General features: G+C 40.3%; 1 protein-coding gene across 1 annotated transcript; it reads left to right on the forward strand.

The window, feature by feature from the left end:
- Window positions 1–8,888: 8,888 nt before the first annotated feature.
- On the forward strand, window positions 8,889–53,317 carry LOC107805023 (uncharacterized). Its single transcript, XM_075224198.1, has 6 exons — window positions 8,889–9,013; window positions 51,547–51,765; window positions 51,892–51,974; window positions 52,164–52,318; window positions 52,361–52,803; window positions 52,984–53,317. The coding sequence occupies exons 1-6, from the start codon at window positions 8,889–8,891 to the stop codon at window positions 53,315–53,317; spliced, it is 1,359 nt and encodes a 452-aa protein (XP_075080299.1).
- The last annotated feature ends 18,772 nt before the right edge of the window (window positions 53,318–72,089 follow it).

Consider the following 72,089-nt stretch of genomic DNA (forward strand, 5'->3'; position numbering starts at 1 on the left):
TGGGGAGTACCTTAAACATAGCATGGATCTCTTAATTAGAGGTGGATATTTGAGTCATGTTGATGGGGTTATCATCCCAAAGGATGACAATCCCCCCAGATTGACCCTGAGCTGTGACCTCCAACATGTTAGTATAGTTGAAACTGTCTTTATGTGGTAAGTGGGAAGTCATCCTAGTTCCTAGTAGTGCTACAATACAGGGATGATGGTTGTCAATAACATCCCTAAAGGTGTGTCTGAAATCATCGTTATTGGCTCCCGTAATGTTCCAGATAACAAAGCTAGTGGCTCTATTCATTAGAAATGGATTGGATGGGGGTTGGAGAGAGGATTGGCTCGACTGGAAGCGAGGATTGTTCCCTTTCAGAGATGGTCTTAGAATCACTGCTAAGTTACCTACTGCTTCGTTCAGGGGAGCCTGATGTTTAAAGAGCAGTTGTAGAGTGTTGATGGGCATCTGCAAATGAATTTCTTGTCATCCATCGCTTGGAATAACATGACTTTGGCTTCTTTGATGTTTTAAATTTCTGTATAAGATGTTATTTCTAGTGGTGGGATTGCTTCCACTTGTTCTTTTATCTCTTATTCTTCTAGTTTTGGCTCATTGTGGTAGTGGAGATTCTGAGCCTGGTGAATGTCCATCAGAATTGGGAAGTGCTGAGGAATTGGTTTCCATGAGTAGAGGAGGGGGGTTATGTTGATCGATTCTTGTGGGGTGCAGAATAGGAGTTGGTAAAGGAGTTCCATATTGTTCAGGGGGTTGAAGTATGGTAGAAGTTGCCATTGTGCTTTCATGTTGTGCATTAGTGCTGGTGCTAAGGCTGGGGCAATAGGATCTAGCATGTTGACTAACCAAAGATGGTTCACATAGTTGGACATGGCTAGATTCATGCCCTCTGTTATGAGTTGAGCTAGGACTTAGGGTCTTGGAGGATTACTAGGGTTTTCTGGTTGTTGATGTTCATGGACAGGAACATTGCTTGACCTAGAAGTCCTTGTTCTATCCAGGAGGATGGTTGGTGTTCCGGTGAGAGAGTTTGAGTGATGTAAATAGTGGGGTGGGGGGTCGGTAGGTGTTGGAAAGGTGGAGGATTTGTCATTCTCCTCGGCATGTCTTGGGAAGTTGTTTGTGGGAGTAGGGAGAATGGTGTTCTCCGACAGTGTTGTAGAAAGTGAGAGGTAAGCATTGTTGTGATTTGTAGAAGTAGGATGGGAATTCGAAGTGTTGGATATGTGCAGGCAATTTGATGATTGTGAATCTTTTGCTTGGGATATGTTGTGCATGGACGGCATGGTAGCTTGTGAATGAGGATTAGAGGGGATTGGTGGGTTATCATGCATGGCCACTTGGTGCAAGGGTTGTGCCAAGTGTATGGCCTCATTAGGCGATGCCAGCACACTATTTTGAAGCTTGGGAAGGAAGAAATTACTACCTTCTTTTGATTTGGTTACGTAAGGGTTGGTTAACGAACTAGGGTTAGTAGTAGGGTTGGCATAAGTTTTTCTATATATCCGTGTGTTAGAGGCTATCTTTCTAGGGTTCCTCGAAACTAACAAAGTGTGTTTTGTGGGAGTGGTGGTATTACTGTTGGTTTCAAGCTCCATACTATTAGAATAGTTACAATCATTAGGAATATCTCTATCTTGTGGCAGAAGAAGAGAGAATTTATTATTAGCTAAGATGGGGTTATTAGTAACAAGCTTTTCACAAACGTTACTAACCACATTATTAAAAGAATTTTTGGGGCTACCAGAGTCTTGGTGTTAGGTTCCTGGGTTGGGATGGGATAAGAGGCAGAATTAATCAAAGATTTTGATTTGTAAATAAACTTTTAGGTGTTGTGGTACTTACCCATCGCAGCATCGAATAATTTGATATTGATGCCTGTCTTAGGCGAGTTTAGTTCCTCTGGTAAAGGGTCTTGTTGTATAGCCTTCTTCTTGGTTGATCCTTTTCTTCTTGTGAAGGATACCATTTGCCATTGATCTTGTGAATGAGATGTTAAGGTGATGTCCCAAGGTCCTTTTTCCTCCTAGGTGGGGGGTTTCTAGCTTTTTTGAGTGCATGATTGTCCCGTGTGGCCCAGTATTTCACAGGATTAGCAAAGGAAGTTTTCTCCTTCATAGATTAGTTGTTGCATGTGTGTGCTTATTAATATGGTTGATTAGATCGTTTGATCTAGTGGCACTTTCACACATTGTCCTGCATATCTACCTCTCAGGGTGGAGCTGGTGCATGCATCTACTCTAAGCAGTTTTCCAATGGTGTTTCCTATTTTGCTTAGGATGATGGCATCGTAAAATTATGTGGGTAACTAGGGTGGCCTTACCCAGACAGTTAAGTGGACTTGAATTACTTTACTGGCCACAAAATTGGGCTCCCACCACTGCACTGATAAGTAGTGGTCATTTATGAACCAAGGGCCGTTTTTCAATACTTTAGTCATATTATCTTCTTTTGTGAATTTTACTATAAAATAGTCTGATCCTAGATAAATTAGTGAAATTGTTTGGTTGGCTTCCATAAATCTATGATTTTGGATTTCAGGTATTGATGGAGAATACATTCTGGTTGTGTCTTCCTCAGAAAGGTTGATACATTTTAGTTTTTGTAAATCTAAAGATGACGAGGAATCTAGTGTCATAGGTTCATTAGAAGTTAGGTCTAGTTGGGATTCGAAATTTTATTTGTTTGGGGTGCTGTGATTGTTGGGATTCCTAACCGGTTGTACAATAAATGCTTGTGGGAGTGACATTGGTGAATTAATGTGTATGGATGCTAGATTGCTTCCTTCCACTTCTTGGGACAGTAGTTTATCCTTAAATGAGGGAATGGTTAACGAGGAATTTGATGTGTAAATATCCGGAGGTTTTGGAGGAATTTGGTTGGTGGGGAAATTGGATTTTCTATCTTGAGGTAGATGGACGGCGGTCATGGCGATTTGATGGTAACAAAATTAGATTTAGAGAAGGGGTTTAAAGAGGAGAGGAGTTTCTCTCTCTCATTAATTACTTATGAATTGAATTTGATGTATATGTGGACTAATTTGATACAAAGCGATAAATTAAGTCAGAATGAACAAATAAAGATATAATGAATTTAAACCACGTGAGGAGGAGGATTTCAAACTTAATGAAATATTCATCCTCAATCCGGGCTCACAATTGCCATTGCTGATGAACAATAAAAAGAATTTTCGATAACAGTGAGAACAGTAGTATATGCTTTGGGACGCGTGTTATAATGTGTTTAATAAATTATCAGACTCCCCTTTATATAGTAGAGGAATCCTAATCTAGGTATAATTCCATAAAAGGTAAAAAATCTTCTATTTAATTGATTGTCGGTTCTTCTTCGATACGTGCTCAGATTCACGCCGTGATATCCAGCCGGTCGCGGATATTACAGTCTTATCACGACATGTATTTTCCACCCTCGGGGGTCGTGATGGCGCCTACTAATGAAAGTTAGGCAAGCCAACTGTTCTAATTACTTCACCTTTTTCATATATTTTTAAGCCTTTAACAATGGTGAACAAACATCATATAGACAGCGGAATTAAATAAGTGGAAGAAACGAAATGTAACAGTTTAATTTAAATACCAATACAATTCCATAAACTAAAAAGCTACCCAAATCTGGTATCACAAATTTACAGACTGTCTAAGAGTACTACAAATAAGGGTCCGTAAAATAAATACAAGTTGTTTCAGAAATACATAGAAGAAACAATATAGAAAGATAGAAGGAGACGCCAGGGCCTGCGGACGCATGCAGGACTACATTGGGTCGCCTGAATGGACTGAAGACAGCACCCTCACTGTGGTCCAAAAGATACAGCACCGGGATCTGCACACAGTGCAGAGTGTAGTATCAGCACAACCGATCCCATATGCTGGTAAGTGCCTAGCCTAACCTCGGCGAAGTAGTGACGAGGCTAGGACCAGACTACCAAATAAACCTGTGCAATCAAATCATATACAGTGGAAAATAAAAGCATATATTCACAGTTAAAGATGGGACGGAGAAAGCATGATGCGGGGAGTATCAGATTACAACAGAATACCAAAAAGGAATGTAAAGAAACCAGAATCTAATTTCCAACAAGAATAAGGAAAACAAACACAGTATTCACTTTCATTTCTTTCTTCTTGCAGGCGTGCAACCCGATCCCATTTCAAATATTACCATGGCGGCGTGCCACCCGATCCCATTCCATATATCTTGTTGCATGCGTGCAACCCGATCCCATTTCATATATCTCGTTGCAGGCATGCAACCCGCTCCCTTTTCATATATCTTGTTGCATGCGTGCAACCCGCTCCCATTTCATATATCTTGTTGCAGGCGTGCACCCCACTCCCATTTCATATATCTTGTTGCAGGCATGCAACTCACTCCCATTTCATATCAACATCCATCATAAAAGAATCCTGCCAACGAAACAAGTGTATAACAACAACATCCCGACAAGGGAGACAATATCATAGACAATAACATCCCGGCAAGGGAGACATTATCATCACAACAACATCCCGGCAAGGGAACCAACAATGATAATCAACATATTAAGCATGAATAAATCACAACGGAGTCACAAAAATTACTATACGAGACTCACGAGCATGCTTGACACCGACGTATATATACTCATCACCATGTCTATACGTCGTACTCCAAAATTAACATATAGAAAATACGACACAACTCCTAATCCCTCAAGCTAAGGTTAGACCAAATACTTACCTCAAGGCCACGAACACAATTAAGCCTCAACTACCGCTTTACTTGTTAATTCCACCACCAACTCGCTTGTATATAGCCACAATTTACATAACGATATCAATAAATGCTAAATGAATCAATTTAATGCATGAAAATAGCTTTTATGAAAATTTCCCCAAAAAGTCAAAAATCGACCTCGGGCCCACATGGTCAAAACCCGAGGTTCGAACCAAAATCCGATTATCCATTCACCCACGAACCCAAATATATAATTTATTTTAAAATCAGACCTCAAATCGAGGTCCAAATCCCCAAAATTTGAAAACTCTAAGTTCCACCCAAAACACCCAATTTCTCCCATGAAAACCCTTGATTTTGAGTTGAAATCATGTAAAAAGATGTTAAAGATTAAAGAAAAGGAGTAAGAAATGACTTACAATCGATTTGGAAGAGTAGTTGTCTTTGAAAAATCGCCCAAAGGTGTTTAGGTTTTGAGAAGGTTTGAAAAATGGATGAAAATGCGTCTAAGTCCCAATTAGCTGGTCTCTGATGTCGCAATTGCGACCAGGGTTCACATTTGTGACTCTGGCCTTTTCGCATTTGCGATCAAGGCCTGCCCAGGCCATCTTCACAATTGCGAAGCCTGCAGGCCTGCAACACACCAGCAATTTCCTAAGTCCAATTCGAGTCTGTGGCCTATCCAAAACTCACCCGAGCCCTCGGGGCTCCATACCAAACATGCACGCAAGTCAAAAAACATCATACGGACTTGCTTGTGCGATCAAATCATCAAAATAACATCAATAACTATGAATTTAACATCAAAATCAAAGAAAAATCTCATGAACTCTTAAGTTCAAATTTTAAGAACTGAAGGTCCGATTCACGTCATATCAAGTCCGTTTCTTACCAAATTTGACGGGATCAACTTAAATGCATATAAGACTTGCCGGCTTCTGAACCAAAATACGGGCCCGATACCATCAAATTCAAATACATTCCAATTTCAAAAAAAAAACTCTTAGAATGTCAGTTAAACAATTTCTTTCAAAAATTCATTTCTCGGGCTTGGGACCTCAGAATTCAATTCCGGGCATACGCCCAAGTCCCATATTTTCCTACAGACCCTCCAGGACCATCAAATCACGGGTCCGGATCCGTTTACCCAAAATGTTGACCGAAGTCAACTTAAATTCATTTTAAAAGCAAAATTTATCATTTTTCATAGATTTTCACATAATGGCTTTTAGGATACACGCTTGGACTGCGCACGCAAATCAAGGTAAGACAGAAAGGAGGTTTTAAGGCCTCAGAACACAGAATTTATTTCCAAAACAAGTGATGACCTTTTGGGTCATCACATATCTTCTGTTAGTCATGCTCGATTGCCTGACAATGTTCTTCGAAGTCTCACGGGGTTGAACCGATCCCGGATCATGACTCAGATATTCTCGAGGGCGGGCATCGTGCCCTTGTATTCTGACTCGATGAGACCCTTATATCGATTCCGGTCCCTCGACATCATGTCTCAAGCTTGGTTTATCCCATCGGAGATCGGGGTGTACCATGAGTCCAGTTTTACCCGTATACAGCAATCTTCTCAATTCTAAGGCATCAACGTTTTAATTTTTATTTTCTTTTTCCATTTGAATTAAGCTCTTTCTATGTTTACCAGTGATTACAACTCTGTATTATTATCCTAAAAAAATATCTTTTATATCGTGCTCATGAAAAAATTCACAAAATTAGTACTCTCTTCAGTCCACTTTAAGTGATTTTTTAGCTCTTTTCACACATATTGAGGAATTCATCTTTTAGCATTAATTAATAATAAAATTAACTATATTAACTTTAATTTGCTCTTTGGAAATATAACAAATTACTCCTAGTCTCTTTAATCCAAGGGCAACTTTGGAAAGAAAAAATTAATTTCGTTTTTATGTCTGAAAAAATCAAAGATTGTGGACCATAAAAAAAATTAAAAAAGCACTTAAAGTGGATCGAAGAGAGTAGTCTCAAATTTTATCAGTAGAACCAAATATAATGACACGCTTCTTTTGTTAAAGTGAGTTAGAACAAATATCATTGTTGTTGTATATGTTGTGAGTACGCGACAGAGCTTAATCTAGAAGATAAATTATTGGTTTTAACAGAAAGTCAATCTTTTTGAATTCATGATTGATGATAAAAACTCAAGTTGGAAGTAGGGCTCGAAAATCATAAAATTCAATAAATCTTGAAAGATAAGTCACAACAATATGGAATAGACTACTTGTCATAAATATGCGACTCTCGACTCAAAGCTCAATTAGTCTTAATTCATTTGTTCCTCTTTTAAGTTACTCCCTTCATTTTCAATTTCAATTTATGTGAACATATTTGACTGGGCACGAAATTTAAGAAAAAATGAAGACTTTTGAAATTTGTGGTCCTAAACAAGTAAAAAAGAAGCCCAGAGTATTTGTGTGGTTCAAAAAGCTTGTCATTACAACAACAACAACAACGACCCAGTATAATCCCACAAGTGGGGTCTGGGGAGGGTAATATGTACGCAGACCTTACCCCTACCCCGAAGGGTAGAGAGGCTGTTTCCAGGAGACCCTCGGCTCAAAAAAGCAATAGGAGATGATATATTAGTACCATAAAAATGCGTGATAAAAATAACAACAATATATAAGAGATATGAAATATGAAATACAGCATACGAAATACGAAATAGATGGCTGGTATAGTACAACTAGAAGGTAAAGCCCTGCATCAATAGACGACCAATGACATTCCTAGTCTAACTCCTAACTGGATAGTCTCACTCTATTGTGCTGTAGAAATATTCACACTCTCCCCTAACCTACAACCTTAATACTCGACCTCCATAATTTCCTAATCAAAAAGCTTGTCATTAGGGGTAAAATTATAAGTTTAAGCTAAAATGTTTTCAAATTTAAAAAGGGATCATTCTTTTTGGAACGGACCAAAAAGGAAACAGGTTCACATAAATTGGAATGGAGGGAATATTACTTAAGCAAGAAGATAAGAGTGTTAGAAGGTAGAAAGTTAAATAATCCACTTTCTTGTGATTTCTGGCTTTGCCTCCTATTACTGAAATTAAATTTTAACTATACTACTTTTAAAAAAATAAAGCAACAAAGAGAGCACTACTTCCTACTGAAAATAGCAAGGATTATTTCCCACGCAAAATTTACATACACAAAATATAGAGTTTCATCAAGTATCATCCATTCTTTTCTTTTATCTTAAAACTTGAGTCAAAGATAATTGGGACTAAAGGAGTAAAAAGTTAGAAAGCAAATGGGAATTTGAAATCTTGGAAGATATGTGACAATCGCTTTGAGAAAATTTCATATTAAAACAACTGGGATTCATACTTTTAATTTTATAGCCCATATTTCAATTTATAATTGAGTAGCCCAAAAATAACAGGTCCATATCCGAAAAAGGGACGTTATTTCCGTTTTTTGGGATTCAGAAGTGGGATTTTCTATTTTTCAGCGGGATTTTCTCTCATTCTTTCCATTCTTCTTCCCCAAATCTACAAAAACGCGTTCTTACAATCAATGCAACTCCAAAAAACCTAGAAATTCTTCTTCATCTCGAATTAACAGCAAATCAAACACGAAAAGTGAAATTTTTTTTGCTGCAATCAACGCGATTTTCATTTTTGTTTTAATTTTGATTTTGAACTTTTTGTTCGATGGAGCTTTTTCCTGTTTTTAGTGGTGAATGGGAAGACAACAATTTTATCAATTTCGTTAGTGATTGTGTAATAATCGAATCGACATTCAGCTACAACAATTTAATTGCAGCCTTGTCGGAACAGATTAGAATCGATTGTGAGTTAAACACATTAGAGATTAACTTTCTCCCAAAGGATGGTTTGCCACCGATCCTGATTTACAGCGACACGGGTGTTAAGGTGTATATCGAATTAAAGAAGAAAAACTTGAATTTCACTGAACACCCGTTGTATGTGACTGTGAAAGAGATTTATGATAATCGTTTGGTTGCTACAAGTTCCAGTTGTTTGGTTGCTTCAAGTTCCAATTGTATAGATGTATCCACCATTGATAGCACTGAGATTATGCCTGATATGGAATTTATTGAAAACACATAATTTAGTGAAAATACGGGTATAATAGATAATATGTTAAACGAATTTGTTGAGGAGGATCAAGTTTACAAAGATAAAGAGACAGTTGTTAGTGTGATGATGAACTTGGCTGTACGTGAGAGGTTCCAATTCAAGGTGAAGAGATCAAGCGCAACAAGGTATGGCAATAGTTATGATGACCCAAAAGGTCATCACTTATTTTAAAAATAAATTCTACATTCTGAGGCCTTAAAAACCTCTTTCAGCATCACCTTGATTTTGCGTGCGCAGTCCGGGCGCGTAGCCGAAAAGCCATTAGGTGAAAAGTTGTGAAAAATGACAAATTTTGACTTTAAAATGAATTTAAGTTGATTTCAGTCAACATTTTGGGAAAACGGATCCGACCCATGATTCGACGGACAGGAAAATATTGGACTTGGGCGTATGCCCGAAATCGAATTACGAGGTCCCAAGCCCAAGAAACGAATTTCTAAAGAAAATTATTTTCTGGAATTATTTATGAGTTTTGGATATGAAATGTGTTTAAAATTTGATGGTATCAGGCCTGTATTATAGTTTCGGAGCCCGGTACAGGTATTATATGTGGTTTAAGTCGAGTCTGTGAAATTTTATAAGAAACGGACTTGAAATGACGTGAATCGGACCTTAATTAAGAAAAATTGGAAAATTTGAAGTTCTTAAGTGATTTAATGATTTTGATGCTAAATTCATAGTTCTTGATGTTATTTTGGCGATTTGATCGCACGAATAAGTCCGTAGGGTATTTTTGAGGTAGTGTGCATGTTTAGTTTGCAGCCCCGAGGGCTCGGGTGAGTTTCGGATAGGCGTCGGAGTGTTTTTGGACTTAGAAATATGATATTTCTGTTGTTGCTGGTGTCTGAGTTTTTAACTCTATGTGATCGCGTGGTAACCCTCGCGAACACACAACACAAATTGGGAGGAGGGCAGATTTGCACTATGCGAACACGTACACCTGGGTGCGAACGCGGAGCTTTGGGAATTTACTCTACGCGAACGCACCGGGTCAGTCGTGAACGCATAAAGTAGGAAGGGGCCTAGGGGCTGGGTAGTTTTAACCCTATGCGAACGCGGCCCCTAGCTCGTGAACGCGTAGGTCAGGAGAGTCAAACCTATGCGATCGCATAGGATTGTTCGCGATCGCGTTGTGTATTTTTGCCCAGTCATTTAAAACAGTAACAGAAACGGGAGTCTTCATAATTTTCATAACTTCTTCTTCCAAACTCCAAATTGGGCGATATTTGAAAGAGAACTTCACCATAAATTCATAGGTATGTAATCTTAGACTCATTTTCTTCAATTTTCATTAACACCCATTAGATTTCTGGGCCTAAATCATGTTCTTAAGGGTAGAAAATTAGGGATTTGAGTAGAGTTAGGGCTTTTTGTATAATTGGAATTTAGCCTCATTTTGTGGTCGCATTTTGGAACTAATTACATATTCAGGCTCGTGGGTGAATGGGTGATCAGGTTTTGGTCCGAACCTCGTGTTTTGACCAAGTGGGCCCGAGGTTAATTTTTGACTTTTTGGGAAGAATTATAGAAAATCTATAATTAAGCACTGGAATTGGATTGTTTAGCGTTTATTAATGTTATTAAGTCGATTATATTTAGATATAATTGATTTGGAACCAAATTCAAAAGGAAAAGTGGCGTTTGAGGCTTGATTGGCCGTGGAAGTTCGAGGTAGGTTTTTGGTCTAACCTTAGCTTGAGGGATTAAGAGTCGTGTCTTATTTGCTACGTGTTAATCATGGAGTACGACGTATAGGCATGGTGATGAGTATCTATACGTCGGTGCCAAGCATGCCTGTGAGTCTTGTATTGTACTGGTTATGACTTCGTTGTGGTTTATTACGCTTCATATGATGATTTTCATAATTGGTCCCTTGTCGGGATGTTATTATCATTATTGTTCCCTTGCCTGGATGTTATTATCATTATTGTTCCCTTGTAGGGATATTATTATCATTATTGTTCACTTGATGGGACCCTTTTATGATTGCTGTTGATAAAAGAAATGGGAGCGGGTTGCATTGCTGCAATGGTTAATATGTGAAATGGGAGCGGGTTGCACTGCTGCAACGGTAATATGTGAAATGGAAGCGGGTTGCATGCCTGCAACGGTAATATGTGATATGGGAGAGGGTTACATGCCTACAACGGTAATATAAGAAATGGGAGCGGGTTGCATGCCTGCAACGGTATCATATGAAATGGGATCGGGTTGCACGTCTGCAATGGTATTATGTGTGTACCAGTTTCTTCTATTTCCTTATTTTTGTTGGTAATTGATTTATGGCATTCCTTATGTTTCTCTATTGTTGTTCTGTTGTTACTTGTTACTCCCCGCAGCATGTTTCCCCTGCCCAATTTTAATTGTAATTATCTTCTTCTATTTCCGATTTATATGATTTAACTGCACAGGTTTATTTGGTAGTCTGACCCTAGCCTCGTCACTACTTCGCCGAGGTTAGGCTAGGCACTTACCAGCACATGGGGACGGTTGTGCTGATATTACAATTTGCACTGTGTGCAGATACTAATACCGGAGTTCTTAGACCGCAGTGTGGGTGCTGTCTTCAGTCCACATAGGCGACCCGAGGTAGTCTTGTAGACGTTCGCAGTCCTTGACGTCACCTCCTATCTTTCCTCTTTCTGTTTTTACTTATTTAGAGACAGACTTATGTATTTCATTCAAACTTTGTTTGTAGTGTTCTTAGACTGTCTGTGAAGCTGTTACTCCAGTTCTGGGTAGTCTTGTTTAAACAGTTGTATTGGATATACTCAGTAGTTTTATTGTTTTTTTTCTTTCGCTTGACTTAAATTTTGCCGTCTTTAAATTATTGCTCATAATTGTTTAAGGATTAAAATGGGAAAAGGGGTAAATTAATCAAGCAGTCGGCTTGCCTAGCTCACATTAGTAGGCGTCATCATGACTCTCGAGGGCAAAGAATTCGGGTCATGACAAGTTGGTATCGCAGCTCTAGGTTACATTGGTCCTACAGTTCACAGACAAGCTTAGTAGAGTCTGAGCGATCGGTACAGAGATGTCTGTATTTATCCCCTAGAGGCTACAGAGTTAGGAAAAACTCCACATTTATTCCTTCCTGTCGTACGGTTTGGTTTCTCAATGCTAATTGAATTTCTACTCTGTTATTTCGCAGATGGCGAGAACACGCGCTTCCTCATCCATTGACCAGCTGGTCGAGCCCCCAGTAGGGGCTCCTATGAGGGGCAGAGGGCGAGGCCAAGGCCGTGCTAGAGGCCGAGGTAGGGGCAAAGCTCAGCTTAGAGCAGCAGCACCAGTGGCGGAGCCTCAGGTTGACTTTGATAATGAGGTTCCGGCCCAGGCAGTTTCGGTGGGCCCAACTCAAGTCCTAGAGTGGTTTATTGCTACCCCAGTACTCCAGGATGCTCTGGTCCGTCCAGTGGGCCTTATGGAGAGTGTCACCCGAGCAGCCTTGCTTCTTGTAGCACCAGTCGTCTCTCAGGCTGGAGGAGGGGCCCAGACTCCTGCTACTCGCACTCCGGAGCAGATGGCTCCCCAGTTTCAGACTCCAGCAGCTCAGGCAGTTGGAGCAGTTCAGCCGGGTGTGGTAGCCCAGACTGGTGATGGAGCAGTTATGTCTGCCGTTTCTTTGTGGAGATTGGACAGGTTCACCAAGCTCTTCACTACTACTTTTAGCGGTGCATCTTCTGAGGATCCCCAGGATTATCTAGACATCTGTCATGAGGTTCTTACGAACATGGGAATAGTGGAGGCCAATGGGGTCGATTTTGCTACTTTCCGATTATCTGGATCCGCCAAGACTTGGTGGAGAGATTATTGTTTGGCTAGACTAGCCTGATCACTAGTTTTGACTTGGGAACAGTTTACTCAGCTATTTCTGGAAAAGTTTCTCCCTATCACTCAGAGAGAGATCTATCGGAGGCAGTTTCAGTGTCTCCAGCATGGTTCTATGACTGTTACTCAGTATGAGAGCAGATTCATCGACTTGGCCCGTCATGCTCTAATCATAATTCCCACCGAGAGAGAGAGAGGGTGAGGAGGTTCATAGAGGGACTTATACAGCCGATTCGACTTTAGATGGCTAGGGAGACAGGGAGTTAGATTTCTTTTTAGGAGGCGGCCAATGTGGCCAGGAGATTGGAGATTGTTCTGTTGTAGGGAGCTGGTCAGGGACCGACAAGAGGCCTTCATTCAAGCGAATTCAGTGGCGCCTCGTCTGGGGGAAGGGATTCGTATTATAGAGGCCATCCTCCTAGGCCTTTTCAGTCAGCACTTCAGGCTTCTCATGGTGCTTCAGGTGGCCGTGGTTCTCATATGCAGTATTCTGATAAGCAATCCTATAGTGCACCACCAGCTCCTATCAGTGTATCGCCGCTTCAGAATTTTTAGGGTCATCATCGCCAGCAGCCGAGGGCTTGTTTTACTTGTGCTGACACGAGGCACATTGCTAGATATTGTCCTCGAGCATCAAGCAACACTCAGCATCCGGGTTCCCGTGCCAAGGTTCAAGCACCGAGTGTTCCACATCCCGCCCAACCAGCCAGGGGTGGGGGTAGAGGAGCTAGAGGTGGAGGTAGAGGTGTTAGAGGTGGAGCTCAGGTCGCTAGAGGTGGAGGCCAGCCAGCTGCAGGCCGTCCCAAAGATGTATTCCAAGGTGGTAGGGCCCAGCCCCAATGTTATGCTCTTCCAGCCAGGCCTGAGGCTAAGGCTTCCGATGCAGTTATCACAGGTATTGTTCTGGTTTGTAGCAGAGATGCTTCAGTTTTGTTTTATCTAGGGTCTACATATTCCTATGTGTCATCTTATTTTGCACCGTATCTGGTTATGCCTTGTGATTCTTTGAGTGCTCTTGTATATGTATCTACACCGGTGGGTGATTATATTGTGGTAGATCGAGTCCATCGTTCGTGTATAGTTGTGATTGGGGGTCTTGAGACTTGTGTGGATTTGTTACTTCTGGACATGGTTGATTTTGATGTCATATTGGGGATGGACTGGTTATCACCTTACCTGGATTGTCATGCCAAGACTGTGACCTTAGCCTTGCCGGGTTTACCTCGTTTAGAGTGGAGAGGGACTCCTGCTCATTCTACCCATAGTGTTATCTCTTATGTGAAGTCTTGGAGTATGGTCGAGAAGGGGTGTTTGGCCTATTTGGCATATGTTCGTGATTCTAGTGCCAAGGTTCCTTCTATTGATTCTATGCCTGTTGTTCGTGAGTTTCCTAAGGTATTTCCTTCAGACCTGTCGGGTGTCACACCTCCTTTTTACCTACACCCCCGAGAAGGGTATAGTAAGGGAGTTTTTCCAATTAAAGGACAGTCAAAATGGGATTATATTTATTAAAAGATTCAGAGTCGCCACTTGGGAGATTTATGGTGTCCCAAGTCACCGGTTCCAATCCCGAATCGAGGAAAAGATTGACTCTCTTTAACAGTCCACGAACCAGAAATCCGGGTAAGGAATTCTGTTAACCCGGGAGAATGTATTAGGTATTCCCGAGTTCCGTGGTTCTAGCACGGTCGCTCAACTATTATAATTGGCCTATTATCTGATTTTAGTACATGTTTTAGCCTATGATGCAATTTTAACTTTATTAGCCACTTTTAGTTATTTTTAAGGAAAATTGCAACGTCATTTAAAATACACCTCGAACCACGTCACATAAATCCACCCGCAGTCCTCGGCATAATTTATCTAACAATGTTGAGATTTGAATTTGGGTCACATAAATGTGCACCCGAGTTTAGGAAGGTAAATTATTAAAATAGCGTGCCTAAAGTAACTACGCATTTACTTAATTCCAAATTTAACTATGTGATTAGATGGAACACCTCAAATTTATTAAAGAAAAAAAAAATTTAACTAGGCAATTGAAAAATTAAAAAAACCCTTTCTTTTACAAGAGTACAAGGGTGTATATCCCATAACCTAAAAATCAAACGATCAAAATATGATAAATATCACATGAAGCTAATTAACAAATGAAACATATCACATTCTGCCAAAAAAAAAACAACGAGATGGTAACTCGGCAAGAAGAAATTTACGACTACAAAGATCAAACAAATCCATAGAAAGAGGTTTCAAACATATTAGACTTAAACAACAAGAACACCAAGCAATCACATAGCGATAAGAAATATATCAAATTTTAAGCATGATATTAAGAGAAATCACACCGTGAGCCTTCAGGAAGCATTGTATGAACCGAACCTTACAGATTTTCACTACAACAGAAACATGGATCCGATTTTGGACTGCAAACGGAACCTCGCCGAACTACCTCGATCTTGACATTATCTCGGTCAAAATTTCAAAAGATATTGAATGGATGATAACTGAAAATCCAAGCGAAGCTTGAAACCAGATTCAAGTTCCTCTCGTGCTCACAAAACTCCACAAGTTCGTTGTTGTCCTTTTCTTATTTCTGTGCGTGTTTGTGGCTGTGTGTGGGTGTTTTCCGGCAAGCTATGGTATGGAGAAGGAGGAGCTACAATGGGTGTTAGAGAGTAGTCTAGATCCGGCCGGCTGTTTAAGGTCGTTCGCTTTTTTCCGGCGAGCTGGTGAGATCGGGTGAAAAGGAAAGGTCGTTGCTGCTATTGAGTGCTAGCGTGAGGAGGAAGACGGGTTGAGGTTGTTTTGGTTGGTGAAGTTTTCGGGTCGCTGGTTATTGTGTCCGACGTGAGGGGTGGTCGTTTTCCGACGATGGTGAGCTGAAGGGTGGTCGTCGATGGAGCTGGTAGACGTTGGTCCGGCGTGCATGGGTCGTGTATGGCTGATTAGGGTGTAGGCTAGTTGTTTGGATAGCACAGCATCGCCGACAGCGTAGGGTCGTTTGGACAGGAACAGCTATACGCAGGGGGGGTTCAAGGGGTCGTGAAGAAAACGACGCAGGGGTGTGGGGGTCGTTTTTGCGCAGCTGCTGCGTATTTTGCTTTCCCAGCCTTCTTCCGTTATTTTTGTTTTTTCTTTTATTTATATAGTCTAGATTTAGGTAGGGTTTTGGGTTAAGGGGTATGGGCCTAGGAATTATGGGCTAGGCAATTATGGGCTAGGTCCAAAATTAGGCCTAAAGATGGGTTGCTCGAGCCCAAGCTCTATTCTTTCGCTGTGAACGAGATTAAAATTACGAGCCCATTTGTTAATTATTCCTACTATTCAAATAATTATTAAAATAAAACTAACCATTAAAACAAATCTATTTTTGGTATTTTCAAATATCATATTAAAATAAAAATACGATACTATTTTTTTTTAATTTTTTAAGATTTTTTTTTAGATTAAAAATGACTACAAAACATTAATGAACCTATTTTTGTGATTTTTGTTTTCTTGTAATAAAATTAAAGTAAAAGAGTCAAAATTACTTAAAATATCTATATTATGCCTAAATTAGATATTTACGCGCTAAAATATGAAAAATCCTGGGGATGGTCAAAAATCACATGTCTATAACTGTCCATCTTTGACTGGAAACGTACAGAGTTTTCAGAAAAACACTGACTAGACAGGTTTTTGACCCGACCCTTATTTGGAGAGACTAAAGCTAAGAGAGAAGGGAGTGTGACCGAGCCCTGGTATCTGGGCTGCCTACATATCGTTGGCTATAAAAGAATCAGGCCACGTGTAGTTCAGAGGTGAGTGAGATGATGGAGTATGCCGAGGTGGAGAGCTGATCGAGGTGCCGTTCCGCCGAGGTTCCGGTCCGCGGTCCCTGTTATTACATCAAAAATCAAATGAAAAAGACTAACTAAACCTTTCAACTACGAGTTACAAGGTTCCTATCTATAAGTCTTCTGAAGCTTGATCTTGAATCTTGAATGGTTCTTCATGCAGACTTTAGATTTGAACATTGGCGCTTGTTAGCTGCAGGTGCTAGCTCGTTCTTCTACAGCTTTTCGGATCAAGACCAGGTATGCAATGCTTGTTACCTCGGCCATGTTTTGAGTAACCCACTTCTTTCATCAACTTCTGCATTTGGATTCACTTCTTGCCTTTCTTTTTTCTTTATTGTGACTAACTTCGTCGATCACATCGGACTGTTGACTCGCATTCTTACCGCGAGATTCTTTGGTTGCTGACTTGACTTGCAATCTGGGATGTTTTTCCTCTTCTTCAGGTGGACGCCTGACTATTGGACTCGAACCATCTTCTCTTGTTACTTGACACTTCTTTCCTTTGCACCTTGAACCATTTTCCCCTGAAACTTGAACTGTCTTCCTTAGAAACTACTTTTCCCTAGAAACTTGTGTTGTTTCCCCTTGTTCTCCAGGTGGCCGCCTGATTACAACAAAATAGACAAAAATAAAGAAATTTTTCTGCCCTAGTTTGCTCTAGGAAGATTTGTGAGTTGTTAGCAAAATGGTAAACCACTTGTACTATTGATGCAATGATGAAATTAAACTAAAGAATAGACTAGGAAAACTATAAACTAAGCTTGACTAAAGTAAAAACTGACCCTATTCTCCAGACGGGGCTTACTGACTGCTAAATTAAAATGTATTCCCTGCTCTCCAGGAGGGCTCCTGACTGCTGACGTGAAATGTATTCCCTGCTCTTCAGGCGGGCTCCTGACTGCTGACTTGAATGTATTCCCTGCTCTCCAGGCGGGCTCCTGATTGCTGGACTTGAAATGTATTCCCTGCTCTCTAGGCGGGCTCCTGACTTCTAACTTGAAATGTATTCCCTGCTCTCCAGGCGGGTTCCTGACTTCAAGATAGACAAACCAATGAATTTGAAAGCTAAAATTTAAATTGTACTCCCTTGTTCTTCAGGCGGGCTCCTGACTACTACGCTTGAAAGTATTCCCTGCTCTCCAGGTGGGCTCCTGACTTCAAATAGACAAAACAAAGAATTTGAAAGCTAAAACTTAAATTGTATTCCCTTGTTCTCCAGGCGGGCTCTTGACTGCTACACTTGAATGTATTCTCTGCTCTCCAGGCGGGCTCCTGACTTCAAACAGACAAAACAAAGAATTTGAAAGCTAAAACTTAAATTGTACTCCCTTGTTCTCCAAGCGGGCTCCTGACTGCTACGCTTGAATGTATTCCCTACTCTCCAGGCGGGCTCCTGACTTCAACTTGAAATGTACTCCCTGCTCTCCAGGCGGGCTCCTGACTTCAACAAAACAGACAAAAACAAAGAAAATTTTCTGCCCCAGTTTGGTGGCTGGGGACAGATGTGATTGTAAAACTAAATCATATTACCAAGTATTACTAAGGATTTGAAAGCTAGGTCCCATTATTCAGGGGGGTTCTGCCAATTCTTAACTAAATGACAATTTAAAATCTAAGTTATATCTTCTATAGGTGTGACTTCTGCTAAATCTTGCTATCTAAGAGGATCTTTAAACTACTTCCCCTTATCCAGGAGGGTCCTGAAAATCAAAAGTCCAATTTTATCTTAAGGGTGACAACTTTCATGGCAGAATTATACTACACTACAACAGAGTTTACGCTAAATGTTGTTATCTAATCGAAATCTTAAAGCTAAGTCCCATTATTCAGGAGGGTCCTGGCAACTCCTAATTGAATCCTATATCGAACATGCAAACTTCTAAGCTAACTTATATTCTTTTGGGATGCATTTATGCTAGATTATGCTATTTCTGATCTTTAAACTAGGTCCCATTTTCTAGGAGGGTCCTGAAAATCAAAAATCAAACCTGTTTGGTGATTGCCTTTCTCCATGGAGGGTTTCTCCAAAACAACCGAAATCTCCTGCCCCTGTTTTAATCAAAGAAAAATTTTGTCATTTTAAAATGTGGTGGTTGGTTTGTGGCCTTGACTTTGAGGGCGATTGCTCCTTCACTCCCCATGATAACTGATTTCCACTCGAGGACCTTGCTTGCTTATGGACTAACCACTTTCTCTGTCATCTTTATCACAGAAAATACCCCTTCTCCGTTCAGACCCAATTCCATTTATCTGTTGTATTGCGCATGAACTTACATTTACCAACCTTTGTGTTTCACCGAAAATACCTTTGATTCGTTCACCTAACACCCTCCATCTTGTTGCATTGTTCCTGAATTGATATGTACCAAAACTTTGTATTTGACATGAATCCCAAAGCACGCCAATTACCGTCCACTCAATGTGCATGTTGTTCTTTCCTGACTTAACCCACTGGCATTGGCCTTGAGGTCTATTGCTCCTTCACTTGCCACAACAACTTTGATTTTTGCTTGGAAGACCTCGTTTGTCACTCGTTAAACACTTTCTTTGTTGATCTCATCACAAAGAATACCTTTGACCCGTTCACCCAACATCCTCTATCTGTTGTATTGTTCACGAGTTGAAATATACCAAACCTTTGTATTTCTCGTAGACCCCAAAACATGTTGATTGCTACCAACTCAGTGCGCTTGTTGTTCTTTCCTAACTTATGCCACTTTGATGTGCTGGCCAAATCCCGTTTTGTGCAATTAGAAAGCTGGCGGCAAATTTTGAAGTAATTTCTCACTTGTTCTGACCAAACCGACTCAGAAAGAGGAAGTAAACAAGACAAAAGGAACAGAGTAAAGGACAAAGGAAAGAAATGATTCCTAACAAGAAAACTACAAAGTATAAACCTATCAAATGTGGATACCAACTCTAATGGCCATGACATGCACCTGTGGCCTATTCTGTTGAGCAAGTCTGATGTTCAACTCCTGTTACACCCCTAAACCGTGAAACTGGGCTTCAATGCTCCGATTATCCAATCGGATTCACAAACCTTATTCGACCTGTGGTGCCCGAAGGGTTTTCACCATCAAGCCTCTCTCATTTTTGATTCTTTCTCTCCACTTACCATCGCCTTAAGGTGCCCGCGAGAGTTTTCACCAATAAGACTCTCTCATTTTCATTGTTTTTCTGCTTGGACCAGAGTGTTGCCCCTGATATGAATTACCTCTCCTTGCTTGACTTGGCATCTCTCAAAGACTGATCGGAAGGTCTTTCTTTAGACCGTAACATGGGCTTTTGGATGGGGTTAAGAAGAAAGGATATCAAAGGCTCGAAAACAATTCAAATGGGTTCAAAATTACAACTTTCGGAATCAGATTTCTTACAATAACCATAACTTCTACCCCAGTTTCTTGCTTGGGGACTTTTGGATTTTTATTTTGATGAGACCGAACCGTGAGGCTGCCTACGTATCCTTAAAAGGAATCAGGTCAAACGTAGTTCATGTCATAGGAATTACTTTGTTGTTGTGATTTTCTCTTTTCTCTTTCTTTTCTTTCTCTTTTTTGCTTTCTTTTTCTCTTTTTGTTGTTTTTTTTCTTTTTTTTTCCTTTTCATTCTTTTCTTTCTCTTCTCTTTTTTCCTTTTTTTTTCTCTATCTTTTTTTCATTTTTCTTCTCTCCCTTTTCGTTCTTTTCTTTTCTCCTTTTCCTTTACTTAACGTTCATGCTTGTGTTTCTAATCTTTGCTACTGATTCCGAAAGAGGGGTATGAAAGAAAGTAAACAAGGCTCAAAGGGGTAACGAAGGATAAGGTGTTTAGATAGCAGAACAAAATGCCTTCGTCATTCCAATCTTCAAAACATGCCAAGTACAAACAACACAATTAAACAAACCAAGAAAAACATTCGTAACATCTTTTGATTGCGCCAAACTTGATGACAATATCCACACATTCGCCTTCTACATCTGTTACATACAAAGCACCATTGGACAACACTCTCACTCTCACTACCACGAACGGCCCCCTACAAATTTGGGGCAAAATTGTTTTTATCTTCAAATTGATGCGGCAGGATGCATTTCGATAGGGGTTCTTTATGTTCTATTTGCCCCAGTTTCACACAATTCGGGCTTGAAGTGATCTCAAAATGCCTTTACTTATTTCCCTCAAATGTCCCTACATCTTCAACATTGTTTCATTGCTTCGTGATTAAACTGTCTTTTAAAACTAGGCTGAGAATTACGCGTGCATGTCACGTCACTAGAGTCAAGAGGAGAAGAACTATAAAAGAAAAGAGAACTAAACGAAAATGACTAGAAATCACAGAAAACAGAAAATTGCATTAGACAGATGGTGACAGGGTTTGGACAACACTAAACAGGCTACTAGACTAAACAAACTAGGCAAAATAAGAGGATAGAAGGGTTTGAGTCACAATACAATATCTGGATTACAACCCTAAATAACCCGTACAACAGAAATGACAACAATCTAAACCACCAAAACTCCTCCCTAGCTAACCTAGACAGGAGCGTCTTTCCAACTGCCAAGCTAGGCATCTTAGCCACTGAATTCTGCATCAACATTACTAGGACCTTCACAAACTTCCATCACGTTGTTCTTAACAAATTGCTTTTGGGTTCCCTTTGCTGGCTCGTTCTTAAGATCAACCTCTGATAGCACTGAAAACTTTGCAGCACGTGGACCTCCAAGACTCCCAGAAGAATTATCACATTCCTTTTTAGAATAAACCATACCCACCATATGCGTCTCATTATGCACAGGCGATGAACTTTGGCTAGTGTTTGCTGCATCTGGATTTTGTACGGCAATGTCGCCTACATCAATAAGCTTCTGAATTGCTTTCTTCAGATTCCAACACTTCTCTATGCCATGCCCCGGGGCATCTGAGCAATATGCGCACTTTTGAGAAAAATCAAACTTCTTTGACAGAGGGTTTGGCATTTTTATATGAATCGGCTTCAACATGTCCAATTGCTTCAACTTTTGGAGCAAACTGGCATATGATTCTCCAATAGAGGTGAAAGCCTTTTCTTTTTTCAGCAACCTCTCATTCTTAATTGCTTGATTGGGCTGGAAACCTGATCCAGGGGATTTTTGGCAGGCTCGTGGGGGCGGGTAAGACATTTGGGGAAGCGGTGTGGGCTATTGCGGGCCTTGTGGGTGTGGAGCATATGGTGGTGCATTGTGGACAGGGTACTGGGAAAGTGATGTACGACTTTGGGAGTTTTGTGGGGATATGCTTGTAATCCTCCCCAATGCTACTTCTCTCCAATGAGAGCCCTGCTGAAAGCGTTTAGGAAGAACAACCACTGGACCCTGTCGTCGGTGGGGCTCACTAACAACTTTTCTATCAATGGGAGGACTATCCCGAGCAATTTGTTCGTTCCATCTGAGCCAAAAATCCCTAAAACTTTTCTGGGTTTCTTTTCCATTTGAGATAAGGGGGGAGCGGTCTGGGACAATACCTGCTCTGTATTGAAAGTATCGAACAAAATCTTGAGCCATGTCACCCAATGTAGGCCACTTACCAACATCTTGACGATTATGCCATTCCAAATCTACCCCAGTCAGGCTCTCACTGAAGTACGCCATCAACAAATTATCTTTCTCGCCAGCACTTCTCATTTTACTGCAATAATCCCTCAAATGGGCTACCGGATCCCCACACCCATCATATAAGTTAAACTTTGGCACTTTAAACCCCGCAGGCAGACGAACATCGGGGGACATAAACAATTCTTTGTAAGACATGCTGCCCTGGTCTCCTATTCCTTGCTTGTTCTTTAATTATTGTTCTATGCCTTTCAGCCTCCTGGGTATCCCATCTTGCCCCTTTCTTCCTGTGAAATTTTCACTTTCAACATGTAACTTATCCCGAGGGCTCTGTTTGTATGAGTTGGGAACTTTGTGGGCAACCTCTGAGGGGTAATATTGGGCATCGTGAGCTCTGAGTGGGTGTTCATTATTAGGGATGGTAGGTGTGACAGGAAGGCGATTTTGGGGAGAGGTAATTGGAGGATGAGTGATGGAGCTACTAAGACGGTTGGGAAAGCTGTGATAGGCGGGTAGATCTGGAGAGTATGGAGGATCATCTGGCATTGTGTTCGGAGCTTGGGTAAGGGCGGCATCTAGGAAGCTAGGTGGGGGCGGGGGTGGTACCTTCCTAGTCATCCAAGCCTGATACATGTCTGCCATGTGTTATCTCAACATCTTTACCTCTTCAACCAACCCATTGTCCTGTTCAACCAACTGCTTTCAGGCCCTGATATCAACCAACTCAGTTTTGTTGTTGTTTTCCATTGCCTTTTGACTTTATGTTGTGGAGAGGAGTTACTACTTTGAGAACCACAAACCAACCACCTTTCTACTATGAAGATATCAAAAGGAACAAAATGGGGTCATCTCGTTAGCGTTAGGTCATTTAACAGCAAAAATATCACCTTGCGTGCAATGCACCTAGCAATAATTAATGGTTCTAAAATGACTTCGAGGGTCATAAAGTCACTTGGCATCATCCCAATCTGTCCATTTGAACCTTCTCTTTTCTTTTCTTTCCTTGCACTTCATAGCTTGCTCATTTTCTTTCCTTTTTTCTTTCTGATTATCACTCTTTTTTCCTTCTCATTTCCTCATCCCATGACTTCACCTTTTTTTTCTTTTTTTTCTTTTTTTTTCTTTTAATAATAAAAAAAATGATTCGATCGAACCCTATGTAGGTTGCCTACGTATCATGACGCCACATGAATCAGATCTTTGCGTAGTCGGGAAGATCGGGAATAAAGTAAACAAACTAACATTTTCATTTTCTTTTCTTTCTTTTTTTTCTTTTCTTTTAAAAACGGATGCTTCGATGAAAAATTATCAAGGAAAAATCCTAAAAGAGAAAAATATTTTTATGATTCTTTTTTTTATGAAGGAAATCTAAGGAATAAACCATAGAAAAACTATTTTGAATCTTCATTTGATATCCTGACGCAAGATTTCGAAGAAAGCAATGAAAAAGATAAAACAAAATGTTTTTTTGGATTTCAATTTTGATTGCCTAAAGGAAAAATTCTAATGATAAACAAAAGATAAAGTATTCTTTTTTTTATGTACAATATCCTAAACTTCTAATAAAAATTAAAAAAAATTCATCTTTCATTAATTTCCCAAAGAAACACCTCACAAGAAAATCTTTTTTTGGATTTTGGAATTAACACCTTAAAGAAAGCTTTTAAAGAAGCACTAAAATAAAATTCTCTCTCTCTCTTTTTGAATTTTGGTCCTAATATACTAAAGGAAACATAAAAATAATTCATTTTAAGTCATAGATATTAATTGCCTAAAGGAGAAACGACCTCAAAATTTTTCCAATTCTAGAATTAGTAATTTAAAGAAAACTTATAACGGAAATATAAAATGCAACATCTCTTTTTTTGGATTTTTGAGTTACAGCACATTTTTTCAAATATAAAGCAGAAAATAACAATAACGAAGGACTTGACATCACTGTACAAAAGTATAAAGTAAAAGACGACATAAAATGAAGAACAACCTCAGGACATAAAAATAAAACAAATCTCCTTAAGCAACTCCGACTGAGCGATCCTGACTGGATGGTCACGGGGTGTCTGTCATGCTTAAACTCCGGTAAATAAATCCACACTTGTATAAGAAAACTTAAACCAACACTATGTGAGACAAAACATTCCTTACTAGACACATGGAAGACATGATTGAGGCTATTTTTGCAAAATAGCTTATTTGGCCAAAATGTGGCTAGAAGTGCAAAATTTGGCTATGACCCCGCAGAGCCAAGAACCTAAGATTTACTAAGAATACCGGACCCTATTTGGGTTGCCTACGTATCACGCCCCGAAAGACGAGAATCAGGTTTGCGTAGTTCGAGCAAATTGGATACGGGCAAGAAAAAAAAACAACTAATTTTAGAGAAAACATTTTTTTTGTCTCTTTTTTTGTGAAAAATGATGAAACATACAAAATCTTTTTGGATTTTCTTTTTCCTTCTTTTTTATTTTGATTTTTCATTTTTCGAAAAATGATGAAAAAGTGCAAAATCTTTTTTTTTTCAAGCTCTCTTCTTCTTCTTTTTTTCTTAACAAAAATGTGACAGAAAACATAATTAGGCCCCACTCGCTTTATCTTCACACTTCACCCTCTCTTTTTCCTTTTTTTTCTTTTTTTTCCATTTTTTTCATTTGCCCTCAATTATCGTTGGTCCGCCAAATGACACCTTTTACCCTTGAAGAAATGCAACATGTAACACATAGGATGCATCAAGATGGTCTGTTATTTTGAATACACCTGTCCTAGACGAACCCAACCCATGTGTTGAGTCCCTTAAGTCAAATGCACGTGATGCAAACAAGTGTTCCTACTAGGGATCCGGCGTGAGGTACTGTTATACTAGGTTTAAAAACCTAGGTTTATTTGTTCTAGACCTGGCTTACCCGAGCGGACAACTCGAGCCGAGGGGGGGCTGCATACCGGTAACCAAAAGATCATCCGGCTTTGCAACTTGTCCGAACCTCGTTCTATTTGGGATTTGACACTAACAGAAAGAAGTCACGACCAGCGTGCACTCCTCAGGAGGGAGAATAGAGAGGTTTCGTAGCAGTTTATGTACATTTTAGATAATATCAAAGCGGTAAAAGCAACATTTAGCACATTAGGCCCGAACATGTAATAAAATCAGCTAATAAATAAAGCCAAATATAACAATTCATCTAAGCTCGAATTCTGAACCCTGAATCAGAAGTTCTGGTTCTTGTCCCCAGCAGAGTCGCCAGAGCTTTCACACCTCCTATTTACCTACACCCCCGATAAAGGTATAGTAAGGGAGTTTTTCCAATTAAAGGACAATCGAAACAGGATTATATTTATTAAAAGATTCAGAGTCGCCACTTGGGAGATTTATGGTGTCCCAAGTCACCGGTTCCAATCCCGAATCGAGGAAAAGATTGACTCTGTTTAATAGTCCGCGAACCAGAAATCCAGGTAAGGAATTCTGTTAACCCGGGAGAAGGTATTAGGCATTCCCGAGTTTCGTGGTTCTAGCACGGTCGTTCAACTATTATAATTGGCCTATTATCTGATTTTAGTACATGTTTTAGCCTATGGTGCAATTTTAACTTTATTAGCCACTTTTAGTTATTTTTAAAAAAAATTGCAGCGTCATTTAAAATACACCTTGAACCACGTCACATAAATGCACCCGCAGTCCTCGGCATATTTTATCTAACAATGTTGAAATTTGAATTTGGGTCACATAAATGTGCACCCGAGTTTAGGAATGTAAATTATTAAAATAGCGTGTCTAAAGTAACTACGTATTTACTTAATTCCAAATTTAACTATGTGATTAGATGGCACACCTCAAATTTATTAAAGAAAAAAAAATTAACTAGGCAATTGAAAAATTCAAAAGCCCTTTCTTTTATAAGAGTACAAGGGTGTATATCCTATAACCTAAAAACCAAATGATCAAAATATGATAAATATCACATGAAGCTAATTAACAAATGAAACATATCACATTCTGCCCAAAAAAAAAACAATGAGACGGTAACTCGGCAAGCAGAAATTTACGACTACAAAGATCAAACAAATCTATAGAAAGAGGTCTCAAACATATTAGACTTAAACAACAAGAACACCAAGCAATCACACATCGATAAGCAATATATCAAATTTTAAGCATGATATTAAGAGAAATCACACCGTGAGCCTTCAAGAAGCATTGTATGAACCGAACCTTACAGATTTTCACTACGACAGAAATCTGGATCCGATTTTGGACTGCAAACGGAACCTCACCAAACTACCTTGATCTCGACAGTATCTCGATCACAATGTCAAAAGATATTGAATGGATGATAACTGAAAAGCCAAGCGAAGCTTGAAACTAGATTCAAGTTCCTCTCGTGCTCACAAAACTCCACTGGTTCGATGCTGTCCTTTTCTTGTTTCTATGCGTGTTTGTGGTTGTGTGTGGGTGTTTTCCGGCAAGCTATTGTATGGAGAATGAGGAGCAACGATGGGTGTTAAAGAATAGTCGAGATCCGGCCGGCTGTTTAAGGTCGTTCGCGTTTTTCCGGCGAGCTGGTGAGATCGGGTGAAAAGGAAAGGTCGTTACTGCTGTTGAGTGCTAGCGTGAGAAGGAAGATGGGTGGAGGTTGTTTTGGTTGGTGAAGGTTTAGGGTCGCTGGTTATTGTGTCCGACGTGAGGGGTGGTCGTTTTCCGACGATGGTGAGCTGAAGGGTGGTCGTCGATGGAGCTGGTGGACGTTGGTCCGGTGTGCATGGGTCCTGTATGGCTTCTCAAGGTGTAGGCTGGTCGTTTGGACAGCACAACATCATCGGCAGCGTAGGGTCGTTTGGACAGGAACAGCGACTCGCAGGGGGGTCGAGGGGTCGTTAGGAAAACGACGCAGGGGTGTGGGGGTCGTTTTTGCGCAGCTGCTGCGTATTTTGCTTTCCCAGCCTTCTTCCGTTATTTTTGTACTAATATATAGATAGAGTCTAGGTTTAGGTAGGGTTTTTAGGTTAAGGGGTATGAGCCTAGGAATTATGGGCTTGGAAATTGTGGGCTAGGTCCAAAATTTGGCCTAAAAATAGGTTGCTCGAGACCCAAGTTCTATTCTTTCGCTGCGAATGAGATTAAAAATATGGGCCCATTTATTAATTATTCCTACTATTCAAATAATTATTAAAATAAAACTAACCATTAAAACAAATATATTTTTGGTATTTTCAAATATCATATTAAAATAAAAATATGATACTATTGTTGTATATATATTTTTTAAATTTTTTTAGATTTAAAAATGACTACTAAACATTAATGAACCTATTTTTGTGATTTTTGTTTTTTTGTAATAAAATTAAAGTAAAAGAGTCAAAATTACTTAAAATATCTACATTATGCCTAAATTAGATATTTACGAGCTAAAAAATGAAAAATCTTGGGGAGGGTCAAAAATCACATGTCTACACCGGGTATGCCACCTGACAAGGATATTGACTTCTGCATTGATATGGCTCCGGGCACTCAACCTATTTCTATCCCGCCGTATCGTATGGCCCCTCCTGAGTTGAAAGAGTTGAAGGAGCAGTTGCAAGACTTGCTTGAAAAAGGTTTCATTAGACCTAGTGTTTTGCTTTGGGGTGCGCCGGTATTGTTTGTTAAAAAGAAGAACGGATCGATGAGAATGTGCATAGATTACCGGTAGTTGAACAAGGTTACAATCAAGAATAAGTATCCAGTGCCGAAGATTGATGATTTGTTTGATCAGCTTCAGGGTGCTAAGGTATTTACAAAGATTGACTTGAGATCTAGCTACCATCAGTTGAGGATTAGGGCATCCAATGTCCCTAAGACAACTTTTCGCACTCGGTACGGGCATTATGAGTTCTTGGTGATGTCATTCGGGTTGACAAATGCCCCAGCAACTTTTAAGGATTTGATGAACTGAGTGTTTAGGCCTTACTTGGATTTGTTCATGATAATCTTCATTGATGATATTTTGATCTATTCCCGCAGCCGGGAGGAGCACGAGCAGCATCTTAGGGTGGTTCTTCAGACTTTGAGGGGTTGTCAGTTGTATGCCAAGTTTTCGAAGTGTGAGTTCTAGTTGAGTTCAGTTGCATTCCTCGGTCATGTTGTTTCAGTGGAGGGTATTCAGGTTGATCCGAAGAAGGTTGAGGCAGTTAAGAACTGGCCTAGACCAGCATCAGCTACAGAGATCCGGAGTTTCTTGAGATTGGTAGGCTATTATCGTCGGTTTGTGGATGGGTTTTTGTCCATTGCAACCCCGATGACCAGGTTGACCCAGAAGGGTGCCCAGTTCAGATGGTTTGACGAGTGTGAGGCGAGCTTTTAGAAGCTCAAGACAGCTTTGACTACGGCATCCGTGTTGGTTTTGCCCACAAGTTTAGGGCCTTATACAATTTATTGTGATGCATCTCGTATTGGACTTGGTGCGGTGTTGATGCAGGATGGCAAGGTCATTGCCTATGCTTCACGACAGTTGAAGATTCATGAGAAGAACTATTCGGTTCATGATTTGGAGTTGGCCTCCATTGTTCACGCATTGAAGATTTGGAGGCATTATCTGTATGGCGTGGCATGTGAGGTGTTCACGGATCACAAAAGTCTGCAGTACTTGTTCAAGCACAAGGAGTTAAATTTGAGGTGTTGATACCCAATTTTTCCCTGTATATTTTTAACATGCAAAATAGTTTCAAATAACATATGTATGCATATATAAGCATGTCCAAATATTTTATTATTTTTTCTTAAATTTTTAAAGATTTTTTAAATCAATTTATTGCCCTATTTTATCAAAAAAAACCCAATAATTATTCCCAAAATTATCATTTCGGTGACTCATTTATGGGATTTTCATATTTATGCTAACTAAAATATAGCTAAGATAAGATTTACATATTTTTACAAATTTATCTAGTATTTTTTAAAGCTAAATTGCATATAATTACAATGTTAGCCGCTTTTTGGATTTAATTATTTTTATATTTATAAAAATTAAGTCCAGTATTTTAATTTGATAATTATATACTATTAGTCATTTTAGTACCTTTAGTTTATTTCCAGAAATTATTTTACTACTTTTTATAAATCAAATAGTGAAAAGTGGCTATTTAAATGTTAGCCCAATTTCCTTTCGATTATAGCCCCAATTCGGACCCCAATTGAATTCAATTTAAACCCAATTTTACCCCGACCCAATTCCCATTCAAACCGACCTATGACCCTTTTAAAACCCCGCCTGGATTCCCGTTTAATCCCAGTCATTGAAAACTTAGATCAACGGCTCACATTAACCCTTTCCTAAATTAATTCCTAACTACCCCCAAACCCTAACCATTTCTTACCTACAGCCGCCTCTGAATCCCCATTCTCTCTCAATCGTCTCTCAAACCCTAGTCGCGGCCCTCAACTACCACCCGAAAAACCTCCCAAATCCATGGCTTCCAAGACCATTGGAGTCCTATATCCACCTCCTTTGGCCTCAACGTGCCCGATTATTATGGTTTCAAGGCCAGATCGTGAAAGAGCTTTGGTTCAAACCTAGGTCGATTTCAGTGTATGGTTGTTCTCCGATCATCTCTAATCTTTCCCCGGCCAGCTATGGCTATTCGACTCTGATTCTTGACTCTCCTGCTTAGATCGATGGTCTTCAAAGCCTTTCTCACCATTTCGGGTTCTTCTGAAACCCTAACATTTAAGGTTCTTCCGATTTCTTTTAGATCTGTGTTTGCTCTAAACTTTTAAACAGTTTTCCTTAAAGTTTCTACTAAGACTCTACCTTCAAAACCTTTATCATTTCCAATTAAGTTTTCTGTTAAGTTGTTTAACATGTTTTGTTGTGTTTCCTTATGCCATTCTTCTACTTGAGTTTGCTTGTTAAGGGCCTTAACTCCTTTCGAGGTTTCTGATTCTATTTTTGTTAGTATTTGCTTGATTTATTTGTTTTTCAACTCTAGACTCGATTGGTGGTAAAAACTCTAAAATTTTGGGTTTATTCGAGTTCTGAGACCATTTGTTGTGTGATTTACTTGTTCATCATCTTTGAATCCGATTGGTTTCAAAACCCTAATTTTTTGGGGGCCTATTCGAGCTTCTGAAGCTGTTTCACCTATTTCAAATTGCTCGATTGGATTCGAAATCCTTTTTGTTTCAGCATTTGTTTCTTTATGTGATTTGGTTTCTTGCTATCATTGAAACTAGACTATACTTTTCAGAAAGGGCTTTTTTTTACTTGACCCTTTTGCATGCTTTTGATACTCTCTCTTTTCTCTATCACTAAGCTAATGAAGTTGACCCATGTGACTACCATGTTTCGATAATTCACTGTCTACTAACTTTGTGATTGTTATTGCATTCTGCTTCTCTTTGCCATAGTTTAGCGTCACATGCCTAATGTTTATTGCACTCTATTTATATGCTAAAACAGGACTCATGGTTCTCTCTTTGATTGACTCTGAGCTCCTTGTTTCTGGGCTTGATTTGAAAACTTTCCTTAGACTTTCGATTCTCCTATTTTAACTTGGTTTATTTGCTTACTCATGGGAACCCTTGTTACTCTCCTTAAATCAGTGATTTTGATATCCTTGATTCCCTGATTTACTATGTACTAATTTTCGATTATCTCCATATTCTACAACTTTATTTTGTCTTCTTACCTTATTTGGATTAACCGAGTATTTTAAGGATTCTTCATTAGTTGTTCCCTTAATTGAACCGCTATGTACTTACCCCTAATTGTCTATTCTTCACATGATGCTCTACTTGATTTCTTTCCTTATATGATTTCTGCCTATTACCGTTTAAATTTAACTCCTTAATTAAAGGAAGTACTTATACTGATTTGATTTTAATTAGCACATAGTTCCATAATTACTGCTAAACTATGATTTTTGCCTTAGTTTGTACCTGTTTTCAAACTATAAGTACCTTGCTCTTTCATTAGCACAAACACACAAACACTCTTAGTCCTTAACTCACTTACACTCAAAACATTCTCTCTTGCTTCACTACTTCTATTGTGGCCTATTTAGCTGGCTGAAAGCTAAAGCTATATTTCAAAAATCCTGCTACCTTTGTTTACTACGTTTTGCTTCTTTGAACTGCTATGTCCAAATTAAGTTTTCAGCATCAACAACAACATGGTTAATTAATGTTTTTGCATTCTTATCTGCCTACAGCTTGTATTTAATTCAGTACTTTATTTTAGCATGTTGTAATTTCTTTCTTCCTATTCTGAATCTATGTATTATGAACTCTAAACCCCTACCCCAATGTGTTTGATAATTATGGTTTGTTTAAGGCATGGCAGTATGGAACATTGTTGTCCATAACTCTAACTTGATCCTCTGGGATCATAACCTCTATGTCTATCTGATATTATGTGTTCTGGTAGGCTTATAGGCATGCCAGCATCTTCTATTGTTGTGCATGCCCAAAGCTGACCCTTGCCTAAGTACATAAGCTCTTTGCAATAAATTCCCAACCCCTGAACCCTTTTTGTGTGAAGTTATCAACTCTGTAACTGTTTCCTAGCGCCTCTTCCCTTCCTTAATTTGTAAAGCTCTGTTTCTGCACTTTCACTCTCTCTTACACTTAAGTTCTGCCCCCCTCTTGTGAGGTTTGCCTTGGGACCCATGAGCTCCTTCTGAACTTGGACACATGAGGGCTGGAACTTCCACACTGCACTTGTCCCTATTCTGGTTATGAAACTTGGGTGTGAGCACTACCCGGGCTCCTTTTGAGGCCCTTAGGGAACTCTGACACACTCAAGTTTGAAGAAAGGCTCTGGATCAATGGTCTTTGAGTTGGTTTATCTCATAACTCAATGAGGAAGTCAAGAATCAGGCTTCCTCTGGTTGTACTTTTCTTTGTACTTTTCTGATGTAATTTATTATTCTAGTTTGTAATAAGTTGTAATAATCATTTGGGGCTGGCTAGTAAAAAGGGTTGGGTAATATGCATGCAAGGGTAGAAATTATGCCTATAGGACGTTTTAAATTCTGCACATTCAAACTTCATTTAGAAAACATGCCTATAGGGTACTTCAAATTCTGCATATGAAAACTTCATTTAGAAAACAACCTATAGGGTACTTTTTAATTCTGCATATTCAAAACATCACCTAGAAACCACGCCTACAGGGTGTTTTAAATTCTACATATTCACTACATATAGAAATCATGCCCATAGGGGTTTCTAAATAATTCTGATTCGTTTTATTCACAGTCAATGTTAGATTTCATGCTCCGAGGAACTAAAATCAGTAATAGTAGATACTATCGCCTGCAGAACTTGTAACCAGTTTAATTTTTAATTTTGTACATTCTGAACCTCTTTTAATAACCTAATTCCCTCGCTTAACAAGGTTTAGCAAGCATGCCTATAGGACCCCGCCTAAACATTTAGGCAAGCCTTAGAGTAATAACTGCAAATTGAATCCGCTTTGTTAATCGCTACAACCAGCAGGCAGGCCTGATTCAGACTTCTTATCTGAGTTATGTAATAAACTAATTTGCCTCCATAATTAATCTCCCTCATCAGACCTAAGCAGTATGTGTAAGACATGTTATTTTAAGTGTTTTGTTTGAGGAGGTATACTTGAGCCTATATGCTTATGTGTTTCCCCTTTAATATGCGGTATGTGTTTTTTTTTGTATGTCGTCTTAGAGTTTCTACCTTTTAAACTTCAAATAAGCCTAATATCCCTCTCTTTTAGGATTAGTAGTCCTAAGTGCCTCCGGGACCGATAGGAATGGGACGGGTAATAGCATGCAATAAGTAATCGAGACCAGTCCGCGCTTTAATACCTTAAATGGGTGGAAGGGTAGATATGGATATGATGATCACGCGATAATGTCACGTGTAGCCCCTCATTGAGAAGTGATTACCGGACATTTTGTGGGGTGATCCATATTTTTAATAAACCTAGTACCCCATTATTCTTTATATTTTTTTTAGTATTGTAACTCTTTATTTAAAAATCAACTCTTTGATCGTTCTTTCAAATTTGTTTACTTTCAAACCATTATGTATTGAAATCCCCTCTTATTTGAGCCTTATTTTCTTATATGTTAATTGCACCCAAATTCACAATAAATGTCTGGCCGGGAACCACACTAGTGGATTCTGAAGGATGTCTAACACCTTCCCCTTAGAATAATTTCAAGCCCTTACCCTATCTATGGTTATTCAAATCAAAATCCATTGGTGTTCTAATTCACCTTAATCATTAGGTGGTGACTCTTCAAATGCAAACCCAGTTCCCAAAAGGAACGAATTGTCCCTCCAAATTTCATGAACCCGATTTTGCAAGATAAAGGGGGCGCGATATCATGGCGACTCTGTTGGGGATTTTTAGGCTGTTACCATTTCAGACTATCATTGTGAATTTATGCTTCTTTACGTGAAATTATTTGTTCATTCAATTCTCTTTTCAACTGCAAAACTGACTTATCTTTTGTTTCTTTCTTTACTGCTTTCCTTTACTACTACTTTAAATTATGAAACTGTTGTATTTACTACTTTCTTAAACGTGCAAATACGTGACAACATGTTTTAAATTATTGCATAATCATGCTCATATTCCACTCGTGCCAAACAAATCCCATAACAATGCTTATAATGAGTGGTTGCGCTCTTCCGATAATATCACCCCTAAATCCGAAAAAGGCATGTTTGAGGTAAAACCAGTCGATCAACGATGTAGTCAATGGTTCTGTGTCTTTCCCCCTTGAGTTGTTCGCCCAAGGGTACTAGTCTAAAACCCCATAGAAACCTTACTCTGTTTAACTATGCATGCATCATGGTCAAACTTAGCCGAGTCAGCTATGTTGTCCATATAATGACCCTTTAAGATAGCCTTGACCAAAGTCCACTGGGTTTCCTAAACCCAAACGGATGTTACCACGTTCTATGCATTTATTTGGAGAACTAAATGCTTCATGCTAATTGTTGATATTAAATATTCGAGTCCGATGGGGGTATGGTCTTAACCCTTTTGTTTTGCAGAAAATGAAGAACGAGGTCCCCATCTTCGGTATGGTTAGAGCACCCTCACTCTTGCTAGACTGGTGGAAGAGTCTTCCATCAAATGACCAAATCAATGAGTGGAAGGAGAGGGCCACCAAAGCTAGCGAAAAGTTGGAATATATGGAATACAGTCTGCTGGAGTTGGGAGGAAAAGTGAGGAAGAGAGTTATCGACTCCCAAAACACTGAGGGAAACGAAGGAGAACACCTGGCAAAGGCATTTTTACTGGTGAACCTACAAGAACTGGAGGATTTGAATAACGAGAGCATTCAACCTGAGGAAGGTCCTTCTGGGACCAAATAGATAGGAGTTTATTTTTTCGCTTTATAAATTGTATTAAGGACAATGGCCATTAGTGATTTTCATATCCTGTTTACTTAGTGTCAATTTAGGATTCGTCTATCTTTATCAATAAAATGAGGCATTTAGCATCCTAAGTTCTCCAAATCAATTTGTCACTAGGCCTACCTTGGGCACAAAGGGGTTCCAAATTAGGACAAGTTTTACATTCCGCACTATGTGTTTAAATATTGCAACGCTTTTTATAACCCTCACTAACTTGTTACCTTTTTGTTTTTATTTTTTGTTTATTACTTCCCCTCTCCAAAGGTTAGTTCGTGCACTCTGGCAACATCATCTTATTCCACGAGATCCAGGGCCCCTCCACCCACTCCTCCTCTTAGTCCTGTCAAAAACAAGAACAAAGGGAAGATGGAAGATTTGAACAACGCCAGAAAGGAAAACTCAATTAAAAGGTAGAAGTCAGTCATGCATCCCAACTTGAACAAAAGCTGTTGAAATTTCAAGAAGAACTTGATCAGGTTTGGAATCTGGCAAATCATTCATTTTCCCTCACCACTCTAGATGTCTATTTCCCAAATGCTCAGAACCCCGCACCTCCACAAAATATCACAAAGCAACAAAACCATCCCGCTCCTCACCACCACTGCAACACCTGCCATACTTCAAACAATACTCCGTTGCTCATCCTAGAACCCCAAAACTCCACAAATGACCACTTCCACACCCATCATAACACCCCCATCTATGTAGAGACTATGCCACATTCCACCCAACCCACCTCAAACACACTCGAGTCTGATGATAAAGACTCGCTCATCAGGAACCTGGCTAAGGAACTTAAGAAATTGACTAGCCGAACTCAAGGCGTTGAAGGAAGCAAGGGAATTGAAGGGTTGAGCTACGAAGATCCTTGCATACAGCCAGATGTCGAATTGCCCGAGGGGTAGAAACCTCTTAAGTTCGAGATGTTTGATGGTACAGGGGATCGAAGGGACCATTTGAGAACGTACTATGACAAGCTGGTTGGAGTAGGGAAAGACGAGAGAATCCGCATGAAGCTTTTTATGAGGAGTCTGAAAGGAGATGATCTATCTTGGTACATTAGCCAAGATCTAAATAAATGGTCAAACTCGGTAAGCATGGTGTCCGACTTTATGGACAGGTTCAGGTTCAACACCAAGAATGCACCGGATATGTTTTATATTCAGAATCTAAAGAAGAAGCCTACAGAAACATTTCGCGAGTATGCTACTTGCTGGAGGTCCGAAGCTGCTAAGGTCAGACCTGCCTTAGAGGAGGAACAGATAAACAAATTCTTTGTTCGGGCTCAAGACCTGCAATATTATGAGCGACTAATGTTGATTGAGAGACATTAATTTTTTGACATTATCAAGCTGGGTGAAAGGATTGAAGAGGGCATCAAAAGTGGTATGGTTACAAACTTCGAAGCCTTACAAGCTACAAATAAGGCCTTTCAATCTGGTGGTGTGTCTAAGAAAAAGGGCGTAGGAGCCATAATGGTCGCACCAAGAACCAAATCTCCTGCCAAATACCAAATTTACCCAACACCTCCACTTACATATCAACCAACTCCGAACTACCAGGCACCCTCACCCTCTTACCAAACTCTGCCACCCACTTATCAATCACCTCCACCTCCTACATATCAACCTACTTCACCCAGATATACCAAAACCGCACATGTTTACCAAGCCTACAATACTCAACCATCCCACTATCAATCACCTCCTACACGCCAAAACTTCCCTAGACCTCGACCAAACTTTGACCGAATGCCTCCTAAACAATACACAGCCATTGCTGAACCTATTGACCAGTTGTACGAGAGACTCAAAGTTGCTGGTTATGTCACCCCCATCCTTGCTATAACCCCTGAGAACCCTTCTCAGTGGGTTAACCCAAACAAATCATGTGCATACCATTCCGGCATGAAGGGACACACCATCGATGAATGTCATTCTCTGAAGGACAAGATCTAGGCTCTGATTGACAACTAGATTATTGTGGTAAAGGAACCTGCTCCAAATGTCCGCAATAACCATCTGTCGGACCATAAGGGTGGAGGCGTTTACATGATTGAAATAGAGGATGATTGGGATCCCGAGGGTCAATCGGGTTGATCGCAGAAGGTGATGACCCAAAGAAGCCAGTAGTTACTCTTAATCTGATTGTGGTCCAGATTCAGCCGTCTGGAGATACTGAGGTAAATATGTTTGTGCCACTTGAGTTTGAAACAATGTCATCTGCAAAGACACCAACGCCAATTGAGGTAAAATTCGTGTCACCAGCAAATGCACCCACACCGTTTGGAGTTATAGTTTTGCCACCCAAGGCACATGCTCCGTTCGGAGTAAAGATAGCCACACCGATCCCACTAGCGATGTCGACCATGACGCCATTCCATACAAAGGCTATACCATGGGACTATACAGCCGAGGCAAGGAGGAAAGGCAAGGTCAGGTTCGAAGAGACTGTTGTCGCACAAGGTATGACGAGAACTGGTAGGGTCTATACCCCTGAACATTTAGCTAATTCAATAAAGTAGGCCTCTAATCGGCCACCCATCATCAAGACAGGTCCCATCGATCTTTGGAGAAAGATACAGGCCAAGGAATACTCGGTCATCGACCAGTTGAACAAAACACCGGCACAAATATCCATACTTGCTTTGCTACAAATTTTGAGGCACGCAAGAATGCTTTGTTGAGGGTGCTGAGTGAAGCATACGTGCCAAGCAACATTACTGGCAGGGAGATGGCCAACATGGTAGGACAGGTATTGGAAAGTCACAAAATTACTTTTCATGAGGATGAGCTACCACCTGAAGGGTTAGGACACATCAAAGCACTACACATCACTGTGCAATGCGAAGACTACTTTATCACCAGGATCTTGATCGACGGGGGTTCTAGTCTCAACATTTGTCTACTGGTAACACTCAAGAAGTTGGGAAAGGGACTGCATCAAATAAAGGACAGAGCCATCAATGTGAAAGCTTTTGACGGTTCCCAGAGGCCCACTATTGGGGAAATTAGCCTGTGTTTGCAAATGGGGCCAACTTGGTTCGATGTTGACTTCTAAGCAATAGACGTGCCAACACCTTACAATTTGCTATTGGGACGGCCATGGATTCTTGCTACTGGGGCCTTAGCATCAACACTACATCAGGCGGTAAAGTTCGAATGGAATCATCAGGAGGCGATCATTCACGGCGACGGTAGCAACCCCATATACAGCCGCCAGACCATTCCATCAATCGAGGGAAGAAGGAAGCTAGGAGGAGAGACTTACCATCACATTGAACGGGCAAATGCTGTCGACAAAGAAAAATGGTGGGATAACAAGATCGAGAGTATACTGAATTGGAGAGGTAACGAACCTGTAAAGGGCCTCGAAAAGAACCTCTAAAGAATCGTCAAGCCCATAAAACTCAAGAAACATGGCACCACTTTCGGTCTAGGATATGAGTACACTTAGGAAGAGTTCAACAACTGGTCTCCACCATGGCGCGGTCCTTACTATCCATTGGAGCAGCCGATACCACATTTGTAACAGATCTTCCAACCAACCAATATTATCTATGGGTCAGAAGAAGAGGAAGCACTGGCAGCAGTAAAGAATTTATTCCTAGAAGACGGTGACATAGACTACTTTATTGTTCTCGAGGGGGAAAGGGGAAGGCCCTTCCATACAGGCTGGAAGCAGAGGAGCACGCCTCAATAACTGGACCATCAGGACAACCAGAGCCCGACGAGCCTCGGGGTAGCAAGGCTAAAACAAGCATCATGCACTATTTTTATTTACTAAATGATTTTCTTCTCGCATTTTAATTCCCGCAATAAGATCTTCAATGTTCAAATAATTAGGTAATTTATCAAAGCATTTTGACTTTCCTTATGAATCAACACTCATTATTATTTCTCTCATTACTTTACTTATACAACATTACTATTACTTATCTTGTTGAACCAATGACTGTGACATGCAACGAGACAATGCAACAAACGGACATAGATTTAGAGGAAGATGACATACCAGAAGAGATTGTTAAGGAAGTTGAGAATTTTGAGAACAGACCTAAGTCCAACCTGGACGAAACAGAAGTTGTTAACTTGGGAGATGCAGAAAATGTCAAAGAAACACGAATCATCATTCACTTATCGCCATCAGAAAAGAAGGAATGCACAGAATTTCTAAGGAAATATGAGGACATATTTGCCTGGTCATATGATGAAATGACTGGTCTGAGTACATCTATTGTGGCTCACAAACTGCCAACTGATCCAACATGTCCGCCGATAAAGCAAAAGCTCAGAAAGTTCAAACCTGATATGAGTCTGAAGATCAAGGAAGAAGTCACTAAGCAGGTCAAAGCTAAGGTTCTCAGGTTAGTAGAATATCTGACATGGTTAGCCAACATCGTGCTAGTGCCAAAGAAGGATGGGAAGGTCTGAGTCTGTGTCGACTACCGGGATCTCAACTGGGCCATTACGAAAGAAGACTTCCCTTTGCCAAATATACACATCTTGATCGATAATTGGTCCAAGCATAAGCTACAGTCATTTGTAGATTGCTTTGCTGGTTGTCATCAGATCTGGATGAATGAAGAAGATGCTGAGAAAACGACTTTCATTACGCCTGGGGGATGGATGTTATTGGACCAATCGAGCCTTCCGCTTCCAATGGACACAAATTTATTCTATTAGCCATAGACTATTTCACCAAGTGGGTAGAAGCAGCATCTTACAGAGCAGTGACTAAGAAAGTCGTGGCAGACTTTGTCCGCGACCGCATCGTTTGTCGATTCGGGATTCTAGAATCAATCATTACTAACAATGGTTCCAACCTCAACAGTGACCTGATGAAAGCTATGTGTAGAACTTTCAATATCAGATACAAGAATTCTAAAATATACAGACCTCAGATGAACGGGGCCGTAGAAGCCGCCAATAAGAACATCAAGAAGATACTAAGGAAAATGATAGAGAAGCATAACTAGTGGCATGAGAAGCTATCACTTGCTTTATTGGGGTATCACACCATAGTCAGCGCATCAATTGGGGTAACCCCCTGTATGTTGGTTTATGGTACAGAAGCCGTCATTCCCGCCGAAGAGGAAATTTCTTCCTTGAGAATCATACAGGAAGCAGAACTTGATGAAGCAGAATGGGTGAAGAGTCGTTACGAGCAGTTGGCTCTTATAGATGGAAAGAGGATGAATGTAGTTTGCCACAATCACCTTTATCAGAACATAATGTCCAGAGACTTCAACAAAAGAGTCAAGCCGAGGCAGTTCACACCGGGGCAGCTGGTGTTGAAGAAAATTTGTCCGCATCAAGATAAAGCCAAAGGAAAGTTCTCTCTCAACTGGCAAGGTCCATACATGGTTCACCTGGTTCTGACAGGAGGAGCCCTCATACTTGTAGAAATGGACGGAGAAGTCTGGCCAAAGTCGATCAATTCAGATGCAGTCAAGCGCTACTATGTGTAATCATTATGCTTTCCTTATATGATGTAAATTGAACTACGCCTGACCTGATTCCCGTTTAAGAGGTGATACGTAGGTAGCCCTTTGGGTTTGGTCATAATTCAATAAAAGTTTCATCCCCTCTCCCGCAATTGGAAACTAGGGCAGAATTTTGAGGAGGACCCTCAAAATTCCGAAGTTGATTTCAGCTAATCATCGCAAGCAATAGTCAAAAACATCAACACATTGAACTGGGGCAGAATTTTAAGGAGGACCCTCAAAATTCCATAGCAAGAGAGGTTGCAATGTCCTGAACCATGTCACAGTTATCGGTTCATCTAAAAATTATTATTATTATGTCATATTTTTACTAAATCATGCATGTCTATTACTGAAACCGCCTTGTTTAGCAACGCCACCCCAACGATACATACAATATCACCAGATCAAAGCCGAGCAGGTCAAGCAGATCCAGTAGGGGATACGAACTAACCGCCCCCCTTTTACAAAACTCACAATTTTTCTTTGGATGCAGGCACTTGAATTGCAAAATCATCAAATATACTATACACTTATGAGACAAACATTGTTAAGGAATACAACTCTCAGAACCGTTGCACTTACTCACAGTTGCTATCTACACACAACAGTGTCCCCAGTAGGCACAATATCCCCAACAATCACAATATCGCAATCTGCTATCAGCTAAGAAAGCTCTATTATCATTTGCTATCTTTTTTTTTTCATAAGGCTACTATTCTGCCTTTCGAGGTTAAGCTCTACTCTATCTGCATTTCTACATTTCATAAGGCTACCATTCTACCTTCCGAGACTAAACGTTGTCTCCATATGCATTTTCTGCATTGCATATGGCTACCATTCTACCTTCCGAGGTTAAGCTCTTCCTCCATCTATATTTCTAGATTGCATAAGGCTACCATTCTGCCTTCTAAGCTCTACCTCCATCTCTATTGCATGGCTGAAAGATCGCCACCTTATTTACTTATATTTGCACGGCTGAAAGTTCGCCACCTTATCTATGCTTACATGGTTGAAAGATCGCCACCTTTACATTTGCACGACCGAAAGATCGCCACCTTATCTACGTTTGCATGGCTGAAAGATCGCCACCTTATTTACATTTGCATGGCTGAAAGGTCGCCACCTTATTTACATTTGGATAGCTGAAAGACCGCCACCTTATTTACATTTGCATGGCTCAAAGATCGCCTCATACTGCATCTGCATGGCTAAAAGATCGCCCCATACTACATCTGCATGGCTGTACGATCGCCCCATACTGCATTGCATGGCTGAAAGATCTCCACATACTGCATCTACATGGGCTGAAAGATCGCCAAATTGTCCAAAGGCGTCATTGTTCGGAGGCACCATTTTCTTAGCCGGATAACACCGTGTCATGGCCTGAGGATCCCTTTTAATCTTTTGCATATCATTATTCAAAGGCATCATAGTTCGGAGGCATCATCCTCATAGCCTGAGAGCATTATTTCATGGCCTGCAAATCCTTTATTATACGCTTCATGGCCTAGGACATCATGGTCTAAGGACGTCATTCTAACCGTACGAAGACAATCCTCACGGTCCGACGGGAATTTACATCATGTTTAAATTTACGCACAATATATGCTTGTATTGCTTATTTGCTGGTAAACCGGCAAGCAACGACCATCTTAGCAGGAGCGATTCCGCTCCAGTTTCGGCAGCCATGACAAACCTTAACCATTCTCCCGCCCTGAATATTGCGCCCATTCTCGAAAGTCTCCATCGGCATACTCTGCCGACGGATCCTGAACTACATATGGCTTAATTCCTATAAGACCGGGGATATGTAAGCAGCTCAGAAGCCAGGGCACGACCTAAACCTCTTCAAACCTTTTCGTTCGATCAAAATTGGCCATCATATATTTACCCAACAACTCTTTCATCCTTCCCGTGTAAAGATGGGCAGCTATTGATACCCAATTTTCCCTGTATATTTTTAACATGCCAAATAGTTTCAAATAACATATGTATGCATATATAAGCATGTCCAAATATTTTATTATTTTTTCTTAAATTTTTAAAGAATTTTTAAATCAATTTATTACCCTATTTTATCCAAAAAAAACCCAATAATTATTCCCAAAATTATCATTTCGGTGACTCATTTATGGGATTTTCATATTTATGCTAACTAAAATATAGCTAAGATAAGATTTACATATTTTTACAAATTTATCTAGTATTTTTTAAAGCTAAATTGCATATAATTACAATGTTAGCCGCTTTTTGGATTTAATTATTTTTATATTTATAAAAATTAAGTCCAGTATTTTAATTTGATAATAATATACTATTAGTCATTTTAGTACCTTTAGTTTATTTCCAAAAATTATTTTACTAAAAATTATTTTACTACTTTTTATAAATCAAATAGGGAAAAGTGACTATTTAAATGTTAGCCCAATTTCCTTTCGATTATAGCCCCAATTCGGACCCCAATTGAATTCAATTTAAACCCAATTTTACCCCGACCCAATTCCCATTCAAACCGACCCATGACCCTTTTAAAACCCCGCCTGGATTCCCGTTTAATCCCAGTCGTTGATCGTTTAGATCAACGGCTCACATTAACCCTTTCCTAAATTAATTCCCAACTACCCCCAAACCCTAACCATTTCTTACCTACAGCCGCCTCTGAATCCCCCTTCTCTCTCAATCGTCTCTCAAACCCTAGCTGCCGCCCTCAACTACCACCCGAAAAACCTCCCAAATCCATGGCTTCCAAGACCATTGGAGGCTTGTATTCACCTCCTTTGGCCTCTACGTGCCCGATTATTACGGTTACAAGGCCAGATCATGAAAGAACTTGGTTCAGACCTGGGTCGATTTCAGTGTATGGTTGTTCTCCGATCATCTCTGATCTTCCCCCGGCCAGCTATGGCTATTCGAGTTTGATTCTTGACTCTCCTGCTTAGATCGATGGTCTTCAAATCCTTTCTCACCATTTGGGGTTCTTCTGAAACCCTAACCATTAAGGTTCTTCCGATTTCTTTTAAATCTGTTTTAGATCTGTGTTTGCTCTAAACTTTTAAACATTTTTCCTCAAAGTTTCTTCTAAGACTCTACCTTCAAAACCTTTATCCTTTCCGATTAGGTTTTCTGTTAAGTTGTTTAACACGTTTTGTTGTATTTCCTTATGCCGTTCTTCTACTTGAGTTTGCTTGTTAAGGGCCTTAACTCTTTTCGAGGTTTACGATTCTATTTTTGTTAGTATTTGTTCGATTTATCTGTTTTTCATCTTTAGACTCGATTGGTGGTAAAAACCTTAAAATTTTGGGTTCATTCGAGTTCTGAGACCATTTGTTGTGTGATTTACTTGTTCATCATCTCTGAATCCGATTGGTTTCAAAACCCTAATTTCTTGGGGGCCTATTCGAGCTTTTGAAGCTACTTCACCTATTTGAAGTTGCTCAATTGGATTCGAAATCCTTTTTGTTTCAGCATCTATTTCTTTATATGATTTGGTTTCTTGCAATCATTGAAACTAGACTATACTTTTCAGAAAGTGTTTTTTTTTACTTGACCCTTTTGCATGCTTCTGATACTCTCTCTTTTCTCTATCACTAAGCTAATGATGTTGACCTATGTGACTACTATGTTTCGATAGTTCACCGTCTACTAACTTTGTGATTGTTATTCATGCTACTTCTCTTTGTCGTAGTTTAGCCTCACATGCCTAATGTTTTGTGCACTCTATTTATATGCTAAAACAGGACTCATGGTTCTCTCTTTGATTGACTCTGAGCTCCTTGTTTCTGGGCTTGATTTGAAAACTTTCCTTAGACTTTCGATTCTCCTATTTTAACTTGGTTTATTTAGTTACTCATGGGAACCCATGTTACTTTCCTTAAATCAGTGATTTCAAAATCATTGATTCCCTGATTTACTATGTACTGATTTTCGATTATCTCCATATTCTACAACTTTATTTTGTCTTCTTACCTTATTTGGATTAACTGAGTATTTCAAGGATTCTTCATTAGTTGTTCCCTTAATTGAACCGCTATGTACTTACCCCTAATTGTCTATTCTGCACATGATGGTCTACTTGATATCTTTCCTAAAATGTTTTCTGCCTATTACCGTTTAAATTTAACTCCTTAATTAAAAGAAGTATTCTGATTTGATTTGAATTAGCACATAGTTCCATAATTTCTGCTAAACTATGATTCTTGCCTTACTTTCTACCTGTTTTCAAACTATAAGTACCTTGCTCTTTCATTAGCACAAACACACGAACACTCTTAGTCTTGAACTCACTTACACTCAAAACATTCTTTCTTGCTTCACTACTTCTGTTGTGGCCTATTTAACTCGCTGAAAGCTAAAGCTATATTTCAAAAATCACGCTACCTTTCTTTACTACGTTTTGCTTCTTTGAACTTGTATGTCCTAATTAAGTTTTCACCATCAACAACAACATGGTTACTTAATGTTCTTGCATTCTTGTCTTCCTACTTCTCGTATTTAATTTAGTACTTTATTTTAGCATGATGTGATTTCTTTCTCCCTATTCTGAATCTATGTATTATGAATCCTAAACCCCTACCCCAATGTGTTTGATACTTATGGTTTGTTTGAGGCATGGCAATATGGAACATTGTTGTCCATAACTCGAACATGATCCCCTGGGATCATAACCTCTATGTCTCTTTGATATTGTGTGTTCTGGTAGGCTTATAGGCATGTCAGCATCTTCTATTGTTGTGCATGCCCAAAGCTGACCCTTACCTAAGTACATAGTCTATTTGCAATAAATTCCCAACCCCTGAACCCCTTTTGCGTGAGGTTATCAACTCTGTAACTGTTTCCCAGCACCTTTTTCCTTCCTTAGTTCGTAAAGCTCTATTTCTGCACTTACACTCTCTCTTAGACTTATGTTCTACCCCCCTCTTGTGAGCTTTTCCTTAGGACTCATGAGCTCCCTCTAAACTTGGACACATGAGGGTTGGCACTTTCACACTGCACTTGTCCCTATTCTGGTTATGAAACTTGGGTGTGAGCACTGCCCAGGGTCCAATTGAGGCCCGTAGGGAACTCTGACACACTCAAGTCTAAAGAAAGGCTTTGGATCAATGGTCTTTGAGTTGGTTTATCTCATAACTCAGTGAGGAAGTCAAGAATCAAGCTTCCTCTGGTTGCACTTTTCTTTGTACTTTTCTGATGTAATTTATTATTCTGGTTTGTAATAAGTTGTAATAAATATTTGGGGTTGGCTAGTAAAAAGAGTTGGGTAATATGCATGCAAGGGTAGAAAATATGCCTATAGGACGTTTTAAATTCTACATATTCAAACTTCATTTAGAAAACATGCATATTGGGTGTTTTAAATTCTGCATATGCAAACTACATTTAGAAAACATGCCTCTAGGGTACTTTTAAATTCTGCATATTCAAAACATCACCTAGAAATCATGCCATAGGGTGTTTTAAATTCTGCATATTCACTTCATATAGAAATCATGCCTGTAGGGGTTTCTAAATAATTCTAATTCGTTTTATTCACAGTGAATGTTAGATTTCATGCTCCTAGGAACTAAAATCAATAATAGTAGATACTATCTCCTGTAGAACCTGTAACCGGTTTAATTTTTAATTTTGCACATTCTGAACCTCTTTTAATAACCTAATTCCCTCGCTTAACAAGGTTTAGCAAGCATGCCTATAGGACCCCGCCTAAACATTTAGGCAAGCCTTAAAGTAATAAGTGCAAATTGAATCCACTTTGTTAATCGCTACAACCAGCAGACAGGCCTGATTCGGATTTCTTATTTGAGTTATGTAATAAACTAATCTGCCTCAATAATTAATCTCCCTCATCTTCAGTATTTTAAATCAGACCTAGCAGTATGTGTAAGACATGCTATTTTATGTGTTTTGTTTGAGGAGGTATACTTGAGCCTATATGCTTATGTGTTTCCCCTTCAATATGCAGTATGTGTTTTTTGTATGTCGTCTTAGAGTTTTTACCTTTGAAACTTCAAATAATCCTAATATCCCTCCCTTTAAGGATTAGTAGCCCTAAGTGCCTCTAGGACTGATAGGAATGGGATGGGTAATAGCATGCAATAAGTAATCGAGACCAATCCGCGCTTTAATACCTTAATGGGGTGGGTAGGGTAGATATGGATATGATGACCACACGATAATGTCACGTGTAGCCCCTCGTGAGGAGTGATTACCGGACATTATGTGGGGTGATCCATATTTTTAATAAACCTAGGACCCCCTTTATTCTTTTTTTAGTATTGTATCTCTTTATTTAAAAATCAACTCTTTGATCGTTCTTTAAAATTTGTTTACTTTCAAACCATTATGTATTGAAATCCCCTCTTATTTGAGCCTTATTTGCTTATTGGTTAATTGCACCCAAATTCACAATAAATGTCTGGCCGGGAACCACACTAGTGGATTCTGAGGGGTGCCTAACACCTTCCCCTTAGAATAATTTCAAGCCCTTACCCTATCTCTGGTTATTCAAATAAAAAACCATTAGTGTCCTAATGCACCTTAATCATTAGGTGGCGACTCTTCAAATGCAAACCCAGTTCCCAAAAGGAACAATTTGTCCCTCCAAATATCATAAACCCGATTTTGCCAGAAAAAGAGGGCACGACATGAGGCAGAGAAGGTGGTTGGAGCTGTTGAAAGACTATGATATCACCATCTTATATCATCTGGGAAAGGCCAATGTTGTGGTCAATGCTTTGAGTAGGAAATCATCCAGTATGGGCAGTCTTTCTTATATTTCGGTCGGTAAAAGACCGCTTCCCTTGGATATTCAGGCTTTGGCTAATCAGTTCGTGAGGTTGGATATTTCTGAGCCCAGCCGGGTGTTAGCTTGCACAGTCTCTCGTTCATCGTTATTGGAGCGTATCCGAGATCGACAATATGATGATCCCCATTTATGTGTCCTTAGAGACACGGTGCAGCACGGAGGTGCCATGTAGGTTACCTTGGGAGATGATGGAGTTTTGAGATTGTAGGATTGTGTTTGTGTTCCTAATGTGGATAGACTCTGAGAGTTGATTTTAGAGGAGGGCCATAGTTCGCGGTACTCCATTCATCCGGGCGCCGCTAAGATGTACCAGGATTTACGGTAGCATTATTGGTGGAGGGGAATGAAGAAGGACATTGTTGCATATGTGGCTCGGTGTTTGAACTATCAGCAGGTTAAGTACAAGCATCAGAGGCCTGGTGGTTTGTTTCAGAAGATTGAGCTTCCCGAGTGGAAGTGGAAGCGGATCACTATGGATTTCGTTGTTGGACTCCTACAAACTCAGAGGAAGTTCGACGCACTGTGGGTCATTGTTGATAGGCTGACCAAGTCAGCGCATTTCATTCCTGTGGCAGTCTCCTATTCTTCCGAGAGGTTAGCTAAGATCTATATTCGGGAGATTGTTCGTCTTCATGTTGTGCCCGTGTCTATCATTTTGGACCGAAGTACGTAGTTTACCTCACGTTTCTGGAGGGCAGTTCAGCGAGAATTGGGCACATAGGTTGAGTTGAGCACAACATTTCATCCTCAGACGGACGGGCAGTCCGAGCGTACTACTCAGCTTTTGGAGAATATGCTCCGAGCTTGTGTCATTGACTTTGGAGGCTCGTGGGATCAGTTTTTGCCTTTAGCAGAGTTTGCCTATAATAACAGCTACGAGTCGAGTATTTAGATGGCTAATTATGAGGCTTTGTATGGTAGGTGGTGTCGGTTGCCGGTTGGATGGTTTGAGCCATGAGAGGCACGATTGTTGGGTACAGATCTGGTTCAGGGTGCCTTGGACAAGGTCAGGATTATTCAGGACAGGCTTCGTACAGCTCAGTCCAGGCAAAAGAGTTATGCCGAACTCAACGTTTGTGATTTGGCTTTCATGGTCGGTGAGCGGGTATTGCTTCGAGTGCCGCCTATGAAGGGCGTGATGAGATTTTTGAAGAAGGGAAAGCTTAGCCCCAGGTTCATTGGCTCATTTGAGATTCCTGATCGAGTGGGAGAGGTGGCTTATAGACTTGTGTTGCCGCCGAGCTTATCACCCATGCACTCAGTGTTTCATATGTCCATGCTTCGGAAGTATCACGACGATCCATCCCACATGTTAGATTTCATCACTGTCCAGTTGGACAAGGACTTGTCCTATGAGGAAGAGCCAGTAGCTATTCTAGACCAGCAGGTTCATCAATTGAGATCGAAGAATTTTCGTTTTGTTTGTGTTCAGTGGAGAGGTCAGTCAGCTGAGGCATCGACCTGGGAGTTCGAGTTCGATATGCAGAGCCATTATCCCCATTCCCCATCTTTTCCCCGACTCAGGTACTTCCTTCTTATTTCCGTTTGAGGACGAACGGTTGTTTTAGAGGTGGAGAATGTGATGACCCAAGTTTTAGAAATAAATTCTACGTTCCGAGGCCTTAAAAACCTCTTTCAGCATCACCTCAATTTGCATGCGCAGTCCGGGCGCGTAGCCGGAAATCCATTAGGTGAAAATTTGTGAAAAATGATGAATTATGACTTTAAAATGAATTTAAGTTGACGTCGGTCAACATTTTAGGTAAACAGACCTGGACTTATGATTCTACGGTCCCGAAGGGTCCGTAGGAAAATATGGGACTTGGGTGTATGCCCGGAATCGAATTCCGAGGTCCCAAGCCCGAGAAATGAATTTCTAAAGAAAATTATTTTCTAGAATTATTTATGAGTTTTGGAAATGAAATGTGTTTAAAATTTTATGGTATCTGACCCGTATTATGGTTTCGGAGCCCAATATAGGTCTTATATTTGGTTTAAGTTGAGTCTGTAAAATTTGGTAAGAAACGGACTTGAAATAACGTGAATAGGACTGTAATTGAGAAAAATTTGAAAATTTGAAGTTCTTAAGTGATTACAAGATTTTGATGCTAAATTCATAGTTGTTGATGTTATTTTGGCGATTTGATCACACGAGTAAGTCCGTAGGGTGTTTTTGAGGTAGTGTGCATGTTTGGTTTGGATCCCCGAGGGCTCGGGTGAGTTTTGGATAGGCGTTAGAGTGTTTTGGACTTAGAAATCTGGTATTTTTGCTGTTGCTGGTGTCTGAGTTTTTAACTCTATGCGATCGCATGGTAACCCTCGCGAACGCACAACACAAATTGGGAGGAGGGCAGGTTTGCACTATGCGAACGCGTAGACCTGGGAACGAATGCGGAGCTTTGGGAATTTACTCTACACGAACGCACCGGGTCAGTCGTGAACGCATAGAGTAGGATGGGGCCTAGGGGCTAGGTAGTTTTAACCTTATGCAAACGCGGCCCCTAGCTCGCGAACGCGCAGGTCAGGAGAGTCAAACCTATGCGATCACATAGGCTTGTTCGCGATCGCATAGTGTATTTTTGCCCAGTCATTTAAAACAGTAACAGAAATAGGAGTCTTCATAATTTTCATAACTTCTTCTTCCAAACTCCAAATTGGTTGATTTTTAAAAGAGAAATTCACCACAAATTCATAGGTATGTAATCTTAGACTCATTTTCTTCAATTTCCGTTAACACCCATTAGATTTCTAGGTCTAAATCATGTTCTTAAGGGTAGAAAATTAGGGATTTGGGTAGAGTTAGGGCTTTTTGTATAATTAGGATTTAGATCTCATTTTGGGGTCAGATTTTGGAACTAATTACATATTCGGGCTCGTGTGTGAATGGGTGATTGGGTTTTGGTCAGAACCTCGTGTTTTGACCCGCGGGCCTGGGGTCAATTTTTGACTTTTTGGGAAGAATGATAGGAAATCTATAATTAAACACTGGAATTGGATTTTTTAGCGTTTATTAATGTTATTAAGTCAATTATGTCTAGATACAATTGATTTGGAGCCAAATTCAAAAGGAAAAGCAACGTTTAGGCTTGAGTTGGCTGTGGAAGTTCGAGGTAAGTGTTTGGTCTAACCTTAGCTTGAGGGATTAGGAGTCGTGTCTTATTTGCTACGTGTTAATTGTGGAGCATGATGTATAGGCATGGTGACGAGTATCTATACGTCGGTGTCAAGAATGCTCGTGAGTCTTGTATTGTACTTGTTATGACTCCGTTGTGGTTTATTGCGCTTCATATGAGGATTTTCATAATTGTTCCCTTGTCGGGATATTATTATCATTATTGTTCCCTTGTCGGGATGTTATTATCATTATTGTTCCCTTGCCAAGATGTTTGTTTTGATATTATTGTTCCCTTACCGGGATCCTTTTATGACTGGTGTTGATAAAAGAAATGGGAGCGTGTTGCACGCCTGCAACGGTAATATGTGAAATGGGAGCGGGTTGCACGCCTGTAATGGTAATATGTGAAATGGGAGAAGGTTGCACGCCTGCAATGGTAATATGTCAGATGGGAACGGGTTGCACGCCTGCAACGGTAATATTAGAAATGGGAGCGGGTGGCACGCATGCAACGGTATCATATGAAATGGGATCGGGTTGCACACCTGCAACGATATTATGTGTGTACCTATTTCTTCTATTTCCTTATTTTAGCTAGTGATTGATTTATGGCATTCCTTATGTTTCTCTACTGTCGTTCTGTTGTTACCTGTTACTCCCCGCAGCATGTTTCCCCTACCCAATTTTAATTGTAATTATCTCCTTCTATTTCCGATGTATATGTTTTAACTGCACAGGTTTATTTGGTAGTCTGGCCCTAGCCTCGTCACTACTTCACCGAGGTTAGGCTAGGCATTTACCAGCACATGGGGTCAGTTGCGCTGATACTACACATTGCACTGTGTGCAAATACTGGTACCGGAGCGCTTGGACCACAGTGAGGGTGCTGTCTTCAGTCCACACAGGCGACCCGAGGTAGTCCTACAGACGTCCGCGCCTCTTTCTGTTTTTACTTATTCAGAGACAGACTTATGTATTTCATTCAGACTTTGTTTGTAGTGTTCTTAGACTGTCTGTGAAGCTGTGACTCCAGTTCTGGGTAGTCTTGTTTAAACAGTTGTATTGGATTTACTCAGTAGTTTTATTGTTTTTTTCTTCTGCTTGACTTAAATTCCGTTGTGTTTAAATTATTGCTCATAATTGTTAAAGGATTAAAATGGGAAAAAGGGTAAATTGATCAAGCCGTCAGCTTGTCTAGCTCATATTAGTAGTCGCCATCACGACTCCTGAGGGCGGGAAATCCGGGTCGTGAGTGTGTGTGTATATATATATATATATATATATATATATATATATATATATATATATATATATATATATATATATATATATATATATATATATATATATATATATATGTGTGTGTGTGTGTGTGTGTGTGTGTGTGTGTGTGTGTGTGTGTGTGTGTGTGTGTGTGTGTGTGTGTGTATATAGGTATTAAAATTAGTATATATCTAGTTATGTATTTGGTATACAAGTGTATTTAGAAGTTGAATGATCTTTAATCCTAGGTATCACCTTATGTGTGTGGATGACAATTGTGCTTGGAGTTTCAAATCTTCTATCGTTTACAAGGTAAACATAATCAAGGTGAGAATTACAATAATAATCACACATGCGGCTATGGTGAAAGATACTTAACACGATCTCAAGCTACTTCGGGTGTAATTGCTAGAATAGTCAAGGATAAGTATGTTAATTCAAAACACGTTTACACTGCAAATGATATAATAGAGGACATACAAAAGCAACACGGGGTTGAAATGAGCTACATGAAAGCATGGAGAGCTAAAGAGATAGTAATGGCAATGATAAGAGGGAATCCGAGCAATTCATATAAGGAATTGCCGAGGTATTTGTATATGTTAGAGCATACAAATCCAGGAACGATTACAAAGTTGCACAAATAAGAAGATGGATGCTTTCTTTATACATATGTTTCGCTATATGCATCTATCAAGGGTTGGGAGCATTGCAGACCGATAATGGTTGTTGACGGAAGTTTCCTTAAAGCAACATATAATGGTACCATATTAACTGCTCGCACACAGGATGGAGCTGGTGAGTTGACTGCATCTACCTTGTTTCTGCAGTTTGTATAATGCTGTAGTTTCATATATAAACGTGTATAGGATTTCAGAGCTGCTATTTTTATAAAATTTGCAGTATGTATAAAGTTGTATATTCGTGTATAATTGTGTAAAAGATTTGTATAATTGTCTGAATCCTAATATCTATTTGTATAAACAGGAAAAATCCATCCACTTGCATATGCAATTATAGATTCAAAGAATAATAAATCTTGGGAGTGGTTCTTCGTCCATATAAAGGGTACTTTTGGTGTTAGGGAAGGGATGTGTATAGTTTCAGATAGAAATGAAAGCATCTTCAATGCCACAAAAGTTGTATACCCAGAAGTACCACATTGTATTTGCATGTTTCACTAGTGGCAGAATGTCAAGCGCACATTCAAGAAACATCACAAGCAATTGAAGGATATCTTCTTCGCTTTAGCTAGAGCTTACATGATAGAGAAGTTTGACTACCATATGATACAGATGTGCAAAATTGATCCGAGGGTGCAGCCTTACTTGTTCGAAATTGGCTACGAAAGGTGGTCTAGGGCATACTCCAAAGTGAAAAGGTCAATGGTAATGACTTCCAATATTGCAGAGTCAATTAATGCAGCAAACAAAGATGCTAGAGAGGTACCAGTAATGGGATTGCTAGAGTACATGACAAATTTGATACAACAGTGGAACAAGAAAAACAGAAAAAATGCAATGGAGACAACTACAAAGTTTGGCGAAAAGTACGACAAACTCCTTCGGGAAAATCTGATTGCATCGGAGAAAATGACGATAAAACGAATCAAATATAATAATGCATGGTACTGCTGACTTGCATTTTACTGCTTGTATAAAGAAGTATAACTCTGTATAATAATGTATAATGTGCTTTCACTTTTTTTTAAAAAAGTTTTGCAGGTGAGGCCAGCTACAGAGCAGTTATATATTGTGCTTGAAGGAGTAAGGTGAAACATAGTGTGTCTTGAAGAGGGTCTATGCAGTTGTGGAAAATTTCAAATGGATGAACTTACATGTCTGCATGCTTGGGCGATTTTGAAGAACCAGCAACTGAAACCTGGCCAGTATTGCTCTTTTTACTACAAGAAGGATAACCTCCTTAGAACTTATGAATTTTCCGTGAATCCGATGCCAGATGAGAGTTTATGGGTAATCCCAACAGAGGTGCTGGAAGATGTGGTCCTACCACCTAAAGGGAGAAGAAATTCAGGAAGGCCAAGAAAAGAAAGACTCAAACCTGCTTTAGAGAAAGAGTCTAAACGGGTGTTTTCATGTTCAGTGTGTGGACAAAGTGGCCACAATAGAAAAATATTATGAATCAACCAAAATAAACAGTTGGAAACATAACACTTCTTATTACATATGTTGTCATGTCGAGTAGTTAAGTTTCACAAACAATAGTTACAAATGTTGAATAATTAAGTTTTACAAGCAATTGAGTTACAATTTATACTATATATTGCAATTATGTTAAATATGTTTCATTATACATGTTTTGATTATCCAATAATAGTGTGTTGATATTTTTAATGGTGCTAAATATATTAATAGATTGTACAAATGCAAAACAGAACTGAAAACAATCAATGTTATTATATGTATACAGATGTATAAATGAGAGTATAAGTTTGTATAAAATTGTATAACTATGTATATTATTGTATACATATGTATAAACCCTGCAACATTGACAAAACTGCAACAATAACGAAAACACATACTTTGTTAAAGGACAAAAACAACTGAAATATTCCTTAAAATGTAATTCATTCACAGCCACAATGAGTAATTACTACCACAAATTACATAAAAATAAAATCATCTATAATATCCTTTAATGTTATCTCACAAGTAGCATAATAGTAATGAGACAAAACTAGGCAACAACTCCTGATACATAGCAAAACTACATTAAAATGAAAAAAATTGAACTACTTTCTCGCTCGTCCCCTCTTCCTCTTCCTGAAAAATCTCCATGTGATTTCATCACCACTAATTGCATCGGACTGATATTTTTTCCTTCCATAATCCCACAACAAAGATTCCCACCTGGTACGAAGTGTCTCAATGTCAAAATTATCTTTTTGAATTTCCTTACCTAGGATGAAATACTCATCAAAGCCAGCAACAAAAGCACCACAATCACTGTAATTAAAAAAAATCAGATTCTCTGTACATTACTGTAAATAGGTACACTAATAGTAAAATAGTAAAAAACTGATATTAACCTACCATTTGATCTGTTGTGGCACATTATTAACCAGATTAATCTGTAAAGCATCAGAATGCGATTTATCGGTATATGCACCATTGTTCCAATCAATGCCCTTCTTCTCGACATAAAAATCAGAATTCTTCAAGAAGTAAGGTATCAAAATTGCATTCATCATCCAAAGCAAGTCTATCATTAATATCTCCATAGTTAGAGTCATAGATGTGGATGCACCTATCTATGAACGTAAACAACCCCAAAACACAGTGGCCCAATTTTGCTCTTCCGCGCTTGACATAGATAAGGAATAAGACGTGGTCAACAGTGTGCCACGCTATATTTACATCACAATAATACCCTCTAATGGACTCTTCTATTTCATGCCCTTCAGGAATCACTGAAGAATCTTGATTCACATTGAAATCTTTATACAGTGAGTTGATTTTGTTACCAAAGACAAAATCGGTTGTAGTAAACCGTATGGCAACATTCGGCCCATATTTTCCCTCTTCCTCAAATAGTAAAATAAGACATTCAAGTGCTGAGACAAGAAAATAAAAACAAAAATAATCATCACTACTAAATGATTCAAAGTACTACAAAAAAATCAATATATGATGTATATTTTTTAAATATTCAAATATATACACTATTCTACAGAGTTATATTGTGACGACCCAGTCGGTCGTCTTAAGAATTTACCCCCCGATCCCCTATTAACTACTTTTCCCGAATTTATTTCTGCTATTTTGATTTGCCGGGATGTTCGGTTTGAGTTTCGGAGAGTTTTGGGACACAGTCCCTAAATGAGAGCTTAAGCGTTAGAAAGTTGGCCGTAGTCGGAACAGTGCGAAGACGGCCTCGGAATGGAAATCTGATGGTTCCGTTAGCTCCGTTGGGTGATTTCAGGGTTAGGAGCGTGTTCGGATTGTGTTTTGGATGTCCGTAGCTAATTTAGGCTTGAAATGCTGAAAGTTGAATTTTTGAAGTTTCCGGCCCAATAGTAAGATTTTGATTCGAGGCTCGGAATGGAATTCTGGAAGTTGGAGTAGCTCTTCATTTTGAATGTGACATGTATGCAAAATTTCAGGTCATTCGGATGAGGTTTGATAGACTTTTTGATCGAAAGCGTATTTTGATAATTTTGGAGTTCTTAGGCTTAATCCATGGTTAATTCGAGGTTTCGATGTTGTTTTAGGTGTCCTAAGGATGGATTGGTACAAGTTTGGATAGTGGTTTGTGACTTGTTGGTGCTTTTGGTTGAGGTCCCAGAGGCCTCGGGATGATTTCGGATGGTTGAAGGAAAGATTTTAGAATTAAAGTTGCAGCTTCAGCTGTTGGTTCTGTCATAACCGCACCTACGATTTGGGTTCCGCAGGTGCGGCACCGCAAAAGCGGCTCAGTAATCACAGAAGCGGAAGTGAGGAAGGGGCCAGAGTCCGCAGATGCAGTCAGGTAACCGCAGAAGCGGTACCGCATCTGCGGTAATGTAGTCGCAGGTGCGGAAAGTCCTCCTTAAATGAGAAGTCCCAGATGCGACCTTTGGTCCGCAAAAACGAGACCGCAGATGGGTAGAAATATGAAATTTCGAGGGTTTAGTTTCACAAGTTGGAAATTCGATTTGGAGCTCGGGAGTGGCAATTTTGAGAGGAAATTGAGGAGGAGATCATTGGGTAATGATTCTTTAACCCTTTCTAGTTCTATTCCATCAATCTATAGTTAGTTTCATCATTTAATTTCAGATTGGAGATGAAAATTGGGGAAAAGTTGGAAAAAAGTTCTTAGACCTAGAATTCGACTTTTGATTGGGGATTTGACCTTAGATTTGGATAATTTTGGTATTCATGAACTCGTGAGAGCGTGAGGATTCTGCAAATATAAATTTTACCCAATTCCGAGACGTAGGCTCGAGGGGCGTTTTGGTCATTTTACATAATTTCGCGTATTAGCTTAGGATTTAATTGTAGAATCAGTTACTTGAAGTGTTATTTACATTATGCAATTGAATTGAATAGATTTGGGTCATTTGGAGTCGAGTACTCGTGGCAAGAGCGTGGTTTCGGATTGATTTTGAGCCGATTTCTTGGTAAGTGGCTTGTCTAACCTTGTGTGGGGGACCTTCCCCTTAGGATATGATATATTTGATAATTAAAATGCCTCGTATGTGAGGTGATGAGTGCGTACTTGAGCTAATTGTTGAAAATCCGATTTTTCCTTAAGTATTTCAATTGAATTATTTTTCCTGTTTTATTCTAGTTGTGAATTTAGCATGTTGCTAGTTTAGAGAAGCATGTTTAGTTGACTTAATTGCTTATTTGCTTAAACTGCCTTAATTGCATTATGTGAAGCATGTTAGGCTAGAATTAATTGTTTACTTGGTACAAAATTTAGCTTAATTGGGTATTCTTGTGTTGATGCTGTGTGTTTTTACTTTGGGACTACGGGACGGCATCCCGGGAGATTCCCCTGTACGAATTTTTGATCTGAACTGAGGTGCGGGATACCAGGGGATCCTTAGCACGTATATTGAGGATACCAAGATATCCTCGGGATACAGAGAGATCCCTAGCATATATTGAGGATACCAAGAGATCCTCGGGATACCTAGAGATCCCTAATATATATTGAGGATACCACAAGATCCTCGGGATACCAAGAGATCCCTAGCATACATTGAGGATACCAAGAGATCCTCGGGATACCAAGAGATCCCCGGCTATCATCCTTTTTATGAGTGGCACTTCCTGGTGTTTGCCTTTATTTTTGTTTCAGTTATTGTACTCCTTATTATCCTGTGTAGATTCTTATTGTTGGTTCTCAATTGTACTATTTATCTTATCCTGTCATCTTATTATTTATTTAACCTCAGTAGGGCCCTGACCTTCCTCGTCACTACCCAACCGAGATTAGGCTTGGCACTTACTGAGTACCGCTGTGGTGTACTCATGCCCTTTCTGTGCATGTTTTTCATGTGCAGATCCAGGTACCACTACTCAGGCCTATCATCCTTGAGGAGGCGACTGCTCTTGAGACTTCGAGGTGCATTTGCCGCGTCCGCAGACCGAGAAGTCCCTTTCTATTCCTACTTTTAGTATTTAGCCCTTATGTATTTTTATGTTCTTATTAGACATTCCGGAGCAGGTCCCTGAGATTATTCTTGTACCGCCTGCAGTGCCATATCAGCCCGAGGACAGGGCAGCGACTTCCGAGGAGGAGGAGCTAAGGCTTGAGAGGTTCAAGAAGTACAAGCCTCCTGTATTCAGCGGTCTAGCATCGGAGGATGCTCTGGGATTCTAGATGAGAGTTACCGCATTCTCCATAAAATGGGTATATCAGGATCGAGCGGGGTTTCCTTAACTACTTTCCAGCTTCGAGGAGCTGCCTATGAGTGGTGGCGCACCTATGAGTTAGACAGTCCGGATGAGGCTGCTTCACTGACTTGGACTCAGTGTTCAGATCTGTTCCTGAGAGAGTATGTTCCTCAGAGCCTTAGGGACGCATGGCACACAGAGTTTGAGCATTTACGACAGGGTGCTATAACTTTCTCAGAGTATGCTGTCTGTTACACTAGTTTGGCTAGGCATGCACCAACCTTGGTTTCTACTGTTCGCGAGAGAGTTCGCCGGTTTATTGAGGGTCTTATTCCCAGCATCAGGTCTAGCATGGCTTGTGAGTTGGAGATGGATATTTCTTATCAACAGGTGGTGAGCATTGCTAGGATGATTGAGGGTATGCATGCTAGGGAGAGAGAGGAGAGGGAGGCCAAGAGGTCTTGAGAGTCAAGCCATTACTCTGGTGCCCGTACCCCAGCTGCAGGTTGTCATGGTAGGGGTTATATGAGTCACCCTATTCATTCTTCTCTTCCAGCAACCAATAGTGATCCAGCTCCTCCTAGGCCTTAGGAGCTTTATTATGCACCTCCGGTTTCTAGCGCGCCTCCTGTGCAGGGTGCTTTTAGAGGTCAATCCAACAGACCTAGCCCGAGCTAGTCACAGCCACCACATCCTCCTAGAGCTTGTTTTGATTGTGGTGACACATGCCACGTGGTGAGGGATTGCCATAGACTTGGGAGGGGTGCACCTCCACAGACTTCTCAGCCGCAACGTGCCCCGTAGAGTTCTCAGGCTATGGTTACAGCTCCAGTTGCTACCCCACCTGCTCAGCCATCTGGAGGTGGAGGTCGGGGAGGTAGAGGTCGCCCTAGAGGGGGAGGCCAAGCCTGATACTATGCCTTTCTTGCCCGTACTGAGGTTGTTGCCTCCGATTCTGTCATCACAGGTATTATACTGGTTTGTCACAGAGATACATCAGTTCTATTCGATCAGGCTCCACTTATTCTTATGTGTCTTCTTATTTTGCTCCGCATTTGGGAGTACCTCGAGATTCTTTGAGTTCCCCTGTTTATGTTTCTACTCCTGTGGGAGATTCTCTTGTTGTGGACCGCATCTATTGGTCGTGTTTGGTTGCTCTTAGTGGTTTTGAGACCAGACCCAATTTATTGTTACCCAGCATGGTTGACTTTGATATTATCTTGGCCATGGACTAGTTGTTGCCCCATTGTGCCATTCTTGATTTTCACGCCAAAACCGTGATACTGGCTATGCAAGGTGTACCGCGTGTTGAGTGGAGGGGTAATTTAGATCACACTCCCAGTAGAGTTATTTCTTTTCTTAAAGTTCAGTGTATGGTTGAGAAGGGGTGTGACACGTATTTAGCTTATGTGAAAGATGTTAGTATTGATACCCCTTCAGTTGATTCAATCCCAGTGGTACGGGATTTTCCGGATATGTTTCCAGCTGACCTTCCAGGCATGCCACCTGATAGAGATATTGATTTTGGCATTGATCTGTTGCCGGGCACTCAGCCCATTTCTATTCCTCTGTATCATATGGCTCCTCCTGAGTTAAAGGAGTTGAAGGATCAGTTATAGGAATTGCTTGATAAGGGTTTTATTCGGCCCAGTGTATCACCTAGGGGTGCTCCTGTCTTGTTTGTGAAGAAAAAGGATGGTTCTATGCGTATGTGTATTGATTATCGCCAGTTGAACAAAGTGACAGTTAAGAACCGTCATTTGCCTCGTATTGATGATCTGTTTGACCAGCTTCTGGGTGCACGGGTGTTTTCTAAGATTGATTTGTGCTCAGGTTACCATCAGTTGAAGATTCGGGAGCCAGATATTCTAAACACTACTTTCAGGACTTGGTATGGTCATTACGAGTTCCTTGTTATGTCATTTAGGCTGACCAATGCCCCAATAGCCTTTATGCATTTGATGCACAGTGTGTTCTGGACGTATCTTGACTCGTTTGTCATTGTCTTTATTGATGATATTCTTGTGTATTCCCGGAGTTGGGAAGATCATGAGCAGCACCTGAAGACTATGCTTCAGACTCTGAGAGAGAAGAAGTTATATGCTAAGTTCTCAAAATGTGAGTTTTGGTTAGATTTAGTGGCATTCTTAGGCCACGTGGTATCGAGTGAGGGTATTCAGGTTGATCCGAAGAATATAGACGTCGTACAGAGTTGGCCCAGACTATACTCAGCTACCGAGATCCACAGTTTCCTTGGTTTGGCAAGTTACTACAATCGTTTTGTGGAGGGGTTTTCATCGATTGCAGCCCCTATGACCAGGTTGACCCAGAAGGGTGCTCTGTTCCAATAGACGAAGGACTGTGAGGCGAGCTTTTAGAAGCTCAAGACAGCTTTGACCACAACCCCAATTTTGATAATGTCTACAGGTTCAGGGTCTTATACGGTGATGCCTCGTAGGTTGGCCTCGGAGCGGTGTTGATGTAGGACGATAGGGTGATTGCCTACGCGTCCAGACAGTTGAAGATACATAAGAAGAACTACCCTCTTCACGACCTTGAGTTAGCTGCCATTGTTCACGCCCTGAATATTTGGCGCCATTATTTATACGGGGTTCCCTATGAGATTTATACTGGCCATCGAAGCTTACAACACTTGTTCAAGCAAAAGGATCTAAATTTGTGCCAGAGGAGGTGGTTAGAGTTGCTGGAGGACTATGACATCACTATTTTGTATCATCCGGGCAAGGTCAATATGGTGGTTAATGCTTTGAGTCGTCTGGCAGAGAGTTTGGAGAGTTTGGCTTATTTATCAGCATCAGAGAGGCCCATGGCAATGGATGTTCAGGCTTTAGCCAGCCAGCTTGTGAGATTGGATCTTTCAGAGCCTAGTCGGGTTCTAGCTTACGTGGTTTCTCGGTCTTCCTTATTTGATTGTATCAGGGAGCGGCAATATGATGACCCTCATTTGCTTGTCCTCAAGGACAAGGTTCAGCACGGTGATGCTAGAGATGTGACTATTGGTGATGATGGGGTATTGAGGATGCAGGGTCGGGTATGCGTACCCAATGTTGATGGGCTTCGGGAGTTGATTCTAGAGGAGACCCATAGTTCGCGGTATTCCATTCATCCGGATGCCCCGAGGATGTATCAGGACTTGAGACAGCACTACTGGTAGAGGGGGATGAAGAGGGATATAGTTGGATTTGTAGCTCAGTGCCTCAACTGTCAGCAGGTGAAGTATGAGCACCAGAGACCAGGTGGGTTGCTTCAGTAGATAGAGATTCTAGAATGGAAGTAGGAGAGGATAACCATGGACTTTGTAGTTGGGCTCCCACGGACTTTGAGAAAGTTTGATGCTATTTAGGTGATTGTGGATCGGCTGACCAAGTCCACTCATTTCATTCCTGTATGTACTACTTATTATTCGGAGCTGTTGGCGAAGATTTATATCCAGGAGATTGTTCGTCTGCATGGTATTCCAGTGTCCATCATCTCAGATAGGGGTACTCAGTTTACATCACGGTTCTGGAGGGCCGTTCAACATGAGTTGGGTACTTGGGTGGAGTTGAATACAGCATTTCACCCTCAGACGGACGGACAGTCCGAGCGCACTATTCAGATTCTTGAGGATATGCTTTGTGCATGTGTGATTGAGTTTGGAGGGTCTTGGGATCAGTTCTTGCCATTGGTAGAGTTTGCTTACAACAACAGCTATCAGTCCAGCATTCAGATGGCACCGTATGAGGCTTTATATAGTAGATGTTGATATCTAATTTTTCCCTGTATATTTTTTATATGCAAAATACTTTCAAAATAGCATATATATATACATATATAAGTATGTCCCAATGTTTTATTAATTTTCTTAATTTTAAAGATTTTTTAACCAATTTATTCCTCTGTTTTATTCATAAAAAAACCCAATAATAATTCCCAAAGTTATCAATCTTGGTGATTCATTTATTGGGTTCTCATATTTATACTAAAATATAGTCAAGATAATTTTTGCATGTTTTTACAAATTTATTTAGTATTTTTAAAGCTCTTTTAGATTTAATTGCAATTTATATTTATAAACAATTAAGTCCAGCATTTTTAAATTGATAATTATGTATTACAAATCATTTTAGTACCTTCAATTTATTTCCAAGAATTAATTTACTATTGTTTATAAAATTAAAAGGGAAAAGTGGCTATTGCAATTATAGCCCAAATTGAGTTTCAATTATAACCCAAAACAGGCCCCCAATTTCCCAACCCAATTTCAATTCCAACCCGACCCCCGACCCAATCTAAATAACCCAACCCGGATCCCCTACCTAACCCTTTCAATCCTGGCTGTTGATTATATAGATCAACGGCCAATATCGGCCCTTTCCATTTTTAACCTCAAACAACCCCTTACCCCACCTCATTTCACACCAAACGCCGCCCTTGAATCCCTTTCCCTCTCAACTCTCTCTGCAATCCCTCATGAACCCTAGCCGCTGCCACCTAACCTAACCCTAATACCTCCCAAATTTATGGCTTCCAAGGTCATCGGAGACATGTATCAACCCCTCATGGCTTCTACGTGTTTGATTCTTATGGTCTCAAGGCTACATATTGAAAGAGCTTGGTCCAGACCCTGTTCGATTTCAGTTCATGACTGTTCTCCTGTCATCCATGGCTATTCGAGTCAGACTTTTGACTCTCCTGCTTAGATCGATGGTTTTCAAAGCATTTCTCATCACTTAGGGTTTTTTCTGATACCCTAACCTCTAAGGTTCTTTAAATTTCTTTTAGATCTATTTCAGATCTAGTTTTGCTCTGAATTGCTAAGCATTTTTCTCGAAGATTCTTTTAAAACTCTGCCTTCAAAATCCCTTATCTTTTCCGATTAGGGTTCTTGTTAGTTTATTTCAAAACTTTTCTCTGATTTTTGACATGTTCTGCTGTGTTTCCCTATATCTTTCTTATACTTGAGTTTGCATGTTAAAAGCCCTAATTTCTTATAACTATTTATTAGACGAATGTTTGTTTGCCTGAGTTTCTGTCCGATTTGTTTGTTTATCTTCTTTTAAAAACTCTTCTATTGTTGAAAATCCTATGGTTTTGGGTCTGAGGCTGTTCGTTTAAGTGCATAACTCGATTTTGAAGTTCTTTATCTCAAAATCTCTTATTTCTCTATGTGATTCTTCTGACTCTGGTTTTCTATCCACTCTAAAAATTGATTATGCTCGAAACCCTAATTTTCAAGATGGGTTTTCTTCACCTGCTGCTGTGAGATCTTCACATGCTTTGATATTCAATGTTTTCTTCACTACTTGACCTACTGGGCTATTACGTTTCTAATGTTTCTATCCACTGAATTTTGTGCTACTATTGTATGTTATTTCCTTCTGCAAACAGGCTTGACCCCGCATGTATAGTGTTTATGCACCCTCTTTATATGCTAAGTTTCCTTCTTTGTTTGACCTTCAACTTGTGACTGATTTCGAATTGTTCCTTTGTGAAATTCTTATTTCACTCTCCTGTTAGGGTTAATTGATTTTCTTTTCCTATTTTGCGTTGCTGAATTCTTTCCAAAATTAGTGTATCTTTGTACCTAGACTCGATGGCCTACTTAATGTTTTACTACTTCTTTTATGGCAATTGTCATCTTGCTTATAAATTGATTTCTTTCCTTATTTTTGAACCTGTCACTACCCGTTAAGCAAAGTGATCCCTTAATTAAAGGCAATCACTTGAATTGATTCTGAATCATGATTGTTTCCATGTTTGTAGCTTATTACTCTCTCTTACTCGTTTTCAAAAAGCTATAAATACCATGTACTTCTTTTCATTCAAAAAACACAAACACAAGGCATAAACACTTGAGTTCAAACACACACTCCACCAAATCTCTCTTTTATCTATTACTACTATATTGTTGCCTTACCTAGTCGGCTAAAAGCCAAGGCTAGGTTGTGGGGAAACTTGCTTATTTTCTGCATTTGTATTTCTTACTGGTATGTTCTAATTAAGTTTTCTGCACCAACAACAATATGCTTATTTATTGTTTCTTGCATTCTTGTCTGCCTACTGTTTGTATTTAGCCCAGTACCATTGTTTAGCATGCTGTAATTACCTTTCTCCTGTTCTAAATCAATGTATCCTGACCTGTGAATTGTAAATCCCTACCCCAATGTTTTTAATATTTGTGGTTGGTTTGGAGCATGACAGCATTGAAAATTACTGTGCATGACCCAAACCTGATCCTCTTAGGATCATAACCTCCATGTTTCTCTTATATGTTGTGTGTTCTGGTTGATTTACAGGCATGTCAGCACTTCCTATTGATGTACATGCCCAAAGTTAACCCATGCCTAAGTGTATAAGCTCTTTGCAATGGTTTCCCAATCCCCTGCCCCCTTTGTGTGAAGTTATTGACTCCCTGAAATGTTAATGGTTATCTCCCATCACCCTTTCCCTCTCTTTTATTCCCTCAACTCTTAGAACTCTGTTTTTGCACATTCACTCTCTTCTTAGACTTAAGTTCTGCGGTCTGCCCCCTTATGTGAGCCTTGCCTTGGGACCCATGAGCTCCCTCTAAACTTGGACACATAAGGGCTGGCATTTCCACACTGCACTCATCTCCATTCTGGTTATATAACTTGTGTGTGAGCACTGCCCGGGGTCCTATTGAGGCCCTTAGGGAGCTCTGACACACTCAAGTCTAAGAAAATCATTGGATCAATGGCATTTTGAGGTGGTTTATTCCATAACTCAGAGAGGAAGTCAAGAATCAGGCTTCCTCTGGTTGTAACTTTTCTTTATACTTTTCTGATGTGATTCAGTATTCCTGGTTTGTAATAATTTGTAATGAACATTTGGCACTGGCTAGTGAAAAGGGTTGGGTAATTATGCATGCTCAAGGGTAGAAAACATGCCTATAAGACTGCTTGTTCTACATGTTCAATTCGTATTTAGAAAACATGCCTATAAGACTGCTTTTAATTCTGCATATTCACATCACATTTAGAAACCATGTCTATAGGACCTACTTGTTCAACTTCATATCTAGATAACCTGCGTATAGGAATTATCTAAAATTCTGCATGTTTGTCACTGTTTAGATATCATGTTTTTTTAGGGCCCAATTGGCTATAACCCGGTCGCCTGTTAAAATCAGCATAATGAATATAAATCATGCTTATAGGAATTCCCAAGTGAAAACCCGCTTGTTTCCATTGTCTACTAGATATTATGCCTATAGGGGCTTGACATTATTCAGATACTATGTATGCAAAGGTTTAAGATCGGCAATTATATCTACAAGGGGTCTAAAATCAGTAATCCTAGATACCATGTTCATAGGAGTAAAAATCAGCGATAGTGGATACTGTCATCTGCAGAAACTGAAACTAGTCTAATTTAAAATCCGTCCATTCTGAATCTTTTTTTTTAATAATCTGATTCCCTTATTTTAACGAGGTATAGCAAGAATGCCTATAGGATTTCAAACAATTCGCTTTGAGTTATCACTGTTTCACCCCCTTCTGAATTAAGTAGATATCATGCCTTTAGGACCCCGTCTAAATACTTAGGCAAGCCTTAGAGTAATGACTGTGAAATTGAGTCCGCCTTTGTTAATTGTTACAACCAACAGGCAGGCCAGATTCGGACTTCTTATCTGAGTTATGTAATAAACAAATCTGCTTCAATAATCAAACTCCCCTCGTCTTTAGTATTTTAATTAGACCTAAAAAGTATGTGCAAGTCATGCTAGTTATGTGCTTTTGTTCAAGGAGGTATATTTGAGCCTTTATCTATTTATATGCTTCCCCAACATGCAGTATGTGCTTTTGTATGTCGCCTTAGATTTTTATCCTTTGAAACCAATCAACCTAATATCCCACCCTTTAGGACTAGTAGTCCTAAGTGCCTCCTGGACTAATAGGAATGGGACGGGTAATAGCATGCAATAGTAATCGAGACCAATCCGCGCCTTAATACCTTAATGGGGTGGGAAGGGTAGATATGGATATGATGACTAGTGCGCTAATGCCACGTGTAACCCCTCTTTTGAGGAGTGATTACCGGGTATTGTATTGACGTGATCCATATTAAATATAAACCTAGAATCCCCTTTCCTTTTATTTGCAAACTCTTTTTTTTAACTCTTCTTTTAATTGTTCTTTTTTATGTGTTTAAATTCCCTAATATTTGAGCCTATACTTGTATATTTGCTAAATTCACAATAAATGTCTGGCCGGGAACCATACTAGTGGATCTTGAGGGGTGCCTAACACCTTCCCCTTGGGATAACTTCAAGCCCTTACCCTATCTCTAGTTATTCAAATAACATAGAATTGAAACCCATTGGTGTCCTAATGCACCTTAAATCATTAGGTGGTGACTCTTCAAAAATGCAAAACCCATTTCCCAAAGGGAACGAGTTCTCCCATACCAAATGTCATAAACCCGATTTCGCGAGAAAAAGAGGGCGCGACAGCATGGCGACTCTGCTGGGGATTTTTAGGCTTCTACCATTTCAGACTATCATTGTGAATCTATGCTCCTTTATGTGCAATTACTTGTTTAATTCCTTTAAGCATTTAATTTCCTTTTTAACTACAAAACTGACTTATCTTCTTCATTTATTTCCTTTATTACTGCTTTAAATTATGAAACTTCTATATTTATCGCTTTTTTTAACGTGCAAATACGTGCCAACATTCTTTTAATTATTGCATAATCATGCTCTACATCATATTCCACTCGTGCCCAAACAAATACCATAGCAACCCTTATAATGAGTGGTTGCGCTCTTCTTATATTATTACCCCCTAAATCCGAAAAAGACATATTTGCGGTAAAACCAGTCGATCAACGGTGTCGTCGACAGTTCCGTGCATTTTCCCCTTGAGTTGTCCGCTCAAGGGTACCAGTCTAAAACCTCATAGAAACCTTACTCTGTTTAAACTGTGCATGCATCATAATCAAACCTAGTCGAGTCAGTTCTGTTGTCCACATAATGACTCTTTAAGATAGCCTTGTCCAAAGTCCACCGGGTTTCCTTAAACCCAAACGGACATCACCACGTTCTGTGCATTTATTTGGAGAACTAAATGTTTTATGCCAATTGTTGATATTAAATAGTCGAGTCTGGTGGGGGCAAGGGTCTAACCTTATTTGTCTTGTAGAAATATGAGGCACAAAGTCCCCAGATTCGGCATGGTTACCAACATCCACCCAAAATTGCTAAGCTGGTGGGAGGACCTTCACTCTAGTGATCAAACTCTTGTCCGGAAATATCTGGGCAATCTACCTTCACTTCTGGAGATTTAATACAACAATAGGATCATAGAAGCTGCTACTTTGTTCTGGGACTGTGAGAGGGCTGTATTCCGCTTAGGGGACATTGAGATGACACCCTTGCTAGAAGAGATAGGAGGATTGGCCGGTATAGCATGGGAAACTCCGGGTTTGTTAATGCTTGAGAACCGCAAGGGTAGGGGCTTCCTCAAAATGATGGGTTTGAAGAAGAGCCCAGAACTGACATGTTTGAAAGAATCCTACATCCCTTTTGATTATTTGTATGAGAGGTACGGGCATAGAAAATCCTACCGTACCTATCCTAACGAGTTCGCCATCACATCATTGGGGAATATTCACCTAAGGGTCTTTGTATTCATGTTTTGCTTCCTCGGATTGATCGTGTTTCCAATGAAGAAAGCAAGAATCCACACCAGACTGGCTATGGTAACTAAGACTTTAATGGAAGGAATTGGCGGGAAACCATTCAGCATTGTGCCCATGATCATTGCAGAAATATACAGAGCCCTAGAGAAGTGTCAACAGAGAGCCAAACATTTTGAAGGCTGCAATTTGCTACTTCAGCTCTGGCTCATGGCTCCAAAGGGGTGAATACCGATAAGAGATTCAGCGAAGAGACTGGGATGATCATATCGCTTTCTATCATCCGAAGCGAATGAATTACATGCACAATATGTTCGCCCAGCCAGAAGATGCCAAAGGATGGGTAGAGTTATTTGACAATATAACTGAGGACCAGATCAGTGGTTTCCGACCGAGGAATTCATCGCCCGATCCAGAGATGCACCTTTCCTGTTACTAATCGGTCTGCGAGGAACATACCCTTATGTCCCTCTCCGGGTTATGAGGCAAGCTGGTAGGAAGCAGGTTATACTTAGGGTCGACAAGATAAGTCATTTCTGTGCTGACTTTCAGGTTGATAATAGTCCTTATAAGTGCCAAGCTCAGCATATGTGGCACTGCAAGATCGTCATGGGGAGAGATACCATCGAGCCAGACAGATACCACGCTAGTTGCGCTCTCTACTATTCAGGCTGGTTGGAAGATAATCACGATGGTCTGGGCCAGCCAAGGTTCGCTAGGGGCCACAGAGATCATAGATGAAAGGGCCGAGGCACATGTCAAATACAACCAACTGCGCAAGAGGATCCGGAAGTGCAAAAGCGAGCACCGTGAGATATAGAAGCCAACCAGAAGTTAATTGAGGAGTGAAAAGACATGGCTATCAGTGCCAATAAGCGACTGGGATACTTGGAGCGGGGCATAGTGGAATTGGAAAGGAAGTTTCTCAAGAAGGTCGAAGACTACCAAAATGGTGAAGGAAATGAAGGCGGACATCTAGCCAGAGCCTACCTATTGCTAGGACTTCGCGAGTTGGGAAAGTTGTTCGACGGAGCCAAAGATGCTGAAGGGGAAGGTCCTTCTGGCACCAAGTAGATAGGAGTTTGTTTTCTTTTGCTTTATAAAATATAATAAGGCCAATGGTCAGTAGTGACATTTATTTCCTATTTATTCAGTGTCGATTTGGGATTCATCTTATTTTCTATCAAAAAATGAGGCATTTAGCATTCTAAGTTCTCCAAATCAATTTGTCGCTAGGCCTACTTCAGGCACAAAGAGGTCCCCAAATTAGGACACGATTTACATTCCCGCATTATGTGTTTAAATATTGTAATACTTCCTATAATCCTCACTAACTTGTTACCTTTTTGTTTTTGTACTTTTTGTTTATTATTCCCCTCCCCAAAGGTTAGTTTGTGCACTCTAGCAACATCATCTTATTCCACGAGATCCAGGGGCCCTCCACCCACTCCCCCTCTTAATCTTGTCAAAAACAAGAACAAAGGGAAGATGGAAGACTTAAATAATGTCAGAAAAGAGAACTCAACTGAACGGGTAGAGGTCACTCATGGTCACGGTACTCAGATTTCCAAAGAACATGCATCCTAACTCGAACAAAAGCTGCTGAAATTCCAAGAAGAACTTGATCAGGTTCGGAATCTGGCAAATCTGTCATTTTCCCTCACCACTCCAGATATCAATTTCCCAAATGCTCAGAACCCTACACCTCCACAAAATATCCCAAAGCAACAAAACCATCCCGCACCTCACCACCGCTACAACACCTGCCATACCTCAAACAACACTCCGTTACTTATCCCAGAACTCCAAAACTCCACAAATGACCACTTCCACACCCACTGTAACACCCCCATCTATGTGGAGACTATGCCACACTCCACCCAATCCATCTCAAGCACACCCGAGTCTGATGAAAAGGATTTGCTCATCAGGAACCAGGCTGAAGAACTCAAGAAATTGACTAGCCAAATTCAAAGCGTTGAAGGAAGTAACAGAATTGAAGGGCTGAACTATGAAGATCTTTGCATACAGCCCGATGTCGAACTGCCCGAGGGGTACAAACCTGTAAAGTTCAAAATGTTTGATGGTACAGAGGATCCAAGGGTCCATTTGAGAACTTACTGTGACAAGTTGGTTGGAGTAGGGAAAGATGAAAGAATCCACATAAAGTTGTTCATGAGGAGTTTGAAGGGAGATGCTTTGTTATCGTAAATTAGCCAAGAACCGAAGAAGTGGTCAAATTGGGTAGGCATGGCGTCCGACTTTGTGGACAGGTTCAGGTTCAACACAGAGAATGCGCCAGATGTGTTCTATATTCAGAATCTAAAGAAGAATCCCACAGAAACATTCCGCGAGTATGCTACTCGCTGGAGGTCCGAAGCTGCTAAGGTCAGACCTGCCTTAGAAGAGGAACAAATGAACAAATTCTTCGTTCGGGCTAAGGACCCCCAGTATTATGAATGACTAATGATGATCGAGAGCCACAAATTTTCTAACATTATCAAGCTGGGTGAAAAGATCAAAAAGGGCATCAAAAGTGGTGTGGTTACAAACTTCGAGGCCTTGCAAGCTACAAATAAGGCCTTACAGTCTAGTGGTGTATCCAAGAAAAGGGACGTAGGGGTCGCAATGGTTGCACAAAGAACCAAATATCCCATCAAATACCAAACCTACCCAATGCCTCCACTCACGTATCAGCCTACCCCGAACTATTAAGCACCCTCACCCTCTTACCAAACTCCGCCACCCGCTTATCAATCACCTCCACCTCCCACATATTAGCCTACTTCACCCAGATATTCCCAACCCGCACATGTTTACCAAGCCTACAATGCTTAACCATCCCACTATCAATCCCCTCCTGCATGCCAAAACTTCCCTAGACCTCGACCAAATTTTGACCGCAGACCTCTGAAACAATATACAGCCATCGCTGAACCTATTGACCAGTTGTACGAAAGACTCAAAGCTACTGGTTATGTCACCCCCATCCCTACTACAACTCCTGAGAACCCTTTTCAGTGGGTTAACCCAAACAAATCCTGTTCATACCACTCCGGCATGAAAGGACACACCATCGACGAATGTCGTTCTTTGAAGGACAAGATCCAAACATTAATAACAAAATTATTGTGGCAAAGGAACCCGCTCCGAATGTTCGCAATAATTCGTTGTCAGAACATAAGGCTGGAGGGGTTCACATGATCGAAATAGAGGATGATTGGGATCCCGAGGGATTGATCGGTTTGATCACAGAAGGTGATGACCCAAAGAAGCCAATAGTTACACTTAATCCGATCGTGGTCCAGATTCAGCCCTTTGGGGACGCCGAGGTAAATATGTCTATGCCACTTGAGTTAGAAACAACGTCATCTGCAAAGACACCAGCACAAATTGAGGTCGAATTCGTGTCTCCAGCAAATGCACCCACACCGTTTGAAGTTGTGGTTTTACCACCTAAGGCACATGCTCCATTCGGAGTAAAGATTTCCACGCCGAATCCAGTGGTGATGTCAACCATGACGCCATATCATACAAAGGCCCATAGGACTATACAACCGATACAAGGAGGAAAGGCAATGGTAGGTTCGAAGAAACTATTGCCGCACAAGGTATGACGAGAACTGGTAGGGTTTATACCCCGGAACATCTAGCTGAGTCAAGCAAGCAGGCCTCCAACCGGCCACCCATTATTGAGATAGGTCCAAATGATCTTTGGAGAAAGATACAAGCCAGGGAGTACTCGATCATCGACCAGTTGAACAAAACACCGGCGCAAATCTCCATTCTTGCTCTGCTACAAAATTCTGAGGCGCACAAGAGCGCTTTATTAAAGGTGTTGAGTGAAGCATACGTACCAAGGAACATCACTGGCAGAGAAATGGCTAACATGGTAGGACAGGTATTGGAAAGTCATAAGATCACATTTCATGACGACAAGCTACCACCTGAAGGTTTGGGTCACAACAAGGCATTGTACATCACCGTGCAATGCGAAGACTATTTTATCACCAGAATCCTGATCGATGGAGGGTTCAATCTCAATATTTGTCCGCTGGTAACACTCAAGAAGTTGGGTATGGGACTGCATGAAATAAAGGATGGAGCTATCAATGTGAAAGCTTTTGACGGCTCCCAAAGGTCCACCATTGGGGAGATTAGTCTGTGTATGCAAATGGGGCCAACTTGGTTCGATGTTGATTTCCAAGTGATAGACGTGATAGCATCTTACAATCTACTAGTTAGACGGCCGTGGATTCATGCTGCTGGGGTCGTAGCATCAACACTACATCAGGTGGTAAAGTTTGAATGGAATCACCAGAAGGTGATCATTCATGGCGACGGTAGCAACCCTATATACAATCGCCAGACCATTCCATCAATCGAAGGAAGAAGGAATCTGGGTGGAGAGACTTACCATCACATCAAACGGGTAAATGCTGTTGACAAAGACAAATTGTGGGATAACAAGATCGAGAGTGTACTGAATTAGAGTGGGTACGAACCTGGCAAGGGGCTCGGCGAGAACCTCAAAGGAATCACTAAGCCCATAAAACTCAAGAAACATGGCACCACTTTCGGTCTAGGATACGAGTACACCTGGGAAGAATTCAACAACTGGTCGCCACCATGGCGCGGTCCCTACTATCCGCTGGAGCATCCAATACCACATTTGGAGCAAAATTTCCAACCGGTCGATATTATCTATGGGTCTGATGAGGAGGAAGCCCTAGCAGCGGTTAAGAACTTGTTCCTAGAAGACAATGATATGGACTGTTGTGTTATTCTCGAGGAGGAGGGGGAGGAAGGCCCTGCCGTACAAGCTCTAAGCAGAGGAGCATGCCTCAATAACTGGACCATCAGGACAACCAGAGCCCAACGAGCCTCGCGGTAGCAAGGCTAA

The sequence above is a fragment of the Nicotiana tabacum genome, chromosome 11 (assembly GCF_000715075.1).
Source record: "Nicotiana tabacum cultivar K326 chromosome 11, ASM71507v2, whole genome shotgun sequence".
Taxonomy (NCBI): Eukaryota; Viridiplantae; Streptophyta; class Magnoliopsida; order Solanales; family Solanaceae; genus Nicotiana; species Nicotiana tabacum.

Coding starts and splice junctions, on each gene's coding strand:
- LOC107805023 (XM_075224198.1), top strand. CDS start 8,889: ATGTTAAACGAATTTGTTGAGGAGGATCAAGTTTACAAAGATAAAGAG. Junction 51,975..52,163: donor TCGCACACAGGATGGAGCTG/GTGAGTTGACTG, acceptor TTGTATAAACAG/GAAAAATCCATCCACTTGCA. Junction 52,804..52,983: donor ATCAAATATAATAATGCATG/GTACTGCTGACT, acceptor GGGTCTATGCAG/TTGTGGAAAATTTCAAATGG.